This window comes from Lathyrus oleraceus, chromosome 5, assembly GCF_024323335.1.
Source record: "Lathyrus oleraceus cultivar Zhongwan6 chromosome 5, CAAS_Psat_ZW6_1.0, whole genome shotgun sequence".
Classification (NCBI taxonomy): domain Eukaryota; kingdom Viridiplantae; phylum Streptophyta; class Magnoliopsida; order Fabales; family Fabaceae; genus Lathyrus; species Lathyrus oleraceus.
Window position 1 is genome coordinate 129,028,619 of NC_066583.1, and position 72,089 is coordinate 129,100,707.

Sequence of the window (72,089 nt, forward strand, 5' to 3'; positions counted from 1 at the left end):
GGATAACAGATCAGAATAGATCATACGCTAGATCGTATCTGAGTTATAGCATGAGCCGTCCGTTAGGCTGTATCTGACGAAAGGTAGTCGTATGCTAGACTACACCTCAGAATGTACCGTACGCTAGGTAGTGTCTGAGGAATGAAGATCCGAATGGGTCGTACGCTAGACCGTATTGGACTTGTTGGAGGAGTCATATGTTGTGCCGAATCAGGATGAGATAAGGATCCGAATGAGTCATACACTGCTGGGGATAAAGGATCAGAATGGATCATACGCTAGATCGTATCTGAATAGCAGAATGAGTTGCCCCTTGGGCGGGTGACTTCACTGAGGATGAAAGATCAGAATGGATCGTACGCCAGATCGTATCTGAGTAGCAGAATGAGCCGTCCATTAGGCTGTATCTGAGAACTAAAGGCCAGAATAGATCGTATGTTAGATCGTATCTGAGTTGCAGAATGAGTCGTCCGTTAGGCTGGATCTGACAAACAAGTAATCGTGCGCTCGACTACACCTTGGAATGTATCGTACGCTAGGTAGTGTCTGAGGAATGAAGATCCGAATGGGTCGTACGCTATACCGTATTGGAGTGGTTGAAGGACTCATACGTTGGGCAGAGTGCTTATCAGAATGAATATCTGAAAAATAAAGTTAGCTTCATGCTATGTCATGATGCATGAGATGTTTTATGCTTTCGAAAGTAAATGCGAACATTGTATGCATGTGTATGCTGTGAAATGATATAATGAATGAATTATGCGTGGGGAAAGTTCTTTTCTGGCGACTCCCTGGGGAAAATAAATCCCCACATTCTGATTGGAGATATTTGTATTGATGACCCTTTCTTGGCCGGGATACTTGATCTCGGTCTGGTGGCAGAAATATTCAACAGAGCCTGGCTAGGGATGGAAGAGACGACCAGTCCGTCTAGTGATGTCAATCTCTTCTAGGAGGTAGCTGGTTTTTGTTGAGGAATAGAATTAGCAACCGGATTCATTGAAACGCATGGTCAGACCTTCTCCTCGATCCTGAAGTCTTTTAGTAATTGCTATTGCTATTTTAGGTATGTATTTTCGATAAACATCAATCATATTCAAATGCATATATCAATTCGAATAAAATCAATGGACGTTTATGCAAACAAAGCAGAGAAAGTAAAACATCTTTTTGGAAATAAAATTGTATTGATTTTGAAAGAGGGCCTATAAACAGGCAATTCGTGTACAAGGAGACATAAATCCTAGTAAGAGGAAATTGTCGAGAAAACAAAGAGAAAGCTATGCAGAAAAAGTCCTATTGATTTTAATTCCACTACTATCATTATGTCTTCAAGCGTCTTATCTCCTGCTGTCGGACAGAAGTGATTGGCTTGTTCAGTCCCTGGAACTTGGGTGAAGCGAACGGGACATAGTCATACGCCTTAATCCCTAATTTTTGCCTGGACCGCCTTTTCAGGTTTTCAGTCCACCAGGATACCCTTTTTTTCCCAAGCCGCCTTTTCAGGTTTTCGACTTGCCGGGTGTACATTTGTATATGTTTATCCCTAATTTTTGCCTGAACCCTTTTGGTTCGCCGGGATGCCCTTACTTTTGCCTAGGTACGTCGACCTAGCGGGTCTCTTTTATGCGTAGTATCTTTTAACTATGTCTGCGTTCACGGGATGCGGGAAATCTTCGCCATCCATTGTAGCAAGTATCATGGCTCCACCAGAGAATACCTTCTTAACCATAAATGGTCCTTCGTAGGTGGGAGTCCATTTGCCTCTGGGATCACCTTGAGGTAGAATGATACGCTTTATTACCAAGTCGCCAATTTGATACACCTGTCTTTTGACCTTTTTGTTAAATGCCCGGGTCATGCGCTTCTGATATATCTGTCCATGACAAACAGCCGCGAGTCTCTTTTCATCGATCAAATTTATCTGATCGAGTCGAGTCTGAATCCATTCATCTTCATCTAAGCCTGCATCTTTCATGATTCTTAGAGAGGGAATCTGAACTTCCACTGGTAAAACGGCTTCCATTCCGTAGACTAAAGAGAACGGGGCTGCCCCTGTCGAAGTGCGCACTGAAGTGCGATAACCATGGAGAGCAAACGGTAACATCTCATGCCAGTCTTTGTATGTTACTGTCATCTTTTGTATGATCTTTTTGATATTCTTATTAGCAGCTTCCACGGCGCCGTTCATCTTTGGCCGGTACGGAGAAGAGTTATGGTGTTTTATGTTGAACTGCGTGCAGAGTTCAGTAATCATCTTGTTGTTCAAATTAGTACCATTGTCAGTGATAATCCTTTCCGGAATGTCGTATCGACAGATGAGATTATTCTTGATGAATCGTGCCACCACATTCTTGGTGACAGAAGCAAATGAGGCTGCCTCTATCCACTTTGTAAAGTAATCAATAGCAACAAGAATGAAACGATGTCCGTTAAAAGCAGTAGGTTTAATCTCCCCAATCATATCAATGCCCCACATTGCGAAGGGCCAAGGTGCTGTCAACATGTTCAATGGAGCAGGAGGCACATGTACTTTATTCGCATAGATCTGGCACTTGTGACAAGTCCTGGAGTGATGGTGGCAATCAGCTTCCATGGTAGACCAATAATACCCTGATCTCAGAATCTTCTTGGCCATCGTATGTCCACTAGAATGAGTCCCAAAAATACCGTCATGCATGTCTTCCATAATCTTTTTTGCTTCCTTTTTATCCACACAGCGAAGCAAAGTCGAATCATGATTACGTTTGTATAATACTCCATTACTCAAAAAGAATTTAGCGGAGAACTTCCTCAAAAAATTTTTGTCATTGATGGATGCCCCTTCAGGGTATTCCTGAGTTTCTAAATATCTTTTTACTTCGTGGAACCAAGGTTTCTCTTCTACTCCATCAGCGTTAAGTTCATAACAGTATGCTGGTTCATCTAATCGTTCAATGGTGATCGTGGGAGCTTCATTGTCCCATTTGACTCTGAACATAGATGACATGGTAGCCAATGCGTCTGCCAACTGATTCTCTTCTCGTGGGATATGTTCGAACGTGATCTCTTCGAAGTATGGGATTAATGTCAACACTCGCTCTCGATAAGGGATGAGGTTCGGATGTTTAGTGTCCCATTCTCCTTTGATCTGACTGATTACTAAGGCTGAGTCTCCGTATACGCTTAAAACCTTGATTCTTAGGTCTATCGCAGCTCTGAGTCCCAAAATACATGCCTCATACTCAGCCATATTGTTGGTACAATCAAAACATAGTCTGGCAGTGAAAGGCGTATGGCAACCCCTGGGAGAGATAATTACAACACCAACACCGTTGCCCAATGCATTAGAAGATCCATCGAAAACCATAGTCCATCGGGATCCAAGTTCGGGTCCTTCATCCGGTCCATGTTCTTCATGATCAGCGACAAGCATGACATCCTCATCTGGGAACTCAAAATTCATAGATTGGTAATCATCCACCGCTTGATGAGCCAAATGATCAGCTAGCACGCTTCCTTAGATTGCTTTCTGGGTAGTATACTGGATGTCATACTCTGTTAAAATCATCTGCCATCTTGCTATTCTTCCGGAGAGGGCGGGTTTCTCAAATACATATTTGATAGGATCCATCTTAGAAATCAATAAAGTGGTATGATTCAACATATACTGTCTCAGTCGGCGAGCAGCCCAAGCCAAAGCACATCAAGTTTTCTCGAGCAATGAGTATCTTGTTTCACAGTCGGTAAACTTTTTGCTAAGGTAGTATATGGCATGCTCTTTTCGACCAGACTCGTCATGTTGCCCCAACACGCACCCCATTGAATTTTCTAACACGGTCAAATACATGATTAGAGGTCTTCTTTCCACTAGTGGTATCAGAATCAGAGGTTCCTGGAGATACTTCTTGATTTTGTCGAAAGCTTCTTGACATTCATCATTCCATATCATCTCCTGATTTTTCCTCAGCAACTTGAAGAGGGGTTTGCAGGTAGTAGTCAAATGGGAGATAAATCGGGCAATGTAATTCAAACGTCCCAAGAAACCTCTGACTTCTTTATCTGTACGGGGAACTGGCATTTCTTGAATAGCTCTCACCTTGGCCGGGTCAACCTCAATTCCTTTACCACTGACGATAAAGCCCAAGAGCTTACCGGATCTTACTCCAAAGGTGCATTTGTTCGGGTTCAATCTCAACTTGTACTTCTTCAACCTCTCGAACAGTTTGTATAAATGATCGAGATGTTCTTCTTCCGTGTGAGATCTGGCTATCATGTCATCCACATATACTTCTATTTCATGATGGATCATATCATGGAACAAAACCACCATAGCACGCTGGTACGTTGCCCCTGCATTCTTTAACCCGAATGACATTACTTTATAACAGAAAGTGCCCCATTGCGTCACAAACGTAGTTTTCTCCATGTCCTCAGGCGCCATCTTAATTTGGTTATAACCTGAAAATCCATCCATGAATGAGAATACCTTGTGCTGAGCGGTGTTATCTACCAGAACATCAATGTGCGGAAGTGGAAAGTCATCTTTGGGACTTGCTTTATTCAAATCTCTGTAATCTACGCACATTCGCACCTTACCATCCTTCTTTGGCACTGGTACCACATTAGCAACCCATTGAGGATAAGAAGTAACAGCTAGAAAACCCGCATCAAATTGTTTCATAACCTCGGCTTTGATTTTCTCAGACATTTCAGGACGCATGCGACGAACCTTCTGCTTAACAGGACGACAATCTTCCTTCATTGGCAGCCGATGCACTACTATATCAGCATCCAGTCCTGGCATGTCTTCATAAGACCAAGCAAAAATCTCTACATAGTCATGTAACATCTGAATCAATCTTTCTTTGATACTGTTTTCCAAACCTGCTCCTATTTTGACTTCTTTCTTGTCCACTTCAGTACCCAGATTTACAATTTCGACTGACTCCTCGTGCGGCTGTATAGTCCTTTCTTCTTGCAGTAACAGTCTGGCAAGTTCTCCAGGTACTTCACAATCTTCCTCACTCCCATCCTCGGCTTGGTAGATCGGATTTTCAAAGTCATAATGAACAATAGTAGAACTATTATCAACAGGATCCAGAGTGGGTATGGATCTGCAATTCGTTACGTGAGTGTGTGTAAGAAAACATAGCCTTTTTGGAAGATGACAAGAAAGATAAAGAGCGCAATATTTGAATGCAAAAAGGTCCATTGATTTATTGAACATGAATATGATTATGAAATGACAAACCCTTAACCAATTAGCTATTGTGCCCGGGGCATAGACACAATGCTTTAAGAAGTTCAATTGTAAACATTAAAAAAAATTGCAACACTAAAATAGACAATAACAATTACTCCTGACTAAAGGAAATCGGGATAGTGTCTTCAGCTTTCCAATTGTTGAGTCCGTCACCAATTGTTGGGTAAATCCAGCTATCCAGGTCGCAATCGCTGTCAGCATCTTCTACAACATTAATCTGACTCTTGACTACCTTCTCAGAACTAAATCCCAGGCCAAATTTATCAGACTTGTACGATACGTCGATCATAGCAGGAGGAGCACGAATGACCTTGGGCACACAGGAAGTTGGCTTAAGGACAGGATTGGTCGGAGGAACTACTTCAAATGACTGACAAGGAGTCTCAATGAATTCACCATCCATCTCGACGTATCTGAAGGCCTGCACACTACTGACAATGTACTCTTCTTCTCCACACACGGTGACAATTTTGCCCTCTGTTGGATACCTCAGCTTTTGATGGAGAGACGAAGCTACGACACTTGCCCCATGAATCCAAGGGCGTCCCAGTAAGCAGGAATAGGCAGGACGAATGTTCATTACATGGAAGGTAGTGTTGAAGACTTGAGGCCCTATCTTGATAGGGAGGACTACTTCGCCATGGACAACACTCTTCGCACCATCGTAAGCACGTACCACAATGTCACTAGGTTTCAGTTCAATGCTTTTACAGTCAAGTTTATCCAGCACAGCTGTCGGCAGTACATTCAAGGAAGAGCCATTATCGATCAACACATGAGACAAAGTGATCCCCTTACACTCAATGGAGATATGCAGGGCTTTATTGTGATTCTTTCCTGCTGGTGTCAGGTCAGCATCGGAAAAGCCTAGGCCATTGTCAACAGCCAAGTGAGCAACATAATTTTCGAACTGATCGACAGATGTCTCCTGAGGTACATGAGCGGTCTTCAAGAATTTTATCAATGCATTGGCATGAGATTCAGAAGATAATAACAAGGATAACATCGAGATCTTAGACGGGGTATGCCCCAACTGTTCTACCACATCAAAATCACTCTTGCGGATGATTTTCAGCACTTCTTCCATTTCCTGCTTGGCAACATCTTCGGTAGTAACTTCGACCGGTGTTTCTGAATGAGAAAGGTTGACTGGCTCCTTTCCTCGAATTTCAGGGGCGGGAGGTGAGATTTCCGGAGAGAAGATCCTTCCACTTCGAGTAATTTTACTAGTCCCAACAATGCCATTAGGATTAGCAGAATTATCGACTTGCTTTACGCCATGGATGTAAACATCACCTCCGTAATTCCACGGAATAGCTTTGCTTGAGGAATATGGTACTGGGCCAGGTGCAGTAATGATTAGGGGAGCTACCCTTGGCTCAGCAGTAATCTTCACAGGCGCCCTAGTAGCGGTAATCTTCACTGGAACCTTGGACCTAGCAATCACAGATATTTCTTCAATAGGGTTTTCCGCCTTAGGAATCTTTTCAAAGAGAATTGTACGATCATCCATCAGCCGTTGAATACCATTCCACAACTCCAAACAATCATCGGGTCGGAGTATGCAGAGATCGCAATTTTCAGCACAACCTGGAAATAAACCAGCTTGCAATAAATTCCTCTTGATGATCAGGAGAGGAGATGCTAAGTCAGCTACATTAGAAATGTGAGAATCGTCATCCACAGTGTCGCATCCTGCGAAAAATCAACCGGCGAGCCTAAAAATAAAAACACACAGAGCCGCCACTAAACGTTATTTATCCCAAGATAGGGAAAGGAAACGCTCAGAGAAACCTGGAAAGACATGGTCTCGCGACCAGAGAGAAAAGGTTCGGGAGTCGGTTACGCGAGGGGAAGGTATTAGCACCCCTCACGTCCTAGGTACTCCTAGGGATCCACGCTCTAAAATAAAGAAAAGGTTGCTAAACATCACACACACACACGGGGAACGCAGGTGGGGTTAAGAGAAGGGAGCTCGATAAGGTATCGCACCTTATGCCTACATATCTTGTCTGGAACAAGAATCAGAGCCACTGTAGTTCGGCTTACGCACGCCAAACAACACAAAACATACAAACAAGCAAGGGTGGCAAACATGGAGCCCGACAACCACTGGGTGGAATTACGTCGGCATCCGAACCAAAACACACTCAAAAGGGCAAACGTGGAGCCCGACTGCCAATCACTGGACTTACGTCGGCATCCGAGCCAAAACACACAGTCAGATAACAAGTAAACACACGCAAAAAAGAAAAAGGTTGCCCGGAGCGGTCTCGCACGACCCCCTGCCTACATACCTCGTCTGGAACGAGGATCAGGGCGATGTAGTTCCCCTGAGAGGGACTGAATTGCTAACCAGAAACCGGGGAAAGACACACAACTAGGGAGCTGAGACTCGAGCCTAATGTTGTCATGCATCATTCACCTAAGTTCGGTTTTCTATCCTACTTGCATAAACAAACTATCCTAACCAGGAAAGAAGCAATCACACAAGCATACAATATACAAGCATATATCAGATGAGAACAGGCATCTCAAACAACACAAGCATGTCAATCAAATATCCACATAACACCCACTATAGCCAAACAAGGGGCTCAATCAATCGGGTTTGACTGCCTAAGCAAGTCGTCTGTACGGGCTGTGTTTGCTCTTAACCTTGCCATTACGAGGCTAAGGTGAAGCAGATGATGGGATGAAGTGAGGATCAGACCTCACAGCTCTTATCCCTAACCAGGGAGAGCTGACAAATGAGCATGGGTCCAGAATGGGGGAACCCTTCTATACTCGATGACTCTGACACAACAGATCTTGGGCTTTTGATCTCGATGCTACAACCATGTAATGGGAGCAAGGAGAAGACTCACTGAATAGTGGGGGACAGACTGCTTGTCCCTACCTTCCACCAATTGCCTTCTTTGAAGGACTTTTCCTGCTTGGGCTTAAAAATAAACAAACACAATCATTGCCTCTTAAGGAGGACTTCAGACATTTATTTGCCCGGCCCGGTAACAGCCGGGTCTCCAGACTACATGAAGTAAGAAGGTTATACCTCAAATGCAAGTTGCTTAAGCAACGCAAAGCAAAAGTTCACAAGGAACTGAGCAACTAAAAGTACCTGGAAACAATCAAACACAGTCAGTATTCAATCAGACAAATTGTAAAGCAAACAGTTAAACAGCTTAAACAATACAACACAAAGCAAGCCCAAGGCTTAAGCCCAAGCTCCAACACCTACAAAACAATGTTATGTTAGTGTACAAACATCCACAACATCAATTAAAATCAACTTGTATCATTCTCCATGTACATTGCTTTTTTTGATCCTGAAAAATCAAGCAAATATTAGCAACTAGACCACTAGGCCAAGCCTAGGGTCCAAAAGCAAGAAAAAACTTAAAACATCAAGGTATCCACCATCCAACATCAAATTAACATCAAACAAGAGCAAACATCATTGGTCTCATGTTTATATCATCCATCATGTTCAATTCATACACAAAACAATCCATATGAGGTCAAATGAACCACCAAGCATACAAACAGAAGTATTGCATTCAAATCCCTATCAAAATAAATCCAAAAATTCTCAAATTAAATACACCTAAACAGGGGTCAATCAAGGTCTACCATGTCAAATTTGAGCTCAATTGGGCAAATGGAACCATGTCAATGAAAATCAACAAAAACAGACACAATTTCATGCTCCAATTCACACCATCAATGCATACATCCACTTCAAAAATTCATATCTCATTGGAAACTAAAAAGAAATGGATGAGACCAAAACAAGGAGGTCCTAACATGTGTCTAGTTCATGCATATCAAATTTCATGGCCATACAATACCATATGAGGATTTCACATCAAAATTACAAACCTATGTCATATGAGCTTGCACAAATGATCTCCAGAAATGAAAAATCATGATCAAATAGAAAATGCAGTGAAAAATTCTACAAAAATTCATACAATATCACAACATGCCAACCAATCATCATGCAAAATTTCATTTTATTTCAACATGTATAGGTCACTCAAAAAAATCCTGCAAGTTGACATAATGAGGTGTGACACAAATTGTCACACCTAAGTTCCAGAATTTGCTGCTCTCTAACCAGGTATCCAAAATTCACGAAATTTACATATAAATAATCCTCAAAGAGTCAAGAACCACCACAAAAATTTTCAAGAATTTATTTTATGATATGAGTATTTCATGATCAAATTGCAAAAATGTATCAAAAATGGACATACATCGGAAAACCCTAGGTCAAATAAAATATTCCCCAAGCACAACTTTGACCAATAGGTCAAAAAAAACCTACACTCACCAAGGAAGCTATAGAAAAAATTTCCATATTTTTTGGATTTTTTACTATTTTTTACGATTTTTTAAAGGTCATATGAATTTTTTAATAATTAAACAAATTAATTAGAATTAGTAATGGCAGATTCATAATTAATTATGGCGGGGGAGGGAAACATGAGTTTCAAAAATTTGAATGAAAAACAAGATCAAACACATGAATATCATCTTCTTCAGTCCAGAAAATTCAAGAACATCCAAGAACACGAGTTTCTCAAATCATCACCAAAACGAGCAAACAAATAACCGTTAGAACCGTCTAAGCCTAAGGATCACGAATATCAACTTATTTTTGGCTAAAAGCTCCTAAATCGAACGAATCGACTCACTTAGGGTTTATGTTCTTATCTTCAAATCTAGATTTCTCACACCACAGTCATCCGTTTGCAATTCTAAATACATCATCGTAATCTACATCAAACGCACTATAGAATGCACATAACAATCAAGCTTTTCATGAGGTTCGAATTTTCACTTACTTGGATATGGCAGTCGCGATTGTAATGCTTTTAGAGCTCAAATCGTGAAAACAGCAACACTAGGAGGATGGAGAAGGTGAATGGAGGTGCTTGCTTCGATTGCCTTTGCTTCTAGGACTCAAAACTCGAATTCACCATTGTTGATGTGGTTATGGACAGTTGCGATTGGCCAAGCTTCTCACTCCAATCTCCAAAAACAGTCCAAGGCAATGATTATAGAAGATGAATGCAAAAGAAATCTTCAAGTTTGGTTGAGAATTGGTCAAGAATTTTGGAAATGAAAGTTTGTGTTCTTGGATGAAAATGGAGAGAATGTGAGAGATCTAGATCCAATCTTGGGAAAAGTGAGGTTCTGTTATGATTAGGCAAGGATTTAGAATATATATGTGTGCTTAATTGATCACTAATCATGTAATTAACCAATTTGGCATAATTAGTGATAATGTAATTTTTGCAAATGAGGGCAAAATAGCCAATTCACAATGACAGCACATGCCAGCTCAAAATTGGTTCCAACATGTCCAAAACACCATATGTGAAGTGTAGAAACAATTCCCATTGCAATTGGTTGCTTAAATCTCATTTTCACTATGTGTATGTAAAGTATCCATTTTTAACCATTTCATTTTTCATGCCAAAACTCAAACCATGTGCATTAACCATGAAATGAATATTCAAACACACTTAAAATGCCATTCCTGAGGTGTTGGAAAAAGTCCCATTCAAAAATTCCCAATATTTTGACATTTGGACAATTTTGCCCCTGGTCTAATTCAGCTGTCCAGTTGAAAAGTGACTTTTTGCCTTGGCCATTTTTGAACAAATCCAATGATGCACCCTCAAAGTACATGTCAAATGGAGTTTGTGCATATAAAGAACTTGCAATTTGGACAAACCATGTGGAAGTTATGGCCTTCTGATTACGATCTTTTCTGAAATTCACTGAGCCATATCTTGCAAACCACACATTGGATTTTCAAGTTCTTGGACTTTTTGGAAAGGTGAGAACAAGATCTACATCTGTCATGTTGAACAATTTTTCATTTGAAGCTTCCTTGGACTTCTGTTTTTGAGGTCAAAAACTTTCCATTTTTGGAAACTTCAGCTACCAGTCACTTGCTATTTTTGGCAGTTTTTGTCCTGACTTGATTTTCTTCATTTTTAAGCTTTGCAATGTCATTCAACACTTGTTCCAACATGAATGAAGTGTGTCTAACTTGTTTCCACCTCCAAATCCACCAGATCATGTACAGTTGACCACAGTTGACTTTTCATCTGATAGATGAATTTGGCAATGCATTGATCAATTTAAGCCCCAATCTCCAACTGAAATGGCTCAAGGGTGACACCCTAGCCTCAATAATCACCATATAATCACAAAATGATCCTCATCTCCATCTCAAACACCATCTCCTGATCCAGCCCTGACTGGCCCAATACAACTGATTAGGGTTGACCAGTGGTCAAAACCCTAATCTCAAGGAATCTTCTTCAATCTCCTGATGACATCCAACCATGGTGATGATGATGTATCAATTCAATCAATATGAAGACCAATACCCTTGGAGAATTATAAAACCCTAATCCACAGCCCAATCCTCAGATGGCCCATGATCAATCAATAAAACCCTGGCTTGCACTTTCTGACTAAGACTTGGGAGGATAGCTTGCATAATGTAACCACATGATATGCAACATGAAATGCCTAATGCCCTAAAAATGATATGCAAATATGTTAATGCTAGTCCCAAGAGAGGAGGGCAAATTTTGAGGTGTTACAGCTGCCCCTATTCAATCCACTGTGAACCTGTCGATACGAAATAACCTCGGCTTTCGGATGATCAGGATGAAAAGTGATTGAATACCAAGAACAGACGAACAATTTGCACTCTGATGGGATAATAATTAACAACGCCTGTCAGCATCGGCGAAGAAACACACTTTGAACCACGTCGACCTGGATACCAAAATAAATGGTAACGCAGGGATAACCATGGTCTGATCACCACACATCCACGCGGGATTATCACCTCTTCTTTTTTGCTTTTCTTGAACCCCGAACTTTCTTTTCTCTCCTTTTCTTATTTTCTTGAACCCCGAAATTTTTCGCGCAAACGATCCTCGGACCTCTGCATTTGAACCCCAGGAAAATGCCCCAGCACTCCTCCTTTGCCAAAATAATGAACCCCAATCTCCAATTTGAACCCCAGTCGCCTGACGATAACTCTCGATCGCCAGAATGAACCCCGTTCTCCAGAAAATGTCGCAACATCTCCCTTTCTCCATTTGAACCCCGTCTCCAGAAAATGTATCCACATTTCCTTTTCTCCATTTGAACCCCAGAAAATGCCTCAGCATCTCCTTTTCTCCAATCTCTCGTGATAATTCCGCTGGCAACGTCGGAAATAACACTCAACCACTCTGAGGGCGACATGTCAGAGGGTAAACCTTCACAAAGGAAGGTAGCATGTGTATCTCTTCCTCAGAAGACACCTATAACGACCTCCACTGGCCTCAGCCTGAGTCTACGGTGACACATGAACAGAAGATAATCCTACGGACCTCATCCTGGATATAATCTTCAACTCTATCTCCATTTGAACCCCAGAAAATACCTCAGCATTTCTTTTCTCCGATTGGACCCCGCTCTCCAGAAAATGTCTCCACATTTCCTTTTCTCCATTTGAACCCCGGAATCGCGCTGATCGCGTAACGTCTTCTGATATCATTTCCATCTCTGTCCGACGGAAACATTTCCTCCAATATCGCACTACTGGGGAACACTGCTGATCTGACGTCATGGTACCACACTCCTCAGAGTAACACTTTCAACCAGACACTGACTGATGACTGGGAGAAAACTCGACGTTTACTGGACATCGAACAATGATGTTGACAGGACATCGAACAATGATGTTTATAGGACATCGAACAATGATGTTGACAGGACATCGAACAACGATGTTGACAGGACATCGAACAATGATGTTGACAGGACATCAAACAATGATGTTGACAGGACATCAAACAAGGATCGACCAGACATTAAACAATGACTGGGAAATAACTCGACGTTTACTGAACATCGAATGATGATGTTTTACAGGACACCAATCGAGCTCGACCAGACACTTACTGATGACTGGGAAATACTGTGGTTCCAAACTCACAATGCTGAACTCCTCGGAGTATCGTCTTCACTGTCCGGCAAACCAATCCCAAGCGGTAACCACGGCTTGAATCGCGCTGATCGCACAACCTTTTCTGACTGTATCCCCATCTCTGTCTGACGGAAACATTCTTCGCCAGTGTCGTACCACTGGGACAATACCTTTGATCCAATCATGAGGCTATACTACTCGGAGTAACACCTTCACTTTCTGGCAAAACACCTCTCAAACGGTAACCACGGCTTGAGACTAGCTGATGTTTGCAATATGATGCATGATTGATTTTTCTGCGTAATGCTCCATAATCATGGAAATGCTACGCGATTATTTATCTTTCTATGCAATATGCAATGCTTATTCTACATGATGAATGCATAAAAATATCCCCCTCAAGGGAATTTTCTGGGGAAAACGAGACTCTCTGCTGAGGAACTCGCCACTGCTCCGATTTCCACCCTGCCGGGGATAGCACTGCTGCTAGGAAATAGACAACCCTTGCTGGGGATACAGATCCTTTGCACCCAACCCTCTCGAGGACATGCTGGGGAATACCTCCTTTGCACCCCACCCTCTCGAGGACATGCTGGGGATACAGATCCTTCACTGCACTCTGTGGGAATACCACAGTCTTTGACTTGCTGGGGATATAGATCCCAACTCTGCTTTGGGAATCCTCACAGATACTCCCGCTGGGGAAATGAGCAATCTTCAACCTGCTGGGGGAATACCATCCAGACCCCGCTAGGGGAACGACAACTACTCCGCTGGGGAGGACCCAATCAATCCACATGTAGGATACCCTCGGCTGGGGATGCAGATATTCGTCTGCTACGGAAACTCGTTCAATCCACTGGTAGGATGAACACTGTTGGAGAAATATGTCATTGAAAAAACCCGCTCCACTCGGGGAACTGCTGGAGATATATTTCTTTGAAAAAGACCCGCTCCACTCGGGGAACCGCTGGAGATATATTTCATTGAAACCCGCTCCACTCGGGGAACTGCTGGAGATATATTTCTTTGAACCCGCTCCACTCGGGGAACTGCAACCTTCTGGCCTGGCTGCTGAGGAAACAACGTTGTAACCCTGCCGGGGACAGCCCTCTTGACTCGGCTGGAGAAGTCACAGACATTGGATCTGCTGGGGAGCTAGTCCTATAACTCTGCCTGGGGACTTAGCTGGGAAATGAGAATAGTTGGTATAAAAACACCCGTCAACTCGTCGAACCATGGTGTCTACCTCCAATACTCATATCGGCTTTCCACTTTTGAGAGTCCCCAGACTCGTCTGGACCTTTTCTGCTCCATCATCTTGTATTCCAAATCGCCCCGCGCTCGACGAGAAACGTACTCCTGGGATTTATACAGAAATTTCAATTTTCCGACTTTGAAGAGTCTTCTTGGTTAATTTCAAGGGTCGTCGGACGTCTCTCGTCGCCTCTTCGTCGCCCTCCTTTGTGCACTCGTCCCTGATCGAACTCTGCGGGGAATTGCATACTTTCAAGTCTTCCGACTTTGAAGAGTCTTCTTGATTACCATCAAGGATCGTCGTACGCCTCAACGTCTTCGTCATTTCTTCATACGTTCGTCCCTGAGCCTGAGCGAACTCTCTGGGGATCTATTACAAAGCTTCCACATCACAACCTGCAAGTGAGTGAAGAATATCTAACAATTCCTGCAAAACAGACCGTCAGATAAAACCGTGCCCCAGGCGTGTCAAGATTTCAACACTTGGGTCACTCAACCTTCCAAATAAGATTTCAAGCCTTCAATCTTATAAACATGCATTGGAAGGAACCTGTATGTCTTAAAATGCAAAGATTCTTTATCAAAATAATCGGATGTTTTTGCAATCAAAGCGGTAATGAAAAACAAAAACAAAATTATTTGACTGAATATGCATTTTATTGATTGGAAAAAATGTGTGGCTCAAATGAGCAATACAAAGGAAGCAATTCCTGAAAAGAGGTAATTGCGCACAAAAGGAAAAATCTATCCTAATGGCAATGTGAAACCCGTGATCTCATCGAGTTCCAACTCGGTTACACCCCATATGTCCTCAGACTCTCCTTGCTTTCTGCCTTCTGAATAAGACAATTCTGATTGATCCCCACCGGGTATTATCCATGATGCTTCAACCAAAGCGCAAACGATTATGCCGGACGCAGTTGTTCGTTTCAATCCCTCTTTTGCCTGGACCGCCCTTACGGGTTTTCAGTCCACCGGGATACCCCTTTTTGCCCAAGTCGCCTTTTCGGGTTTTCGACTTGCCGGGTGTACATCTTTTCATTTATATCCCTAACTTTTGCCCGAACCTTTTTTCTGTTTTTGGTTCGCCGGGATGCCCATTTTTGCCTGGACTATTTTGTTCTTTTCGTCCAGCGGGTCAATTTATACGAAGTATTTTTTAACTGCGTCCGCATTCACAGGGGATGGAAAATCCTCACCATCCATGGTCGTCAACAACAAGGCTCCACCAGAGAAAACCTTCTTGACCACGAATGGACCTTCATAATTCGGTGTCCATTTGCCCCTTCGATCGTTTTGAGGAGGAAGGATCCTTTTCAGCACCACATCACCTACGTGATATACCCGAGGTCGCACCTTCTTGTCAAAAACACGCTTCATCCGTTGCTGGTACAACTGCCCATGACAGATGGCTGCAAGCCTCTTTTCCTCTATCAAGCTCAATTCTTCGTACCGGGTCCTTACCCATTCAGCCTCTTGCAATTTCACGTCCATCAGGACTCTCAAAGAAGGAATCTGAACCTCCACAGGTAATACCGCCTCCATCCCATATACCAATGAGAAAGGAGTTGCCCCAGTAGATGTGCGCACCGACGTTCGATACCCATGCAATGCAAACGGCAACATCTCATGCCAATCCTTGTAGGTCACCACCATTTTCTGCACAATCTTCTTTATATTCTTGTTGGCTGCCTCAACCGCCCCATTCATCTTCGGACGATAGGGAGAAGAATTGTGATGCTCAATCTTGAATTCCCGGCACAGCTCTGCCATCATCTTATTGTTCAAATTAGAACCATTATCAGTAATGATCCTCTCGGGAACCCCATATCGGCAAATGATGTCTCTCTTGAGAAATCTAGCAACAACCTGCTTCGTCACATTCGTATAAGAGGCTGCTTCTACCCACTTGGTGAAGTAATCAATAGCCACTAATATGAATCTGTGCCCATTCGAAGCCGTAGGCTCTATCTTTCCAATCATATCAATGCCCCACATAGCAAACGGCCATGGAGACGACATTAAGCTCAACGGATTTGGAGGCACGTGCACCTTATCAGCATAAATCTGGCATTTATGACACTTCCGCACGAAATTAAAACATTGGGCCTCCATTGTCATCCAATAATAACCTGCTCTCAGCAGCTTCTTCACCATTGCATTCCCACTGGCATGGGTACCGAACGATCCCTCATGAACCTCTTTCATTAATTGGCTTGCTTCTGCATCATCAACACATCTGAGCAAGACCCAATCAAAATTCCTCTTGTACAAAACTCCATCCTTATTCAGGTAGAACACCATGGCTAACCTCCGCAGAGTCTTTCGATCTTTCTTTGACGCCCCCTCAGGATACTCTTGCGTCTCAAGATAGCGCTTGATATCGTAATACCACGGCTTCTCATCATCAGGCGCTGTATCAACAGCAAACACATAAGCCGGTCTATCCAGACGTCCCACTTCAACACTGGGGAACTGATTCCACCTCTGCACCTTGATCAAGGCGGCCAGAGTAGCCAAAGCATCTGCCAAAGGGTTCTCCTCTCTGGGCACGTGATGCATCTTCACCTTAGTAAAAAACGTCAACAATCTCCTCGTATAATCTCGATACGGAACCAAATGAGATTGATGCGTATACCATTTCCCGTTAACCTGATTTATCACCAGAGCTGAATCTCCATATATGACAAGGTTCTTGATTCTCAAATCAATCGCCTCTTCAATTCCCAGTATGCAAGCTTCATATTCAGCTACGTTGTTGGTGCACTCAAATGTTAGCCGGGCAGCAAAAGGAATATGAGATCCTTTCGGCGTAACCAAAACAGCACCAACACCGCTTCCATTCACGTTAACGGCCCCATCAAACATCAGAATCCATTCGGATTCAGGGTCAGGCCCCTCCTCCGGGATTGGTTCCTCGCAATCTTTCGATTTGAGAAACATGATGTCCTCATCAGGGAATTCAAACTTCATCGGTTGATAATCATCAATGGGTTGCTGGGCGAGGTAATCAGACAATACACTCCCCTTGATCGCTTTCTGAGAGGTATACTGTATATCATATTCTGTCAAAATCATTTGCCACCTTGCAACCCGTCCGGTCAATGCTGGATTCTCAAACCCATACTCGATCGGATCCATCTTGGAAATCCACAAAGTGGTATGAACCAGCATACACTGTCTCAGTCGGCGAGCAGCCTATGCCAAAGTACAACAAGTTTTCTCGAACAGTGAATGTATTGTTTCACAGTCGATAAACTTTTTGCTAAGGTAAATTGCATGCTCTTTTCGACAAGACGCGTCATGCTGACCCAATACACCTCGCAGACCCTTCGAAGGCCGTCAAGCACAGATTGACAATCGTTCCTTCCATGGGAGGCATCAGAATCAGAGGTTCCTGCAACTTATTCTTTTATTTTCAATGCCCCTTGGCAATCATTATTTCACCTGACCGTTTGATTTTTTTTTCAACATCTTGAATATAGGTTCACACGTGGCTGTTAGATGAGATGTGAACCATGACAGGTAGTTCAATCTATCTATGAAACCACGAACCTCTCTTCTATTCCCTCGGTTCAGGCATTTTTTTTTTTTTTTTTTTTTTTTGAACAGGAGCAACCTCGATTCCTCTCTGACACTTATAATGAACCCCAACGATTTACCGGACCACACTCTGATAGTGCACTTACTCGAATTCAACCTCAGTTTGAATTGTCTCAACCAGTTAACCAACTTGGCCAGATCTACCAAATGCCCCTCTTCTGTTTGGGACTTTGCTATCATGTCATAGCATTTGATTTCATGATGAATCATATCATGAAACAAAGTCACCATGGCTCTCTGATACAGGCACTGGCGTTTCGCTTCTCTAGAGGACAGTCTCCTTTCTATGGGAGCTTGAGCATAATGATATCGGTATCTGACCCTGGCATATCCTGACATGACCCGGCGAAGGTATCCACCTGCTCTTTCAACAGGGCTACCATTCTGCTTTCGACTTGCCTCTGAGACGGCCCCAATTTTCACTTTCCTTCCTGACCTCGGCGGTGCTTGGGATAACAATCTCAACCCGCTTCACGTGCGGATGAATCACCTTCTCCTCTTGTTTTGACAACCTGGCTAATTCCAGCAGATCACAATCTTCTTCGCCTTCTTCTTCGGCATGATTGCTCGGTTTGTCGAAATCATATGAGGTGTAACAGAATTGTTATCAATGAGATCCGGAGAATTATTTTTGAATTCGGGACGAGACAAATCAAAAAGAAAAATGAAAATAAACATTGCCATTTTTATTTGTTTTTAAACTGCAAAAATAAATGAAAAACAGGGAACACCGCTTTTTGACTGAAAAACATCCATTTATTAATGATGCAGAAAATGCAAATTTAAACATGAGGTGGCCCTTACAATGGACCATTACGTTTCGGGCAAAACGTATGGCTTTCATGCAGATAAAATCAAAACAGAAATCATTACTCTTCAAGTAGAGTAACCGTGATGATCTGTTAAGCCTTCCAGCTTCCTGGTACACACGATTTTATCCATTGATCAAACTTCCAGTTACTGTCATTCTCTTCACCCATCACACAGACGTGATCCGAATCTTCAACAACTGCACTCACCATCGCCTGACCATGTGCCGGCATGGGATTGGCATTAACGTTGGGAGATGGAGCAAAGTTGACTGCTTTTGAATCCACCAGGTCTTGGACTACGTGCTTAAAAGCTTTGCAGTCCTCTACATTGTGCCCGGGAGCACCCGAATGGAATTCACATTTGACACTTTCATCAAAATTGGCTGGCCTTTGATCTGATCTCATCGGAACCATCGCCCTTGGCTGAACCAACCCAAGATCCATCAGCTTTTTGAACAGAACAACATATGTCACGGGCGGCTTGTCAAAATGGCGATCAACCCCTTTTCCTCTCATCTGGTACCCGGCTCTCTGTTGAGGTGGCTGACGTTGCTGCCGGACTGACTGATTACCAGCAGGAATGGTTACTGCAGCAGTGTGCTGGTAGTAACGATCCCTACCGTGTCCTCCCTGGGCATACACAGCACTTGATTCACCCTCATCCTTGTGCTGGTCATTACCAAAATATTTCTTCGGTCCAGATGACGAAGCGTTTCCTTGCATGTTCCCCATCTTCAGCCAGTCTTCAATCCTCCCCACCTTTTCGGCAATTACTTTCTGCCCTAAGGCGAACTCTTGCATGACATTGATCAGCTCTCCCATCTTCTCTTTCAGTTCGAGGATGTCAGCGTTGGGAGGATCCATCAGTCTGGGAGTATTGCGCCTGGTGTAATATCTGTGAGGGCGTGTTGAGTGCAAAGGTACGGTTCTGCGAGCACGAGCAATGATTCCTGCAAAACAGCAAACAGGTTAATATGCATGAATGCAACGTCTATCCATATGAGGAAGATTCTGTCTTTTGATTCTGGTTTCATCGAGACAGATAAAATTTTTGACAATAACATTTTGACATCCAGATGTCTCTCAACCAGATTCTCAATCCATAATGCTCCCCATATGGCTAGACGTGATTTTGAGTGCAGATGAATGCAAAATGAGAATGATGCAGATGTATGCAATGCACTGGGCCATCCTCCAAGTCATCTGATCATTTGTTGCTCTGAATCACAACCCTGATCTCTGAACCGATCATAACCATCTGAGGAAACAAATAACCACCAATCCGACTTATGGGTTCCGAAATAAACGGAAGACAGATACATCATCATCATCATCATCATCATCAATCTCTGAGCAGATACCCATCATCATCTGAATCGGCCCAGGGAATCCGAAATAAACGAATCCCCACTGATAAATATCTCGGCCCGGGGAATCCTGAAATAAACGGATCCCCACTGATAAATAACGGACAGCACTCCGGCGTCACGGCAATAAATGACCATAAATCCGACTTATAAATATGACTCTGATCCACGGAACAAAAAGTCACCATCTGAGTCACCATCAATCACCAACAGTCACCATCTGTACCTGTTAAAATGATCATTCCCTCCCCACTCACGGGTGTCATCTAGGCCAGGGTAAAGTCGGAAGAAACGCAGCATAAATAACCTTTCGCAGAATACCATCATATACACACCCGAAGTATGTAACGATAATATCCCACCAGGGTCTGAACTGCTCGTGATGTCAATGTTCCGCTAAGTGGCGCCATACCACCCGCTTCCCATGCATCACTCTATTCCTAGGTTTCCTAGATTTCACTCATAGCCTGGGTATTGGGCCTTTTACCTCAACTGACTCCCACCCCAAAATAGAGGAACCACCTGTACAGAGGACGGCAACAACATGATAGTATGATGCATGCAGACATTAATGCAAATATATACACTGGTTAGAATAATAAATGCAATAAATAACACAACACAAGCAACCTAAACTAATCCTAGAACGCTAGGAAGGACTCGCCTAGGGACGATGGACCAGCATAGGTCTACATCGGAGATCCCCAGCAGAGTCGCCAGCTGTCGCATCCTGCGAAAAATCAACCGGCGAGCCTAAAAATAAAAACACACAGAGCCGCCACTAAACGTTATTTATCCCAAGATAGGGAAAGGAAACGCTCAGAGAAACCTGGAAAGACATGGTCTCGCGACCAGAGAGAAAAGGTTCGGGAGTCGGTTACGCGAGGGGAAGGTATTAGCACCCCTCACGTCCTAGGTACTCCTAGGGATCCACGCTCTAAAATAAAGAAAAGGTTGCTAAACATCACACACACACACGGGGAACGCAGGTGGGGTTAAGAGAAGGGAGCTCGATAAGGTATCGCACCTTATGCCTACATATCTTGTCTGGAACAAGAATCAGAGCCACTGTAGTTCGGCTTACGCACGCCAAACAACACAAAACATACAAACAAGCAAGGGTGGCAAACATGGAGCCCGACAACCACTGGGTGGAATTACGTCGGCATCCGAACCAAAACACACTCAAAAGGGCAAACGTGGAGCCCGACTGCCAATCACTGGACTTACGTCGGCATCCGAGCCAAAACACACAGTCAGATAACAAGTAAACACACGCAAAAAAGAAAAAGGTTGCCCGGAGCGGTCTCGCACGACCCCCTGCCTACATACCTCGTCTGGAACGAGGATCAGGGCGATGTAGTTCCCCTGAGAGGGACTGAATTGCTAACCAGAAACCGGGGAAAGACACACAACTAGGGAGCTGAGACTCGAGCCTAATGTTGTCATGCATCATTCACCTAAGTTCGGTTTTCTATCCTACTTGCATAAACAAACTATCCTAACCAGGAAAGAAGCAATCACACAAGCATACAATATACAAGCATATATCAGATGAGAACAGGCATCTCAAACAACACAAGCATGTCAATCAAATATCCACATAACACCCACTATAGCCAAACAAGGGGCTCAATCAATCGGGTTTGACTGCCTAAGCAAGTCGTCTGTACGGGCTGTGTTTGCTCTTAACCTTGCCATTACGAGGCTAAGGTGAAGCAGATGATGGGATGAAGTGAGGATCAGACCTCACAGCTCTTATCCCTAACCAGGGAGAGCTGACAAATGAGCATGGGTCCAGAATGGGGGAACCCTTCTATACTCGATGACTCTGACACAACAGATCTTGGGCTTTTGATCTCGATGCTACAACCATGTAATGGGAGCAAGGAGAAGACTCACTGAATAGTGGGGGACAGACTGCTTGTCCCTACCTTCCACCAATTGCCTTCTTTGAAGGACTTTTCCTGCTTGGGCTTAAAAATAAACAAACACAATCATTGCCTCTTAAGGAGGACTTCAGACATTTATTTGCCCGGCCCGGTAACAGCCGGGTCTCCAGACTACATGAAGTAAGAAGGTTATACCTCAAATGCAAGTTGCTTAAGCAACGCAAAGCAAAAGTTCACAAGGAGCTGAGCAACTAAAAGTACCTGGAAACAATCAAACACAGTCAGTATTCAATCAGACAAATTGTAAAGCAAACAGTTAAACAGCTTAAACAATACAACACAAAGCAAGCCCAAGGCTTAAGCCCAAGCTCCAACACCTACAAAACAATGTTATGTTAGTGTACAAACATCCACAACATCAATTAAAATCAACTTGTATCATTCTCCATGTACATTGCTTTTTTTGATCCTGAAAAATCAAGCAAATATTAGCAACTAGACCACTAGGCCAAGCCTAGGGTCCAAAAGCAAGAAAAAACTTAAAACAGCAAGGTATCCACCATCCAACATCAAATTAACATCAAACAAGAGCAAACATCATTGGTCTCATGTTTATATCATCCATCATGTTCAATTCATACACAAAACAATCCATATGAGGTCAAATGAACCACCAAGCATACAAACAGAAGTATTGCATTCAAATCCCTATCAAAATAAATCCAAAAATTCTCAAATTAAATACACCTAAACAGGGGTCAATCAAGGTCTACCATGTCAAATTTGAGCTCAATTGGGCAAATGGAACCATGTCAATGAAAATCAACAAAAACAGACACAATTTCATGCTCCAATTCACACCATCAATGCATACATCCACTTCAAAAATTCATATCTCATTAGAAACTAAAAAGAAATGGATGAGACCAAAACAAGGAGGTCCTAACATGTGTCTAGTTCATGCATATCAAATTTCATGGCCATACAATACCATATGAGGATTTCACATCAAAATTACAAACCTATGTCATATGAGCTTGCACAAATGATCTCCAGAAATGAAAAATCATGATCAAATAGAAAATGCAGTGAAAAATTCTACAAAAATTCATACAACATCACAACATGCCAACCAATCATCATGCAAAATTTCATTTTATTTCAACATGTATAGGTCACTCAAAAAAATCCTGCAAGTTGACATAATGAGGTGTGACACAAATTGTCACACCTAAGTTCCAGAATTTGCTGCTCTCTAACCAGGTATCCAAAATTCACGAAATTTACATATAAATAATCCTCAAAGAGTCAAGAACCACCACAAAAATTTTCAAGAATTTATTTTATGATATGAGTATTTCATGATCAAATTGCAAAAATGTATCAAAAATGGACATACATCGGAAAACCCTAGGTCAAATAAAATATTCCCCAAGCACAACTTTGACCAATAGGTCAAAAAAAACCTACACTCACCAAGGAAGCTATAGAAAAAATTTCCATATTTTTTGGATTTTTTTACTATTTTTTACGATTTTTTAAAGGTCATATGAATTTTTTAATAATTAAACAAATTAATTAGAATTAGTAATGGCAGATTCATAATTAATTATGGCGGGGGAGGGAAACATGAGTTTCAAAAATTTGAATGAAAAACAAGATCAAACACATGAATATCATCTTCTTCAGTCCAGAAAATTCAAGAACATCCAAGAACACGAGTTTCTCAAATCATCACCAAAACGAGCAAACAAATAACCGTTAGAACCGTCTAAGCCTAAGGATCACGAATATCAACTTATTTTTGGCTAAAAGCTCCTAAATCGAACGAATCGACTCACTTAGGGTTTATGTTCTTATCTTCAAATCTAGATTTCTCACACCACAGTCATCCGTTTGCAATTCTAAATACATCATCGTAATCTACATCAAACGCACTATAGAATGCACATAACAATCAAGCTTTTCATGAGGTTCGAATTTTCACTTACTTGGATATGGCAGTCGCGATTGTAATGCTTTTAGAGCTCAAATCGTGAAAACAGCAACACTAGGAGGATGGAGAAGGTGAATGGAGGTGCTTGCTTCGATTGCCTTTGCTTCTAGGACTCAAAACTCGAATTCACCATTGTTGATGTGGTTATGGACAGTTGCGATTGGCCAAGCTTCTCACTCCAATCTCCAAAAACAGTCCAAGGCAATGATTATAGAAGATGAATGCAAAAGAAATCTTCAAGTTTGGTTGAGAATTGGTCAAGAATTTTGGAAATGAAAGTTTGTGTTCTTGGATGAAAATGGAGAGAATGTGAGAGATCTAGATCCAATCTTGGGAAAAGTGAGGTTCTGTTATGATTAGGCAAGGATTTAGAATATATATGTGTGCTTAATTGATCACTAATCATGTAATTAACCAATTTGGCATAATTAGTGATAATGTAATTTTTGCAAATGAGGGCAAAATAGCCAATTCACAATGACAGCACATGCCAGCTCAAAATTGGTTCCAACATGTCCAAAACACCATATGTGAAGTGTAGAAACAATTCCCATTGCAATTGGTTGCTTAAATCTCATTTTCACTATGTGTATGTAAAGTATCCATTTTTAACCATTTCATTTTTCATGCCAAAACTCAAACCATGTGCATTAACCATGAAATGAATATTCAAACACACTTAAAATGCCATTCCTGAGGTGTTGGAAAAAGTCCCATTCAAAAATTCCCAATATTTTGACATTTGGACAATTTTGCCCCTGGTCTAATTCAGCTGTCCAGTTGAAAAGTGACTTTTTGCCTTGGCCATTTTTGAACAAATCCAATGATGCACCCTCAAAGTACATGTCAAATGGAGTTTGTGCATATAAAGAACTTGCAATTTGGACAAACCATGTGGAAGTTATGGCCTTCTGATTACGATCTTTTCTGAAATTCACTGAGCCATATCTTGCAAACCACACATTGGATTTTCAAGTTCTTGGACTTTTTGGAAAGGTGAGAACAAGATCTACATCTGTCATGTTGAACAATTTTTCATTTGAAGCTTCCTTGGACTTCTGTTTTTGAGGTCAAAAACTTTCCATTTTTGGAAACTTCAGCTACCAGTCACTTGCTATTTTTGGCAGTTTTTGTCCTGACTTGATTTTCTTCATTTTTAAGCTTTGCAATGTCATTCAACACTTGTTCCAACATGAATGAAGTGTGTCTAACTTGTTTCCACCTCCAAATCCACCAGATCATGTACAGTTGACCACAGTTGACTTTTCATCTGATAGATGAATTTGGCAATGCATTGATCAATTTAAGCCCCAATCTCCAACTGAAATGGCTCAAGGGTGACACCCTAGCCTCAATAATCACCATATAATCACAAAATGATCCTCATCTCCATCTCAAACACCATCTCCTGATCCAGCCCTGACTGGCCCAATACAACTGATTAGGGTTGACCAGTGGTCAAAACCCTAATCTCAAGGAATCTTCTTCAATCTCCTGATGACATCCAACCATGGTGATGATGATGTATCAATTCAATCAATATGAAGACCAATACCCTTGGAGAATTATAAAACCCTAATCCACAGCCCAATCCTCAGATGGTCCATGATCAATCAATAAAACCCTGGCTTGCACTTTCTGACTAAGACTTGGGAGGATAGCTTGCATAATGTAACCACATGATATGCAACATGAAATGCCTAATGCCCTAAAAATGATATGCAAATATGTTAATGCTAGTCCCAAGAGAGGAGGGCAAATTTTGAGGTGTTACACACAGCATTAACAGTCTTGTCATGATTAGGCATAGGAGCAGTGATGACATTATGAGTCTCCGGAGGATCAAATTCAATTTCTCCAGCTTCGATCATATCCTGAATCTTATTCTTCAATGACCAGCAATCGTTTGTATCATGCCTGGGGCTATCGGAGTGATATGCACACCTGGCATTGGGATTATAACGAGAAGAAGTAGTGTTGGGATTCGTAGGAGGATCTCTGAGGGTGATCAAATTTGCCTTTAGCATTCCCTGCAGTGCCTGTGCTAAAGTCATATTGATCCTGGTAAACTGCCTTCTCGGCTTGTCCTGTCTGTGTTGGAAGTTTTGAGATGGCGGTGCTGCAATCGTAACCGCTCCAATGGTATGATCACGATTTTTCTTGTTACGACCCTTTTGACCGTACACAGCATTTGATTCGTTCCTCCCCTGATAGGACCTTTTGGTGCTTGCAGAGGTAGCCGCCTGTATCTTTCCACTTCGGATGTCGCTTTCAACCCGTTCACCTGTCAATATAAGTTCAGTGAAACCCGATGAAGAACTTCCCAGTAGATGGTTGTAGAATGGGCCAGTCAGTGTGCCCATGAACATGTCCGCTAATTCTCGATCAGTCATAGGGGGTTTGACTCTGCCAGCCAAATCTCTCCACTTTTGAGCATATCCTTTGAAGCTTTCTTTAGATCCCATGGTCATATTCTGCAACTGTAGCCGAGTAGGCGCTAGTTCAGAATTATACTGGTACTGCTTGTAGAAAGCTGTTGCTAAATCAGTCCAGGTGCGGATGTTAGAGCTCTCGAGCTGATAGTACCATTCTAACTGTGTGCCAGATAGACTCTCTTGGAAGAAATGGATCCATAACTTCCTATCAGTGGTATAGGGCTGAATCTTTCTCACATAAGCTCTTAGATGCATCTGAGGACAAGACGCACCATCGTACTTAGTGAAAGCAGGGACTTTGAATTTGCGGGGAATGACCACATCAGAGACCAGACCCAAGCTTTCGAAATCCAGACCGGGCGCCTTCTGACCTTCCATAGCTATCATGCGTTCCTCCAGCAACTTGTACTTGTCATCTCTTGGAGAGTACTGTTCATTCTCATAATCTTCATCGTCGTCTTCAGGGTTGGAGAGATCAACATTCTCCTCTTCTGAATCATTCTCTGCCTCCTCTTCTGGACCATTCGGAATTCTAAACTTGACTCCTGCGGCCTGTCCTTTAAGCCTTCTTCCCGTGTTAATGTAACTCACAGCTTTCTTGTCTTTCTTCTTCTCGAGCAAAAGAGCCTTCAGTTCCTCCTGCCCTTTGGATAAGCTCAAGATCAACTCCTGGAATTGAGCATTCTAAGCCTGGAGATCTTTGACAGTTTGTTCGAGGTCCATTTTTCTGTTTGGAAGGAAGACCGTGAGAACATTGATCTTTTAGAATACCTGTTATGCAATGTTATGTCATGCTATGCAATATATGAAATGTTTTCAAGGAATTTTGGAATTTAACTTTGCGTAAGCCATCGAGAAAGGAACTTTTATCAATAATTTCTTTAATTAATGTTTATTACAAGAAAATAAAATAAAAAACAATGAAAGCTCAAGTCTCCCAGGGACGACTTCTTTTTGGGCGAAGATATGCATTGAGTCTTCGTTCCTCATTAAGCTGGCTGGTAAGCTCTAACACTTTCTTCCTTTCTGCACCGAACTGGGCTTCAAAAGTATCCCTTTCCTCCCTCAACTGGATCCAAGATCTCTTCAATTCTTCAACATCGGTAGGCATATCTGGATAAGGAATGATCTGAGGAGTACCCCTTTCAACTCCTGGTTCAACAATCAGCGGTCCAACTGCAATATATGGCATGACAAGTTCACGAGCTCTTGCGCGTACCCACCGGAGATAGGGTTCCATAGGAATAGAGTTTTTCTATCCTAAAGTACTTCTCTTCACCATGCCCCAAGCTCGTACAGATCTTTGACGGAGGCCTTGGGAATCGTTGTCGTAGTCAAACACAATGCCTTGGATGATTATTTCATGTGGACCATCTCTTCGAGCGCAACCGAATTGACGTAGGGCTAAGGCCAGGTTATAAGTAATACCTCTTCTTATTCCTAGGAGTGGTACGTTAGGGAACTCTCCACAACGGTCAATGATGGTGACGTCCTCTTTGAAATGAGGACACCAACGTATGTCTGAATGGGAGAGCGACATTATCCTTTAAGACCATTTCAAATTCTGCTCGTTCTTCAAGACTGATTGAGGAAGGTGCGAAATAAACCACCTAGACAACAAAGGTACGCAGCACATGGGAGTCCCTTGCCTCTTCGTAGTACGAGTGTGGAGGGAATGCAAAATGTCTCCCAGCAAGGTAGGTACGGGGTTATGAGTGAGAAATATCTTAATAGCATTCATGTCTATGAATTGGTCTGGATTAGGGTATAACGCCAAGATAGATTAGCAATGCCAGGATATCTTCGAAAGCACGGACATCCATAACTTTTAAGAATTCTCGGGCCTTATTTGTCAGGAATTTGGCAAGTAAACCCTTAACTTCACTCCTTGTTACCCAATTAGCTTCAATGTCGGACTTTGTCATGTGTAAAGCTGCGGCAACTTCTTCAGACTTCGGAATCTTTTCTAAACCACTGAAAGGTATTTGGTCAAGGATAGGTATCCCAAGCAGTCTGGAGAATTCTTCTAATGTGGGTACCAACTGATAATCTGGGAATGTGAAGCAATGATGTTTAGGGTCGAAGAACTGGAATAAAACTCTCACCATATCTTCTTTGAACCCAGTGGTAACCAAATTGAGAAGAGAACCATGTTTCTTGATGAACTGAGCATGATCAGGAAGTTCTGACACTAAATTCTTGAGTTGAGGAGAGATTGCTACAAGATTAATCCGGATGGTCTTCCTGGGAGCCATAGCCTTACAAAACAGAGCAAAGTTAAATCCCTAAGTCCTTGAAATGGTTAGTACAATGATGTTATGATGTTATGATGTTATGTAAATAACAAGCACAAGCAAGTCACACACCAATCATTCCTAAGTTTTGAGGCTTGCATGAGTTCCGTAGGTAGGTACCCTCCCCACTGAAGTTTGGTTGGTTCAACCTGTCCTAGAATAGTAACCGGGTTCTAAAAGGATCTCAAATCATCGACCTTTCCTTAAGTCCACTTCAGTGCAACACCAAGTGGTTGACCGAAGCTTCCCTAAAGTCCAATCTCAAAGAGTGTAGTATCGAGTCTCAACCAACCCCAGTCGGAACCGAAGTCAGTTATCTCACTACTTTCTAATGGCTAGGATGAGTCAATTAGGGTTCTAAAGGTCTGGTTAATGCTTTAATGACACCACGCAGACGCCAAATTTCTCCTCAAGTAAACATGAGGAACATCAGGACATCCAAAGTGTCGCATTAACCGTAGCTATCATTTTAACCATTCCAGTATACGCCGGATAGTCGCGATGATCTATTGCTACTTACCTAAGGTACACTAGATCCGGGTGTAGGATCTTTCACTCAAGTGTAGGATACCCAAGCAATCCCTTAAAAGTAAATCAGACAAATCAAATAGGTGGTCTTGTTTTTTAAGGTAACCTCTCTTTTTACATCCCCAGCAGAGTCGCCAGTTCTGTCATACGGTGAACTGACTTGGGGTGTTTTGCTTTTAATCGCAATGTCGCGGATAGCAAGAGTCGTCACCGACTTTTCTTTTATCCAATAAGGAAAGGTGGAAAAGAACAGGAAAGACCTTAATTAGATTTTAGGTTCGGGAGGTACATTATACAAAGGGAAGGTGTTAGCACCCTTTGTATCCATGGTTATCCATGGGCTCTTAATTGCCGGATCACTTAGGTTTGTCTGAAAAAAAAATGTTTGTGAATGGTTTGAAAAATGTTTTGAAAAGAGAGTTTAACTTTGTAATGATTCTTGTATGAATGTATATAAAGTATTTATCTCGTTTGATTTTGAAAACGGTTTAGAAAAATATAACTTGGTAATGATTCTAGTATGAATGTATACCAAGTGGTGATTTTCTAGTATTTTGCCAAGTGTGAGGTATGGAGAATATTTCAGGTTGTGAGCCAACAATTAAGAGTTATACCTTCCTAGGGTCTTTATGGGCATTTCCTATCCTTATGAGGGTAAAACTGTCCTTACTATTGAGAAGTAAGTAGTCTTGTCCTTTTGGATTTAAGGGTCATCGTAGGGTCATCGATTGGTCATTGAAGGCAACAGTTGTAAGGATACCTTAGCATTCGAAGGGACACTCATCATTTAACCGTAGGTTACACCGAAGGGTCATCGAGGGACAAAATCATATATTCGAAGGCAACATCCGAGGGACGATGATTTATTTTATGATGATTTAATCGAAGGGTCTCTGCTAAGTATATCCCCACATTCGCGGGACATGACCGTTATACCGTAATACCGTAGGGCAACAAAGAGAGATCCAAGATCACATATTCAAAGGCCATATTTTACAATCAATTAGGTAATTAGGATGAATCTCCACAATGAAATCAATACATTAAAATCAGCTAGGTAATTTAGGGTGGGTCTCCACATTAAAATTAATACATTAAAATCAGTTAAGTGATTTAGGGTGAATCTCCACAAGGGTATCCCACAAATAAAGTGGAATACCTACCAAGCTATCTTTTCCGGGGATATGTGAACCTTTACAAAACTCAGCAAACATGTCAGAATACCAAATCAGGGTGCAATCGAGAATTACACCATAAAAGAAATCACAACAATAATAGGATCAGATAAACAATGCATGGCTATGATAAAACATGTCAGATGAGCAAAAAAATCAGAACAGAAAAGTCAGCTACTGTCACGTTCGCTTCTGCTTCGCCTAGCGAAGGCTTAGCGAATACTCGCTGCATGCTCGCTTAGCGATGTGCTAGCGAGCGGCTGCGGATTCCGGTTTTGATAACAGTACAATTTCAGCCAATTTTATGCCTTATGGCTTTCATTACAGCAATTACATGGTTAATCATTTAAGGTATTCAGATACATACTAAAAATTCACATGCCAAACTTAAGATATTTTCATAAATTTAATCATAATGCCATATGCAAATTAAGAACATAAGGCGGTAATAGCAATGCAAACCTGTTTGCAAATTGAATTGCGACCTTGGATTGGCAAATCGGATTGAATTGGGCAGAGGTAACCTTGATGCCGCTGAGTTCCTTCAGGGTTTGCCTCCAGGGTTTGCCGTCTGTGAGCGTTAGGGTTTGCTTGCTAGGGTTCTCCTTTCTCCGTTTTCGTTCTGCTTTTTTTGTCCTCCCTTTTTCTGACTGAAGTTGTGGTATTTATAATGCTCTTTTTATGACCTAATGGGCTCAGAATGAAGCCCAGAATTTTCTGTTATTCGCAAGCTTCGCTAGGCGAGTGGCGTAGCGAAGGGTTCGCTAGGCGAAGGATTTGCTCGCCTAGCGAGCAAGCCAGTTTAGGTCATTTTCTGGATTTGGCCACCTGTATGCTGGGTATTGGTTCCCTTAAGATCAATGTCTTGGAAAATAAGTTGGAGTGCCTTGAAAAGTGCCTTATAATCTTAACGGGCAAATTTTGGGGTATGACAGATACCATATTAAAGTGAGATATGAGAGAGAAGAGATAGAAAGCTAAAAGAGAAAAGAGAGAAACTAATTCTGTTTTTTTATATATTGAATTGGAATGGAGCATGATGCTCTATTTATACAAGAGGAGTTGAACATTCAAGAGTTGAATCATTCAAGCTCTGCATTTAAGGATGACCTTAATTATTCTATAGTGCTGAATTTTTCTTATTCTATTAAATTAAGGTTGGCCTTAATTATTCTATATTGCTGATTTTTCATATCCTAAGATATAACTCTAATACCTATACGCTGAAATTTTGCTTATGACGGTCAAAAACTGTTACCGCATGTGTGCTAGCTTTGATACTCTCCTCTTTCATCACTTTCATACAACATTCACTGAATATTTGACCCGACATTAACACTGCACTCCATCTTTCACCTCTGATTGTGAAGGTAGAAGCTAACCTATAATAGGTTGTTCTGACCAAAGCGGTTATTGGTAGATTTCTAATGCCTTTGAATACGCCGTTCATGCATTCCACAAGGTTTGTTGTCATATGGCCCCACCAACAACCTCCGTCAAATGCCCTTGTCCACTGCTCTACTGGTATATTATCCACCCATCTTCCTGCATTTGCATTAGACAGTCTAATTTCATCACGGTAATATTGAAATGACGGTTGAGTTAAAGCATACCCAACATTCACCATTTTTTTGCGAAGGTTCTTATCTTTGATTTCACGCATGAAGTTTTGTGTGATATGTCTAATGTAATAGACATGGGTAGAAGAATGATCATGCCATCTGTTGTCATGGTTATTGTAAGTACCCTTAATGGCAGCATGTCTATCAGAAATCAAACAGAGATTGGCTTGTGGAGCCACATGTGTTCTGAGATGTCGAAGAAAGAAACCCAACCACCTACAGTTTCACCTTCAACCAGAGCAAATGCAATGGGAAAGACATTGTTGTTACCATCTTGTGCAACCGCCATAAGCAAAGTACCATTGTGCTTTCCATAAAACCATGTTCCATCAATTTGAATAATAGGTTTGCAGAATGCAAAACCTTTGATGCACGAATCAAACGCCCAAAGAGGTGGTGAAAGATTCTATTTCCAGCAACACAGGTCCCGTCTGGCGTAAATGCTGGCAATGTCTCCAAAATTGCAATAGTTCCTGGTACGTATGTTTTTAGGACCCATAAAAATCGTGGCAATTCTTTGTATGAATCCTCCCGGTTGCCGAATATCTATTCAACAACCTTTGTCTTCGCAATCCATGCTTTCTTATAAGATGAAGTATAATTATATCTTGTTCTGACATGAGATATTATTATATTCACCTTCACTGATGAGTCTTTGTTAACAAGCGGCAAAATATCTTGACATATCAATGCAACGCTTAATTTACGGTGATCTTGTTCAATGTTAGTTGCAATGCAAATGTGAGGTGGGTCTATTGAAGCTATCTCCCAATAGTCGCTTTTCTTTTTGTGAGACGCAGCCAACCGAAACTTACAAAGGATGTTACAACATTCAATGACATACCTTTTCGAATCAGTGCGTTTCACAATGAAATCAGCAGAGTTATTCATGTGAATTTTTTTTATTGATCACACACATTCTTCTTTGGTGCGAAACATGTCTCCCACCTTTAACTCGCCTTCTGATCGTGGATACGGGTTATAAAAAACACTGTTGGATATTTCATCGTCATTCAGATCCATGTTTGTCATATGTTCAGGCAGATTATATACATGACTTGAAGGTAATGACCTTGATTGATCATCATCTTCAATGTTGTTGTTCAACATATGATCGACCTGTGTCTCAGTTTCTTCTTCTTCTTCATCAACGACATTGACTTCTTCTTCTGCTTCTGGGTCAGCGTCATCTGAGTTTTCTGAATCAAATTCATCAAATTCAACTTGATTAGTGATATGAGATTGTTGAGATGGTATACTTGGTTGAAGAGTAATATACAACTCAATAGAGTTGCAACCAGAATGTTCGTGACTAACAAACATATATTCAACATCGTCATTGTAACACCCTTCTAAATACCCCAAAATATTTAATTAAAATAATAACATATCAATCAGAGTAATTATGCCCCGAAGGGTGTCACACCATCATTTCACAACAATTATCAAAATATCCTGTCATGCTCATTTATTAAATCAAAATAAGACTCTTTTGCATAATTCGCAGCGGGTACAAAACATCGACATTCAAATCATGTACTACATTACATGTAAAGTTGAATCAACAACTAAATTAAAACATAGTCAAACATTCCCTCCCGATGTTACATCTACCAGAGCATGACCCACTAAGGACGACACTAGACTCCATAGCACTAGCTTTTACTCAACTCACTGCTCGTTACCTGAAAAATAGATGTAAGGGTGAGTTCCTCAATCAATATAATAAGCATTATACAACATTATGTAATGTTAAGTAAATACGCATTTGTTCACCCTAACCAGACTACACACTCAGCAACGGCAGTACCAACTCAAACATCATACCCAACAATAACATATATCATATGTATAATCTCAAACCATACTCAATCATCAACAACACAACACATAATAACCATATAATACTGGAATACATCCATTCATATTATATGTCATACATTCATTATGCAATGAGACTCAACATATGCGGTACCGACTATTCTTGAACATACAGTTCAAGCTCACCGATCAACTCCAGATACGGCTACTAAGCTCACCAGTCCCACTCATGTGAGATCTAATGACTCACTCACTAATTCCTCACCATGGGAATTAGCTACAGCCCCGAAGGCTAGACTATGCACACTAAGCATCTAGTATGCAAACATCAACAACAATTCCATAACAATTCACTCACTAATTCCTCACCATGGGAATTAGCTACAGCCCCACAGGCTATGCCATGCATGCTAATCATCTAGCAAATGCAGCATCAACAACAATCCACAATGGACCTGTGCTCACTCTCTAAGTCATACAACAGCCCATTCACAAATACATGCATAATATATACATTCACAACAACATGCATATCATCATACACCATTAATACATTTTATCACAAAAGCATATCACATCATGCCACATAATCAAATACAGTATTAGCACACTCTACTAATACCTATACCACTCAAAACAACGGGAAATGATCCCTGCTACATCATACATCAGCTAAGTACATCACTCAGCCTAAACAACCAAAAACTGCACAACAACAGCACAGAAAAATCACAATTCTGCCCATACGCGTATTGCCTATGCCCATACGCGTATTGCCCACGCCTGACCAAATCCATACGCGTAATGCCCACTCTCATACGCGTATTGCGCATTTCCTCGCCCAACCCATACGCGTATCACCTGTCTCATACGCGTATGCTACGCGTATCACTTCCCCATACGCGTACCACCAGAGACCATTTCACGTTCAAAATTTCATCTTCCTCATCCATACGCGTATTGCCTAGTGCCATACGCGTACCATCCATCTCATACGCGTATTGCCTAGTGCCATACGCGTATGACCAGAGACCAGAACTCTCAGATCTGCAACGGCTTTCTCTGCTACGAGATCTACTCAAACCAACCTTCCACAGTCCAATTTCTACACAGAAATCATTCATATTTTCAACACAATTCATATCTTATTCGATTACACAAAATTTGACACTTTTACATCTAATTCCTACGAATTCTTTCTCAATTATACCCCAATCTCGTTCATCCAAAGAGTTCACAATTCATCATGCATCAATCTAATCAGAGGTAAAACAATAGTTTCTTACTACCCAGTACATATCATCCCATAATACCCGTTAATCGATGATAAACCCCCTTACCTGAGTTAATCCAGCAATCTCTGAGCTCCAAGCTTTTTCCTCTTCTCTTGCTCTGCCTTTTTGCCCTTTTTCCACTTTCAACCGCTTCTCTGTGTTTTCCTTTTCACGTGCAAAACCCTTTTTACCAAAAATGGGACTTTTTATTATTCCAACTTATTTTATTCCAATAAATAATTATCCCAATAATTATTATTCCAAAATAATAATAATAATTCAATTATCTAATTAAATTAATAAACATATTATTAACTTAATTTAAATAATTATTATATTATTATCGGGGTGTTACAGTCATCATCCCGTACCTTCAATGGGAAAAATTTGCATTGATTGTTCTAAATAAAATGGATTTTGATACGTGATCTTTGACACAATACCAGATCGTATGCAGGATCCAATTCGCTTTTTCAAATGCAAGAAATTTGAATTTCTCTTGATCGTAAGTCAGATGGTATCGGTGTTTCGAAAATAAAACCCGTATAACTCATACTCATATATCTCACAATTGCAGTGAACATTGATACTATATTTTGGTGAAGATGACATTGTAATATTTCTTATGCAGATGGAAATTAATGTTTTGGTGTAGATTAATTTGTGTTGGTTGTTGAATGTAGACAGTAAGACACTTAAATAGGTAAGTGATTTGTCAAAGATGCAAAACTATATAGAAGTGATGTGTCACATGCAAACTAGACAAAAGTGATGTGTCACACATGCAAGCAAGTCAGAAGTGATATGTCAAACATGCAAGCTAGACATAAGTGATGTGTCACACATGCAAGCAAGTCAGAAGTGATGTGTCAAACATGCAAGCAAGACTGAAGTGAAGTGTCAAACATGCAATTCTTTGGGATGCCACGTGTCACACATGCAAGCCCTATCACCAATTGGATTGACACTAGCTTGTAATGCTTGAACATAGGCGCCAGTCCAATTGGTGACACCATGTCTTGCATGTAGATCTCGTAACCAAGCATACAGAGCCATGCATGTGCCAGGCTAGGCCAAGGTGTGTCATGCATGAGCGTAGGGAGGCGCCAATTTGATTGGCGCTAGCTTGTAGCAAATGCACATGGGCGCTAATTCATTTGGCTAGCACATGCAATCATAATTTTCCAAGCTTCCACACTCTTGCATGTCACACCTTATAAATAGACATCAAACTCTCACATTTTCCCACACCAACACTCACTTCTTCCTCAACAACATCAACTCTTTCATCTACAACAACCTCTTTCATCTCCGACAAAATGTTTCTCCTCACAATGGGTGAATCACACAGAGGAACTGTTGCAAACATAGCAACTTATGTAAGCGTTTTATTCTTTTGTTATTTGTCTAGAATACCTTTTAATAACGATACTTAATTTTTTGTTTATATTTTATAAAGTAACGTGTTTTGTTGTTTCTTTTATATGATGTTTCAAGGTTTCAAACTCGGGTCCACGAATATGTATACATGGACCTGATGATTCAACCGTATGTCGAACTCGCCGATTCTGGGCATATAAGTAAAATAATGTCTTGGTCGGTGGATAATAAATTCATTCTTGCGTTATGTGAAAGACGGCGTCCCGAGACACACACATTCTGGTTTCCAACCGGTGAGTGTACTGTGACGTTAGAAGACGTCTACATGCTATTGAGACTGCCTATCGAAGGTAAGGCGATAAATGGAAAAATCAACTATGCGAATTCAATTTGCATGGACCTCTTGGATCCTGATTTGTTAGATGATAACTCAAGAGGTCAAGGTATACTCCTTTCACGCCTTAAGGCATATTATAACAACTTACACTTAAATGAGAATTCGACCGAAGATGCTCGAATAATAAAAACTAGGTGTTACATTATGCTTTTAATTGGTTCATTTTTATTTCACGAAGGTAATGGTTCTAGTATGCATGTTATGTATTTACCTTTACTAAGACATGTAGATAGAATATGAAGTTACAGTTGGGGATCCGCTTGTCTGACTTATCTTTATAGCTCTTTGTGTAAAAATTCACACAAAGACACATCTACCTTTTCTGGATGTGTTATTTTGCTCCAAACATGGGGTTGGTCCAGACTACCATCCCTAGCGCCCGTCAACAACAACCTTTTCACATTCCCGTATGCACAAAAGTAAGTTCTTAAAAATGAATTATATTTACTTACTTTACAAATTATTATCTATAAATAATATTTTTACCTTTATGATGCAGATGGTCGACACGTGGTATGGGTTATAACATATGTCCTAGACATTGTATTACCCAGTATCGTAATTTCTTAGATCACCTTCGACCGACAGATGTATGGGCATTAACCTAACTATTTCGTAATAATTTGTTAATTTCTTCTACCAAATTTATAATCTAACATATGTTCACATTTCAATTCATTTGGCGTCCATACATAAATTTGGATCATGACCATCAAATCAACGAATAAGACGCAACCGTTTGGACTGCATGCACACCGATCATATGATTCACCACTGTGGAGATTCACAATAGTGATCGTGTTAAATTGCAGTTCGGTATGCTTCAACACGTCCCAGATCCCCCAGCAACCCTAGGAGAATGACATCTACGCAAAGTTAACAACCAATGAAACTTTAACCCATGGCAAACCTCCGCTAGATCTGAGTGTCGCAAATGGAAGCACCACAATGACCATGTCTTAACTGACGTTGTGCTGCCAACTAAAGAAAAACCAAGTCGTAATTATATGGCTTGGTATAGATCAATTGGTTTTGAGTTCATCGCCGAGGATATGTACCTATACGATCCATGCCAGACACCTTACATACCAGAGGCCTCAACATCTAACCCCTAACAACATTGTCAGACTGACTACTCACAACCCTCTATCCGTCAAACTTTCCGTTCCACAAACACACAAACATACAACCCTAACATGTCATACACCCAACCACAAACATACAACCATAACATGCCGTGAACTCAACCACAATACCAAGAGCATACCCCGTACCACCACCACCAACTAGACCATCATCCAGAGACCCAACATCGCTTCGCATCCAACACATCACTCTACCAAAGTCGCCTTAGGCAAAACACTCAACGATCTTTAACATCAACCGTCCCCCCTCCTACCATAGACAAAAAGCCCAAACATCTCAAAACCGAAACCTTCAACAACCATATATCTACCAAACACCACAACAATCTTTTCGACCTTTCCTCGACGCATCATTCACACCAATGTCTCCATTCAACCGTCCCGGTCGCCTTACAACAACTCAAACACAACCCAACTACTCTGGCATGGGTCATGAACTCAGTTATGACGGTACACCTTCGATGCATACACAAGACTATGCTGATTTGTCTGACTATCTCAACAGGCAATATCCTGCAGTTGGTAGTGATGTTCCTGGACCCTTAGATACTTAAGCACCTGGGGTGAATCATCAACGTGGATTAGGGTCAAGGGTTCGGGTAGCTAGAGGATGTGGGATCAGAGGTCGGTTAGGTGATCCCGATCATCAACATTAGTCTTTTTTGTGTAAACGAGAATTAATTGGATTTACATAGAGGTGTCAATCCAATTGGCGTCTCCCTTTACTATTTGCACATGAGAGTCAATTGGATTTGCAGCACTGAAAGCCCTAACCAATTCAATTGACGTCTCCTCTTAAAAATGTGGTAGATTGAGAATTTTTTTGAAATTAGAGAGTTTTGATTTTTTTTTTGAAAAATTGGAGTACTTTTGGTTAAAAAATCTATATAATTTTTTTCTTATTTTTATTCAATTCTAATCGATTTATTCTTTTTGGATTTAACCTAGCAAATTTTGCAACCGCCACTGTAAATCAACACCGCCGCTCGTTCATCCTCCGCATTGTGATTCCTCTTCACCATCCCTCCTCCTTCCACCGTAAGTCTCTTCCCTTCTTCTCTTTCCAGTTTTTTTCTTCCAAACTTTTTCATCACAGCAAGCACAAAACAACTCCGCGAAGGCAGCTACTCGCGCCGCGCGGTTCTCGTGAAATACTTCCGAGGCAGCCGCGACAATGGTTCGCGCCGCTATTTATCGCCGTTAATAACTACCTAGGTTACGCTTTAGTATTATCTGGTTTTGCAATCCTCTTCATTATAACAGTTCTCGAAAATTTCTTGCAGTTTTGGAGGTTGTTGAACACTGACAAAAACATGGAGAAACCTGAAAGTCGTCTCAATAATGACGATATCAGTGAGAAGTAAGCTTATGCATTTGTTTTTCCTTATATATGCATCAATTATTGCACGCATAGTTTTTATTTTTTATCTCAATACATACTTAGGTCAATGAATTTGAGCTTTCTAAGATTAGGTTAGTTCATTCAACATTCAAACTATTCAATTTATTTATTTATTACTGTGTTTGTGTTTTCAGAGAAGCATCTCAGCTTGCTGTTTTGTTGAAAGAAATGAAAGAAGGACTTGATAATGTTAAGCGGAAAATTCAAACTTTAACTGCCAAGGTCGAAATGAACTTTTTCAGACTTTTGGTTCTTATAAGTTATTGGTGAGTTTCATTATATGATAGCAATAAGTAAGTTGATCTTTAATGTGTATTTCGTTTGCGTGTCTATTATATCAGGTTAAAGCTCAGAGTTCTACAGCAGATGGATTCAGTTATCTTGATGCTAAAAATTTGCTGCTTTTGAATTATTGTCAATCCCTTGTTTATTATCTATTGCGAAAGGCTAAGGGATATTCTATTGAAGAACATCCTGTTGTTCGAAGTATAGTTGAGATGAGATTATTTTTAGAAAAGGTCTGTTTTATTCGTGTGTCAGCTTTGATGTTTGTATTAGATGATGTGTATCTGACATCCAGCTTTCTGTTGCAGATTCGTCCAATTGACAAAAAACTACAGTACCAAATCCAGAAAGTTATTAAAGCTAGTGAAAGTGCAGCAAGTAATGCCAATGAGAAGGTGCCGGCTGCATCCAATAAGAATGAGGACGATTCAAAGCATCGTCCAAATCCTGAAATGCTTGTTAGCAAAATACAACCAACCGCCCAGGTGAGTTTATTTAATAATATCAAGTGGAAATTTGAGGTGCAAAAGATATTTGTCTTCTGTCTCTCTAACTTAATTAATTTATGCTATAGGACGACGATGGTGACGATGTGTATCGTCCTCCTAAATTGGTCCCTACTACTATGGATATAGATAAATCTTCAAAGCAAGAAAGAAATGCCATCCGAAGAGATAGAGAAATTCTGAAACAAGCTACGCAAAGTGATTTCATCAGAAGAATGGTGAATGATATGGAGGAAAGACCTGAAGAGGTGACATTATTAGTGTATTTTGGGTGTGGAATTATAACAACTTCATGAGTTTATGTAATGGTTTGTGTTTGTTGCTTACTACACAGATACAAGATTTTATGGGAACTAGCAGAGAAGTGGATAAGTTTGCTCGCAAATTCGATGAGCGGTCTAGGCAAGAGGAGGAAATATTCAACCGTATTCCCATGACAAAACAGGAGAGGAAGAAAGAGAAGTACATGAAGAAAGCAACAAATGGGTATGGGGAATGCCTGATATTTTGCCTTTATAAAAGCGTCAAATGCACGATGGCAATTTTACTTATTTTCTACTTACACTTACATCTGTGTTTATTTTTTTCCAGGATGCAAGGCCTAACAGAAAGTTTATTTGATGAAATCAAAGGATTGCCCTTTGAAGATGATACTGGTGAGCAAACAATGGGCTTCAAAAAGGGTAGTAGAAGAAATGGGAAGCATGGGAAGCTGAAGAAGTGAAAGGTATGTCCCTTTGATTTTGATCCTTTGAAATTGTTGCATGAAAACATTAATAATTATACACTTTTTAATAATTATACACAGATTATTTTGAACTATCTATTTAATTGAACATTGCTATCTTAGTATTGTACAGATCTAATGTTGTGTGACAAATTTATAGGATATATCATAGTATGTGATGAACCCATGCTGTTTAACCTCATGGATGCTCATTAAAATCTAAGGTTACCTTTAGCTAATAACTAGTTTTATTGGGATACATATCTTCCAAAGACCTGTTACCTTTTTGCCTCTGGAGTAAGCATTGATTATTTGGTTATTGGTCTAGTAACAGTTGTCATTTCACACTCAGAACCAATTGCTGGTTATGACTAATTTCTACTATATTCTCCATTTTATGCATAGATTATTTTGAACTATGTAGTATGTACTATACAACATAATCAGAACTGGTTTGAAGGTTACCATGGCCAGAAATATAATTAAAAAATTCCCTTTGAAACATATTATTACTCACTTTTAAAATTGAATTCCTTCCTATGTGCACTCTTTCTTTACTTTTGTCTGACAGCTTTTAATTCAAAAGTTACGAAGCAAAAAGTGATATTTCCTCAAGCTATGTGACCTTTTCCTTTCAACTATTTTTGGCATTCTGTGTCATGGCGTGTAATTCGTATTCATATATTGTGTGCAATTCAGCGTGTCGAATAATATTGTTTCAGTTGAGCTATAGGGGCTAACAATTATGGATTCCTTGCAGAGGAAACATTGACAAAAGAAAATTTAGGGTTCGGCCTACTACAGGACTACTGTTATTTGGGAACACTGCATGCTGTTGGAGGAAGTAATGCAAGGGAGTGTTAAAGCCCGAGTTGGATTGGTGCATTCGTCACTCATTGGTATTCATGGTTCTCTTGGATTCCTATATGTAGGTGTGGAACTGTGGCTAAACAAGTAGGGATTGTAAATTTAATTTTTGTTATTATCAGTCATCATCGAAATTGGCTCATGCTTTTAGTTCATTGAGAACTTGGATTTGAGATTTTAGAAGAAAAGAAATGATTGTTTATTGGCTGATGTATTTTAAACAAGCAGGGATTGGAGATTTTGATTGTTTCAATATTTTGCTATTACTATTATTATTATTATTATTATTATTATTATTATTATTATTATTATTATTTATTATTATTATTATTATTATTATTATAATCACCATCCTACTCTGTTCGGGTGCTTAGGTTATTGACAACCCGGATTTCAGATTTTAGAAGAATTGAAATTGAAATGATTGTTTATTTGCCATTATATAAATGCACCCAATTTTGTGGGAATATTTTCATCCAATTATATATACTTCATCATTCTTATAGACTTGTTATCTTAATATTAAAAGGATAAATGACTAATGAAATTATTAAAAATAAATTTAATAAAATAAAATTAATAGGCGGGGGTGGGTATCACTGTCGATGTTTCTGGAATTAAAAATTGAGTTTTTTTTCACCTGCATCCAACTAAATCAATTTTATTTTTCTTATATTCATGGCACAGGGCGATATTATTATTTTTGAATATATAGCATAACTTTCAATTTTTTATATAATTAACGCCATTTTTTGGTGTAGTTTCAATGAAATTTTTAAAACTAAATGGTATTGTATTGAAGTTACTCCACGCGGGCGATCCAATTTCACTTTATCACTTTCTTATCACCATCATTGATGCCTTTCCTTGCCACTTTATTCTATCTAAACCTATTTGTTTCGAAAATATATCTCCGCATCCTAAAAACATTCGACAAAGGTCATTCTAAATTATATCTTCAGAATGATTCAGTAATTACATCTTTGAAGAGACACACCAATATCAAAATCAATAGAAAAGTAATTTTTCAAAATGAAATTGACATTCATAACATAACATAAAGTAAGTATGATTTCAACATAAACGGTAATATTACATTTCAATATTCTGGTGACGCTTGCGCATCTTTAGAATATTTTCGACTGATCTTTGTAGCGTCGCTTCTAACTCGAGTGAAAATTTTGTTTTAAAATGGAAATACGTATTTCACATAGCCCTAGCACCCGCTTATGTCTTGAGCTCAAATTTGTTGAACTCAATCTTTCCTCCGTTGTCAATTGACGGTAAACGGTACTCGAGCTTCACAATCCTTCATTTGTCTCCGTAAGGTAGGAGATAATGAATTTCGTCTTTGATATCCTTCGTTTTCCGCTTCTTTCGCAAATCATTGTCACAAAGACACATCTTCAATCCGAACCATTATCCTCCATACGAATCCATCGAAGCATTTGATCACAAGATTCAAACTCTTGCTTGTTTTTAAAATCGTTGCCAACATCTATCGTCTTCACAACAACACCTTGAATATTAGGAGAAACAATCACACCTTGGACATTCGGAGAAACAACTTATTTTGAGAAAACATCGAGGTGCACCATATCTAATAAAAATAATTAAAACCATAACAGAACATAAGCGCTACTACTGCTGTAGAATGACTTCAAAAATGAACACAGATAAATTTCGAAAATGCATCTTCGGACAAGTTCATATAAATGGAAGATTATTGTGAGCAATGCAGAGGAAAAAGAAGAATCTTTACCTAAAATTCTATCTTCTTTTACGCCCTATGATGTGATGAACCAAAGTGATGGAGATTTGAATTGAAAAAATGGATTGAGAATGAAGGATTTTTAGGGTGAAGAGTTTGATTGAAAATCAATTATGTCAATAATGACTGCGTGATCATGCAACTGGTTCTTTTATCAGATATTTTCGGAGATGCATCTCCGAAAATATCTGACATGCAAAGTGATGTAAATCTCAAAATGCCGCCCATAATTTTGGAGACGCATCTCCGAAATATCTACCGAACTGTTAAATAATTAAGGTCTTTCTTAAAATATTCTGGAGATGCATCTCTGAAATAAAAATTACCTAACATATATGACGCCTCTCAGAATGACCTTACTTGAGCGTGCAAGGTGTGCATTCGTAGATGCATCTCCGAAAACGGGGACATTTGTTGAAATTCACGTGATGCAGTAGAAAGATCTATGGTGTTTTAAGAAGTTCTCAAAAAAAATTAAAATATATTCTTGAAAAAATATGGAAGTAAAAGAATACAAAAGTTAGCTTTTGAACTTCTTCAAAACACACCAAAACATTTTGTAAGTGAGTCACTCTATTTTATCAAAAAATAGTATGGAAGTTAACCTATGTACAGATGGAAGAGTGAATCTGTAGGTTAAGTTTCGAACCAACTCCTAGACACATTTAGAACTCATAATAATATATTTACTTCAAAACTATCAATGGATAACACAAAAGTTAACTTCCGAAATTACAAAACAAGAAAATGAATATGACACCACATTGTATATACTATTCATTTTATGATCATAACACCATATTCTTCAAACACTACAAAAATCTCCTTCCTTTCCTAATTAGGTTTTTTACTTTAAAATCACATTGTTCCATTTTTTTTTCCATATAAAAATGAGTCAAATAAACTGGAATTTAAGGAAATGCACATGTATTTTCTTCCTCTTTGTTTGAAAGAATCTGATTTAGCTGTTTAAAAATGAACGTTGCATGCGGAAGTTAACTTGTGTATTATGTTGCATGTTGTTTTGGAAGTTTAATTATGGTCGGTTTTCATGTTGAATTTACATTTAATTCTGTTTATATTGGTTGCAACAATGATGCATTCTGACGTTGTACCTGTAGCGGGGTTTTCGTTACCTTTAGGTTTATTGACTAAACCAAAAGTCAACATACAATTCGAGTCGCCACCACACTTTTATTTGTCCAAAGAAAAGGCTAAAAAGCGAACAAAAGCCAAGGTAAAAAGTTTTTCAAATCAAAAACTAATAAAAATGTCAGAGATCTAGGTAAGGGGGTTGGTTATGAAATGGGAAGGTTTTACGCACCCAAAACATCCTTAGTACCCTAAGGGAACCCTTTTTGCAAATATGTGTTGTAGGTTGGTATTTGTGAAAATATTTGTACAAAAGATTGGGGGGATGAAAAGAGAATAGATTGCATTTACAAATTTTATTATTTGAATGGATGAACCCATTACCTACGTACCATCACAAATGTAGAATCAAAACCTCGTAGTTCGGGGTAAAAATCTCAAAGATTGGTGAATTGATTTGATCAAAAGCCTTAAGGTCTTTTGTTATCAAAGGGAGAAAACTCAACCTAAACCAACAATCCACCATGTGAGGAAGACTTCAACATGCTAGTGAGGGGTTAACCCTATAATAAGCATGGAAAACTTATAATCCAACCACTAAGGATGATGTGAGATTTACATCAACCACTATGATAACTCAAACCTATGACTAATGTTTAGGAAAGGTTTTAAAGGGTGGCCATTGAAACCACAAAAACAACTTGAAGTGAGTTATATTTACAAGTTAGATTTATTTACAAAATGAAGTCAAAGTTGGATTAAGATTTATTCACAAATGAGTATTTATGAAAATGGTTTTGGAAAGTCAAAGGCTTAAGGTCTAGGTTTCTAATTTGAAACAAAGTCAAAGTTTTTGGCTTGGTTAGAGTGGGGAGAAGAAGAGAAGGGCTAATCCTAAAGCATACAAAGATAAGAGGGGAAAGATAAACCCTTGGAGTTCCTTTTCTTGAAGTCATAGAGATGACTCAAGATGCTCATTTCCTTTGGACTTAGCACACAAACAAGCAATCAAACAATTTGAACTCAAGCTCCTAAGATCTCCAATTGGCTTGTCTCTTAACTTGGCTACTCATGACAATGATCCTCTTTTCACAATCTCAAAGTGGGATCCCTATCACACACAAGAAAACATCAAAAAGTTCACAACACAATAAGGGGAATAGACAAAGAATAAGTTTGGATAAGAAGTCCTTTGAGGTCAACTTTGAAATTTAGCATTATAAAGGCACGAGGCCTAGTTGCTCTTGAACTCCTCTAAGCATAGGTAAGTCCTAATTCTAAGTCCTTTCTCCTTTTGCAATTGGTTCACACAAAACAAACACAAAGCAAACACAAGATAGTAATATATTTATATACAATAATGGGCTCAAATGAGCAAAATAAAAATGACATAAACATAAAACATGTGCTCAAGTGAGCAAAATGAAAAACAATATGAATAATGAGCAAGAAATAAATGACATTAAAAGTAAATGACATGAAATTAAATGCTCAAATTAAAGTTAGTAATTAGTGAGGTTATGTTAGCTTGTCATAAGACAATGTAGCGCTATGTTAAGCAATCGTAAATGGACTAATGTAGTAGTCACGCCTATCTGAGGCCGGTCAATAAAAATATAGGCAAAGAACACAAGTTAGAGATCATGACTAGTAAGCCGAGCTCTATAAACTTGCCATGCCAAAACAAAAGGGGAATGGCCTTGTATTGACTTTAGGTTATTTGCTTGACCAAGAAGCAACCTATCTTGGACACAAAGCAACTCACTTGATCATGGATCAAGTTGAGTTTGGTTTGGATCAAAGAAGGTTAAGCCTCTCATTTGTCAAGACCAACCACAAGACTTTAACTCATTGGCCATTGATGGAAAGAAAGGGATGAAGATGAAAGGGAGGGGAAAAGAAAAAACCACAACCAAATCCAATTGATCAAATATGAATTAAATCATCATCAATCAACACCAAACAGAAAAGAAATGAAGTTAACAAGTCAAAGAGTCAATGGTATTTTTTTGGTATTTTTTGAAATAAAATAAAATACAAATAAAAAATAGACAAATAAGGTCAAACCTCAAATTCAATTCAAATCAACTTCAAAAAGTCCAATTAAATTCTCATAGGTTCAACATAGTCAAACAAGCTTTGACTAATTTTCTCACAAATTTTTGAAACCAGAAAGTATTTAAAAACAATTAAAAATAATTAAAAATAGCACAATATGAATTAAAATCTCAAATAATCTCAAATCAAATAAGAAATTGATGAGACTATTTTTCATTGATTTATCATGATCCATAAATGCTACGAAAATATTTTTGGATTTTTCAAAAGTCAGAAAGTATTTAAAAATGAATTAAAACTATTAAAAATCAAATACTCCATGAAAAATATCAAATGAAGTCACAAAAATAATTAAAAATCAAAATATGAAACTAGATTTTTCAAGAATTTTTTTGGAATTGGTCTTATATTTTTATGACTTCAAATGAATTTTTTATGAATTTTTGAAAATCAAATGAATTAACTGAAAATAAAAGAAAATAGAATAAATGGAAAAAAAAACCAACGCCACAGGATGAAGCTCATTAATTGACGTGGCATAGATAGATGGTTTAGATCACGAGGAACACGGTATGTACAAGTCAAGCGCGCCATATAAGGTATTAAATGAAGTAAACATAATGAAGGATCAAGATTAGATCGTGGCAACCAGATCCAATGGCCAGGAAACAAGACACGTTGTGGTGGTGGTGGAAACCACCGTCTTCTCCGGCGAGTCAACCTAATCCGACCACCAATTGCAGAGAAAAAAAGTTTCATGAAAATGGAAAACAAGGACATGGAAATGAAGCTTGTGTGATGGAGTACATCACTGTACCATTGGATATTCCTCACTCTTCCTATATTGAGAGAAACGTGAAGAAGAAGATCATGGTGTTCCAACTGTAAGCTCATGAAATGGTGAATTGAAAGCACCAATGGCTTGCCTCAAATGTGAGGACTTCAGAAAACCACACAAACACAAGAATGCTACATTGAATTGAGAGTTCTAGATCCAAAAAGTTTGAATGTATACCTCTGAATTGAAGCACTTCAGGCCACGAATCCTTCAAGATCTTTGCTCCTCTTTGCTCTAGGGATGTAGTTGAAGTGAAAGGCTAAGGAATTAGGCTTTGAAGATCAGCTAATGATGCTGAATTTCAAGCTCGAAGTGAGAAAAATTTCTGAATAATTCCTTTGGTATGGCTATGGTTTCAATGCTGCAGCAATTCAGATCTCCAAAAGGTTACCAAATGAATGAGAGGGAACCTCTATTTATAGCTAAAAGCATCAGGTCACACGCTTCTTTCATGTGCATGGCAAATTGAACTTGGATGTGCATGGACCTATACAGGCGTGTGGGAGGCCCAATGATGAATGCAAAAGCTTGCTGAGTTCATATGGAAAGGATTTGGACGTGCACTTTGGAGGGAACTAGCTTGCACATTCAAATTTCATCATGAAATACCAAATACACATAAATGGAAATGAATTCAAAACTCCCAAATGGTACATCCAAATACGTAATGTGAGTAATGGTTGGAAAGCCCTTGGAATAAGGAATAAAAGTCATGTTGGGAAAAAAATTCATTTGACATGTGAAAATTAATGAAAACTGGCCTGGAAGATCTAAGTACAAAACATGTTTAAGTCACATTTGAAAAATTTCACAAAAAGTAAGCCTAATCAAACCCCTCTGTCTTCATGATGCATGATTCAAATGGAAAAACCTCCAACATAAAAGTTGTAGATATTTTCAAGATAATCAATTTAGACTCAAAGTTTTCATTATTTGGATTTTCTATGATAAAGTTATGGGAATTTGAAGTTGGGTACTTTTTCAAATTCAATGAATTAGGTCCAAGATGACCTATAATGTTTTGTATTATCACATGTATTTATTTTAGGATTATGAAATTTTGTCCAACATAACATTTGAAGTAGACATCTCAAGATTTACAATACATTTAGTATCACCTCAAAATCATAAAAATTAAGGAATTTATATCCTTGGTAATTTGACCCAAAATTATGGTTTCAGTCAAAATGACCTATAATGTTTTGAAATGAATGATGACCTTCCAAGTTTAAAATGGATTTTTGATGAACATTAAAGTTGTTCATATGGTTCTTAAGAACAGTTTTTTATCTTGGGGTCATCTTCATTTGACAAACACATCAAAAGTTAAATCTCATTGGTGCTCAGCTTAGTTAGATGACTTGACTGGTCAACTTTTCGAGGCCAAACTTCCAATCTTGATGAATAAATGATTGATGATCCTCAAATAGGATCACACATGCATAAAATGATGAATGAAAGAACTTACCTTGATTAAATTTGATCATAGGTTGAGATTGCTTCATGGGCAAGGCACAGTCAAAGCATAGTGGAATTAGAGTTTCCTTGGGAAACAATCCTCAAGCCCTTTGGGTTATTTTGATCAAATTGGAAAATTGAGATACTTGGAAGACATATATGATGATTAGGAGCTTTGTGGATCATTGTCATGCCTTTTCTCATCTTCATCTAGCCATTTCATTGGGCTTGGGAGCCTCCTAGGAGCATTGGAGCACATGATCACTTGAGTTTCAAAACAAAAAGAGTTAGTGACATATTTTTGTGCTTTTGGTTAGTAATCAAATAAGAAAAGCAATAATATACAATACAAGCATGCTTGGTGGTCTCAAACCACTCACACAAGTCCCAACCCTAGGATTAAAGAGCCAAACATGCTATGATCCTTGAGGCAATGCACTTGTGCAATAACATGATGCCATGAGGGATGTTAGGGTCAAAATTAGGGTCTTACAGTACCCAAAGCTATTGTGTCTATGAATGTTAAATCGATTAATGTCGAAGTAGATATCGGTAAACAATTTACAAATAAACAAGAGTTTGTTGTTTGTGAACATTTGCTCCAATGGATCCACAATGAGGTTGCAAAATTGGGATTCAACATTGTAGTCGGAAGGTCAAATATAGAAAACCTATTCGAAAATTAAAATAAGATGACACTGATTTAAGAAAATGTGTCTTTTTAATTTGCGTCATTTTAAATAAAATATATGTTTTTTTCATAGCAAAAAAAACTAATAACTAAATTAAATATTTGAACATTTTAATAATAGTTATATTACTTAATCATTCTCGTAAACTTGTTATCTTAAAATTTATATTTTGAAGGATAAAAGAATAATAAAATTATTAAAAAAAGTTTAATAAAATAAATTTAATAGGCGGACAATATTTGCATCATTGTCCCTGTTTCTGCAATTAAAATCTATTTTTTTTCACATGCATCTAAATAAATAGATTTTTTCTTATATTCAAGGAACGGGCGATCAGGTCCAATCAGGTTTGAATTTTTTTGTCATACATAATTTTATGTGATATTATTATTTTAATATATAACGTAATTTTAATTTTTTTATATAATAAATGCCATTTTTTATTGTTTATGTATTGGTGTAGTTTCAATAAATTTTTTTAAAACTAAATGATTTTGCCTTAATAGTATGGAAGTTATGTTAGAACAAGTTTGGTTCTACCTCTATCATCCTTAAATTTTGATGATAACAATGTATAAAGAATAATTTTGTAATCTAATAGTTCGTTGAGTTTGCAAAACTTGATCAAAACCTAAAGCTGAATCAAGCAAACTCTGAACAAGCTAAAAGCCGAGTAAAGCAGATGATCAGGCCAGATCCTGAATGGAGAAGACTCTGAACAAGTCAGACGCTGATCAAAGCTAAGAAAAATATACTATGGACTATGGACAAAGAGAGACTCTGGATAAGAGAGATTCTGGACTCTATACAGAGAGACTTTGGATTCTGGATAGAGAGAGACTCTGAACATAATCTGATTCTGAACCAAAGTGATAATCTGAAAAAGTATTGAACTTAAATTCAACTATGATATACCAGTCAACGCTTCTAAAGTAAACAACCGAGATGTACTATGATACACTCAAGTCTCATTTTTACTAGTCTCTGAATTCTAATGTATCAAGGCTCTAAACTCTAATCAAGCTTCAAATATTTCAAATACGAAGCCAATGATTTAGAGAAAATGAAGAAATAAATATTCTAATTACACGGTACAAGTTAATCTGCGAAATCAAAAGAATTGTACTACAAATGAGTATACAATATTTTCTCTCCACTACCCACGATTTACGGCCGAACCTCGTACCAACTATTATAGTTGTGGATTTGAAGAAGTTTCTGATTCTATCCTCAAACGGTCTTACTCTTCATCTATATAAAGAGAACAAAGGTATTGTGAAAATAACGATTGAAGTGACAAGGAACTTCGCTGAAGGAATTTCAATAAAGATAATCAAATTCAAGAAAGAGAAAATAGAGAGAAACACTTTCATTTCATATATTCTTAAGTGTAAAGTCTGAAAAATCACTTTGTGTATCTGCTTATTTAGAAGCAACTTTTTAAACTAAATCTTGTATTTAACAGTTGTTAAATTTCTTGACTAGGGTATCGTTAGAAGCCTCAAGAAGTCATTGACAATTAGTCTTTGAGTTGTAATTCCTTAAGGGACCAAGGTTAGTCAGAATCCTTAAGAAGTCATTGACAAATAGCCTTTGAGATTCTAATTAGTTATATTATTGGATTAAGTCCTATTGAGAAGGAAAAATCACTTTGGCGAATGGACTGGATTAACCTCGTTAACGGTGAACTAGGATAAAAATATTTTATCATTTTTATCATTGTTGTTATTGTTTTAAAAAAAACTAAAAAATTGTTATATTTGGAAACCTAATTCAATCCTTATTTTCTTGTGTTTCCTGAACCTTCAATTGACATAAGAACTTAGGTTATGATATTAACTACTTTGTGTCAAACACTTAACCATGTCAGATAAAGATCCATATTTTTGAAACACAGAATGATAAATATCATTATTCTGTCAAACCTCCAAACTTTGATGAAGAAAAGTTAGAATATTTGAAAAATAGAATCAAAAGTTTTTTTATAGGTTGTGATGATGATCTATGGGATATGGTAATAGATGGTTACACATATCCTACAAATTCAGAAGGTACAGAGCTTGAAAGAAGCAAAATAAATGAGTATCAAAAGAAGGATTACAAGAATCATCATAGATCCAAAACTATATTGTTGAATGCTATTTCCTATTATGAGTATGAAAATATAACAAATACAGACTCTGCTAAGTCTATATTTGATTCTTTGAACACGACTCATGAAGGAAATGAGAAAGTTAAAGAAACTAAAGCCTTGTCTTTAATCCAGAAGTATGAATCCTTCAAAATGGAAGAGGATGAAATGATTGAGGATATGTTCTTAAGATTTAAAACTCTTGTAGATGGATTAAAAGTTCTGAATAAGGGTTATACCACTTCAGATCATGTAAAGAAAATCATCAGAAGTCTGCCAAAGAAATGGAGAGCAATGGTAACAACACTTAAGGTGTCAAAGGATCTGAACAACGCGACTCTAGAGGAATTTATAAGTCCTCTAAGGAGTTGTGAGATTGATCTTGAAGAGGATGATCCTTAGAAGAAAGTTAAGTATATGTCTCTGAAGTCCAAAGGTAAGCTTGAGAAGACTAAAGCTCTTCAAGCTGAAGAAGATTATGAAGAAAGATCTGAATAAGAGGACGAGGTATTTTTGCTCTCTAGAAGTAAACAAACTCTGAAAGAAAAGACAGACGAAGTTCATAGGCTACAGAATAAAAGGTGGACGATCTAAGTCAACCTCTGAGCAGAAGAATTCTGGAGCTGACAATGATGTTACTTTCTTTGAGTGCAAACAACTTGGACATTATAAAAATTAGTGTCCTAAACATATGCCTAAGAAGAAATTATTCAAATAGAAGAAGAAGGTTTTGATGGAAACCTGGGATGACTCTGAAGCTTCAGAAGATGACTTTGAAGAAGAGCAAGCTAATATGGCTCTGAAGGCTACCATAGAAGCATATGAATCAGGATAAGATTCAGAACCAAACTCAAATTCTGACAAGGTATTTTCTAATCTCACCCGTTATGAATTAGAATTATACTTACCTGGTTGCTTAAGGAGATTTATCCTCTCTGACAATATGTCAAAGCTCTCTTTGTTGTGTTGTGGTTTTATAGCTTCGACGTCTGAAAGACTCACCCGCAAACGCATCCACATGCACGCTCACACACTCTCTTATTTCCATATTCTTCTTCCTCAAAATATGTAGGAGATGAATATATCTGTTGGAGGAAAGATCTGTTGGAGGGTAGAATATGAGTTATGCTCAAAGTATTTGTTGTATGGAGGTCACTCCATTTGCAACATTAGAGTGGCGTTTGCAACAGAGAGTAGGTGATGATGGGACGTGAGAAGCTTCTTTACTTTGCAAGAGATTTGATTTTGTACTTATGTCACATCAAATAGTATTGACCTTTAATTCAAATCTTCTAGTTAGAGGCTTCTTATGCAAGTGGTTTGAGGCTTGAGTAGAGATCAAAGACTGTCTTCATAAGGAAATCTCTTGTTAGTTGTAATTTCCTTGAGTATGCTTCTCGTCATAATCAGAGGCTTCATATAAGAGATGAAGCGAAGCTTAATCAGAGTTATGTGCCTAGCTGATGTAGACTACAATGTCTATTCAGAGTGAGGCTTGAAAGTATCACAATTCAGAGTAAATTTGACCAAAAACTGCAAAAGCATTTACTAGTTAGTTCAAATGCTTTGACTTTTAGGTAACCATTTACTTTGCTTACTAACTCCTAGTCAGAGGCTTCTAATATAATTTGATGAATCCTGAGTGAAGTTCAAAAGCTATCTTCAGAACTTTGGTGAGAATTCAAAGTCCTTGGAGTATTGGGTTCTGAGACAATCACAAACTTGTAGTCAAAGCTTTTATCAGAGTTTATCTGAATGGTCTCTATTTAGAAACATTGACTTGATAATATTGAAGTTTGACTTGATTGTACACATTCTTTTGATTACTTTCTTTTGTTTAGAATGTGTCTTCTCTTTAGAATATTCTTTCAGCTTTCTTCAGACTTTGTCCATGTTCATATTTGACTTCTTCAATGGTATAGATTTCTTCAGAGTCTGGCTTTTATAATTGATGTTGTTCAAGCCTTGCTTCAGATTTTGCTTTGATTTGAAGTTTACTTTCCATTAGAATTTGCTTTCTTATGAGTTGACTATCATAGTTTACTTTCAGACTTAGAATTAGAAGTTTCTTGATCAAATTCTGCTTAACTTAACATTTGCTCTCTTCATTTAGATTCTGTTTTAGCCTTTGAGTTTTTGCACGCTTAATAAAATGGTTAGTGCATAAAATTGTTCTTTTATACTTTGTTATCATCAAAACTTACATGTGTGTAGAGTAGAACCAAACTTGTTCTTACATTAGGTACCAATTCCAAACAAAATTTAACCTTACATAATAAATCACTACCAACTGAAATATATAATAAACTACGCTAAGAATTGATATCTTAGGCATGCAATATCCTACTGAAATTAAAATAAAAGAGTGTTTGTGTGTGTGTGAGAGAGAGGGAGAGTGATAGAGAGAGTGAGAGTGTGTGTGTGTGTGTGTGTGTGTGTGTGTGTGTGTGTGTGTGTGTGTGAGAGAGAGAGAGAGAGAGAGAGAGAGAGAGAGAGAGAGAGAGAGAGAGAGAGAGAGAGAGAGAGAGAGAGAGAGAGAGAGAGAGAGAGAGAGAGAGAGTACATTTGAATATGTAATGGTTCGAGTCCATCGTCATCCTAAAAGCCTAATCAACTCTTCAATGGTTTCCCATTGGAACATGTTTTATTCCACTATGTTTTGACAAATAATATAAAGTGTTCATACAATAAAAAATCCATAATAATGATGAGAAAAATAAATCTCCTATATGGATATTTACTTGTATACAACTTAATGCCAAACTCTTCTGCAAAATATTTACTAGATTCTCGCTTCTTAAATCTTCCAGCTTCACCATTCTACTCACATTCTTTGTGTGTGGCAATCACCCTTGATCCCACTGACTTTTGAGTGACAGATTGTCCGATGATTGAGAAGAACTCCATATTGCCTATAGAATTCCACACTATAACTTCTAAGGTTAGCTGGAGAGAAGAACCAACTTTTTTTTCATTGGAATTTGTCACTACCAATGACAACAACCTCTATCTTGCAAGCTTCTTGAAAAACCTTTTCAAACTTGCAAAAACAATTAGTTTCAAGACAACGTCTCCCTCAACAATTAAAAATATTTCATTATCAAGATCTGAATATAAAACTAGAGGTTTAAGATGAAAGAATTTCTTTTTGCAAGAGTTTTTGAGTTTTCAAAAAGAGTGTGTGTTGATTTCACCAAATCACAATGTAGATTATGAAATTTATTTTTTCTGAAACTAAGATGACAAAATAAATTTATATGTGCTTGAGATTAAGCATACAAATGGACGGAAAAATTTAGTTAGATTCGAGTCAAGAATATTTCGGGATTTGAGTCAAGTGAGCAAGTAGAGTGAAATAACATCTCATAAAAAAGTGATCCATTTTCTCGTGATTTGAGTCACCTTATAAGTCCGATTCAAGTCATGAAGGCTCATGATTCTAATCAAGTACAAAGTCTGATTCGTGTCAAATTAAACAATGTCAAGTAGGAAAATATGAAAAAAATGTCTGATTTGAGTCAAGTGGAAGTTATGATTCAAATCAAATGGGGCAGGGGCTGACCATATATGTCTTATTTGAATTAAGTGCAACTTGTGATTCGAGTCACAAATCTTTCTGATTTGAATCAAGTTAAAACTGTGATTCAAGTCACAAAGTTTGAAAAACTTATTTTGCCCTTTAGTATGATTCGAGTTAGGATATGTACATGATTTGAGTCATGCACATAAAATCTTAATTTTTCATATTTTTAAAAATACTTTGAGATTTCCATTTCCACCTAACTTGAACCAACAACACATATGGTTCTTGTTTCACTAACTTAACTAATTAACTAAAAGCATCATATGATCAAACTCAAATATAACAATTGAATTATGCATGCTAAAAAATGAATCAATTCAAAACTTGATTCAAAGATGTGGAATCATGAAGGAGACTATATAAACAATAATAAGCGAAAAGACAAGCAAAAAAGTGGTATCAGGGTTCTCTCCCTGAATGTATTATGGACATGCAACTTCAGTGTCCCCCTTTTTGATGCTTCGTAAGATTTCACTTGGAATTGAGTCGACTTTAAGTCATAGAAAATAAACGCTTGTGCTCCCTCTAAAACATTGCACACAAATAACATAACATAAAATGCATAAAAAAATTCTAGACTCACATTACAACTTCTCCCTCTTTGACAACATCAAAAAGAGATAGATCAAAATGAGTCTAAAAACCATATAATCAACCACTAACGAATAATTCTAGATGAACACATGAGCTAAACAACTAAGAAGAATATACAACAACAAAGACTGGATACAGAATACGAAAATAGACATGTTACGTGCAACAAAATGAAAAATGGACATGTAACAACATTTAAGAACATATAATTAAGTGATCAAAACTATCATGTAAGGAAGATTAAATAATAAATGAACAAGTATATAAATGCTCAAATGCACACAATTAGAAACACACATTTAAAAAGACTTAAATGCAAAGAAGAACAATAAAAATATGCTAGATATGAATGAGTAAAATAAAGAAGGTAATAAGAAAATCAATGAACATATCTAGAACAAACATACACAAAATGATATAAAACAAGATACAAGAGTTATAAATACATACCAATGTAGTCAGTGAAATTATGACTTTCTAAAAAATAGTGTTAGTGATACCATATAAAATAAGATTAAATAGAATTCTCGATCTATTTAAAGCACGAGGAGTCTAGGATTCCCAAATCCCTACAGATCTTGTGAAGAGGTTCCGATGACAACAATTTTGTAAAAATATAAGCAAGCTGATTTTTAGTGTCAACATATTCAAAAACAACATCCTTTTTTCATCATGATCTCTAAGAAAATGTTGTCGGATCTCAATGTGTTTTTTTCGTGAATGGAGTATCAAATTATTAGTGAGGCTTACCGCACTAGTACTATCTCACTTAATTGGAATACAACCAAGTTTTAAATAATAATATAGCAATTGTTGCTTTAGCCATAAGACTTGTGCACAATAACTACCAATGACTACATATTCATCCTCAACGGTAGAAAGAGCAATGCTATGTTAGTTCCTATTGTGCCAAGAAACTAAACAACTTCCAAATAAGTGACATGTATCACTAGTGCCTTTCCTATCTGACTTGCACCTTGCAAAATTAGAATTATAAAAACCTATTAAGCTACATGCGTTACCTTTAGGATACCAAAAACCATGTTGAGATGTTTTGTTAAGATACCTCAGAATATTTTTTACGATCTTAAAATGGGTTTCCTTAAGTAGCACATGATATATAGCACACATACATATACTAAACATGATATCTGGCCTACTCACTGTTAAATAGAGTAAGGATCTGACTATACCTTTGTCGCTACCGGGATTTCATGATAACGAAACCGGGACTAAAGAGATGCCAAAGAGAGGCAAAGTCAGAAGAGTCGCCACCGAATTTTATTTAGTTTACCTCTATCGGAGAGGAGAGGGAAAATAGTCGATAAAACCCTCGGAAAAGAGACGCGCACGGGAAGCGCTAAAAGAGAATAAGGAATCGGTCTCGCAACCGAGATTTGGGTTCGGAAGTCAGTTACGTAAGGGGAATGTATTAGCACCCCTTACGTCCATGGTACTCCATGAGAACCATTTGAGTTATTTTACATACATGGGATTTATCTATTATTGTTTTATTTTCAAAAGAATGTGTGAAAAGAAGGGGGTGTTTTTGTTATTATAGTGCTCGCCAAGGATTTGGGCCCTTGTGCCTACGTATCACTCATTCGGGGATGAGGAATCAGAGCTCCGTAGTTCGGAGTAGAAAATGTTTGTGTGTTGGTTGATTTTACCTTTGAGAAAAGGGTTTTCAGGATGATGTCCTAAGGCACAAAAATGAGTTTGATGAGTTGTATTTTTTTAATCTTGAATAAGGGTTTTATGAAATAATGTTTGTGATTATTTTGTACTAAAGTCTATAGGCGGAGGTGATTATTCTAGACAACAAGCCAAGCGTCTTGCGTCCAAAATAATCAGAGTAAGGGTAGGAATGCTCCATTCTCATTCATTCTCCACCACTTAAGGCTCATGACACACAATAATAATCATAATTATTAAGTATTTTTGAATTTGGCTAAGAAAATGCCACTTGACGTTGAATCAAGGGTTTATTTTATTTAATTATGAAATTTAGCTTATGCAACACGAATGCAAAGTAACCAACAAGAAATTAAAGGGTCTCATTGTAAGGTAGCCCAAGATAAAGCCTTTTGTGTGCAAAAGTGACCTAAGCTAAACAAAGGATAATGGTCTTACAAACATGTCCCTCTAAGGTGGTGCCATGATGCCATTCTTACAACATGCATGTAAGTTACGGATGAAAATCCAAGTGTTTACAAAGTATCACAAAGAGTAAAGGAAGGCTTCCAAGCAAAGGTCCTATGATGAAATCCTCTAAGTCCAAGTTGATTAAGAGTGGAGTGAATATTTTTGGTTTTAACATTTTATCATGTTTTTGTTATTTTTAATGTATGATGACAATAAAATAAATGACAAGTAAATAAACATGCATGATGAGTTTGTACAATGATGATGATAATGAGTACTTGAATGTAAATTACAAGGTAATGACATAAAAGTAAATCACAAGATAAAGAATGACAATAATCACAATAATAATGGTTAGTGAATGTAAATGACACAAAATAAACCACAAGTTAATGGTAACAAAAATCACAATAACAAAGGTTAATGATAAAAAAAGTTAGTGAAGTATAATTAGTGGTTAGTAATATGTACAAAATGAACATCTTGAGGATTATTTTTCATAGGTCAAAAAGACTCAAAATAATGACACATTAAGAGATAACTTATCATTGATGCAAAGTATTGAAGATGGTTGAAAAATCAACTAACAATAGATTTGTAACAAAGAAAGTTATGCAACCCTAAGTTCATCTATCAATATTTTAAAAGATTATGATTTGTTCTCTTTATTTTGTTTTTACTCCTCTTTTATTTAGCAAGATAGTAAGAGAGTAAATAAATTAGCATAATGTAAATGACATGGTTAGATAACAATAAATATAAATATAAACATAAAGTACTTGAAATAAAGTGAACAATAAAATAAATTGCAAGGAAGTAAAGTAAAATAATGTAAATGTTAGGAGTTAGTAGTTAGTGGTTAGCGGTTAGTAGAATAACAATAAGCAAATAGAATAACAAGTTAATGTAAAGAAAATGGTTTCATCTATTTATCAAATGACCCGAATATGGTTGAAATAGAGGCAACCTATCAATGCCTCAAAGTATCATGAAGGATCTATTGATCAATCATTAATAGGTTTGAAACATTGAAGGTTTTATCAACTCTAAAAAATCATGGCCATGATCTAATAGATCTCATCAACCAAATAAATGTGAAAACAAGTCAACAATAAATAGCAAATGAAACAAAATACAAAGTTTGATTAAAGATGGTGGATAAAAGTAGCAAGAGCAAAAAATCCCAAAAAAAAGTGTAAACCAAAGTTAATCATTTTTTACAAGTTTGAGTCTAAACCCTCTCAAAAGATCAACCAAGAACAAACAACCATTTTCAACACAAAAACAGAACCAAAAAGTTAACAAAGTTTAAGCTAAAATCATTACCCAAAAAATGTTGAAAAAGGGTAGGTTAAAATGGTGTTGAGCTTGGATATAAAGCAAGGGTTTTGGGATGAAAGTGTTTATGGTGGAAGTTTAGTGAAGGAGCTAAGTTATGAGTGTTAGAGAGTGAGAAGCTTTGAAAAAAAATATGAAAGAGGACAAAAAAAAGTTTGTGGGGTGACTTTTTTAAGTGAGAAAGATTTTTTTTTTGTTTTGACCTTGGACTTGGACAAAACTTTTGGGGGCTAAGAAGCATAAAAAATGAGGGGAAATAGTACCTCTATTTATAGGGAAAGTAGGTGGAAAAAGGGGGTGAACCAAAAAGTACTTTGTGGAAAAAATAGAGCTACTACTGTTGTCCTCGCAGGTGTAATCGATTACCATGATTAGGGTAATCGATTACACAGTCCAAAATGACCTGGAAATCAATTTTTTGCCTGTGTAATCGATTACCATGATTAGGGTAATCGATTACACAGTCCAAAATGGTCTGGAAATCAATGTTTTATCTATGTAATCGATTACCATGATTAGGGTAATCGATTACACAATCCAATTTTTTTTTTTAGAACTTTAACCAGATAACCCCATTTTTTTCCGGGTGTAAACACCATGCCTTGAGTCCGTGTAATATGTATTTGGTTATGAAAGTTAAATGAAATGATGATGAAATAATGAAAGCATGCATGTGCAGTAGGGCCATGGATCAGATGAAAATTGTATCGGGGTAGGGTGAATTTTGGGGTATGACAGCTGCCCCTATTTAATTTTCTCGGACCTGAATACATAGATAGTGACGACTTCCAATGTATTCAAGGTAAGAGAGGATTAAATACTAATGAGAGTAACCAGAAATTCACCATGCCGGAGGATGATAATGTGAATATTTGTTTACGGATTATGCATGGTTATGATGATTATGCATGCAATGTGATGTATGCATCCTAAGTATCTTCTTAACGATGAAAGTTTGATGTCAAAAGGGGCCAAGAAAGTTGAGGGAAGAAAGCTTCACTAGGGAATGAGAAAAAGAAGGATGATCACTCCTAGTAACGACTAGGAAAAAAAACAAGACAGCGTTCCTTAACAACGACTGGAACACAAAACATCTATTAGGGGTCAAACGAAACAAAATCAGTGACGATTCTTAGCGGAGGCTAGAATACCTGACTCGACTGGAGATACAATTTTTCTCGCGAAAGTACAGTGACGATTCTTAGTGATGGCTAGAATACCTGAAATCCTTCGGGAAGATCAAACAACTCAATGATGATTCTTAACAACGACTAAGAATACCTGACTCTGCTGAGGAGAAGACAAATGTCAAGTGACGGTTCATAGCAATGGCTGGAATACCTGACATCTACTAGAGAAAAATGAATTCAAGGATGATTCTCGGCTATGAATGTCTGACTCGGCTTGGGGAATGAATCCAAAATTCCTCTAATCTAAAAAATGAGAATTCAGTGATGATTCTTAATAATGGCTAAGAATACCTGACTCTGCGGGGAAAAGGAAAAACGTGTTGACTTTCTAGGGATAGAAGAAGTACAATGATGTTTCTCAGCATTCACTCCTCTAGGGCAACTTGACAATGAAATGAAACAGCTTAGCGACGATTCCCAATAATGGCTGGAATGCATGGTTATGCTTGGGAAATGTTTTGAGGATGAACATTGATTTTTATTGGGGAAAATTCCTAGCAATGATTGGAAAATTACGAACTCTGACGAGTTAGTTTGAGTAAGTTAAGGAGATACTTATGATGTGATGTTATGTATGCCAATGCATGTTTGGGCTTTCATGGGGAATACATGAAATGCAGGGTTTGCAAGTTACGCCAAGTATGTTTGGGCTTTGCGGAGGAGTGTATTTGGGGATTGCCAATGGTGATTGGGCTTAAAAAGGGTGATTGGGTGAATTGTATTGACTTTCCGATACTTGAGAAATTGGAGTTCGACGTCCAAGCAAGCGCTGAATGTAATGTTTGAGAATTCCTATTGGGGGGAGAAATGATCGGCCTAGTCCAAAGAACTGTGTGGCACCCTTGGGTTGGAAATGTGTTTTGATTACCTTTAGCAAAATTCTAAAAGGAATGTAATTCGATATTGTCTCCCTTATAGTTTTTTTTTTGAAAAAGGTCTTTTAATCGAAAATTTCCCATGTAATTTTATTTTAAAAAAAGTCATATTTCGCAGACAAAGCAGGAAAAGTAAAAATATGGAACACATGTGAGGGAACTGATTTTTATTGACAAATGGTTCTACAAATAGGGAATTTTGTACAAAGGAAAGCAATTCCTAGAAGAGGTGATTGCGAAAAGAAAATGATAATTGTAATGGCAATGAAACATCTCGAGTTTCCTCCAAATTCTAACTCTGCTATAGCCTCTATGCCTTTGGTCGCCCTTTGATCTTGCTTTTATGAAGGAGGGTGATAGGATTGACTTGCTGGGGACCCACATAATTGACTCGCTAAGGAATGAAGAAGGATTCCTTGCGGGATGCAACCTCTTGCTCTTATTAAATCCCTAATTTTTGCCTAGACCGCCCTTTCGGGTTTTCAGTCTACCGGGATACCCATTTTTGCATAAGTTTTCAACATATCGGGCTATATTTTTTTTAAGCATAGTATTTTTTGACTGCATCCGCATTCACCGGGGATGGAAGATCTTCACCATTCATAGTTGCAAGGATCAAGGCTCCTCCGGATAAGACCTTTCTTACAACATACAGACCTTCGTAGTTCGGTGTCCATTTTCTACTTGGGTCAGTATGGATTGGAAGAGTCTTCTTCAATACGAGGTCTCCGGCCTTTAGGCTGCGGGGGAAAACCTTTTTGTCATGTGCTCTCTTGATGCGTTTTTGATAAAGTTGGCCATGGCAGATGGCTGCTAAGCGTTTCTCATCAATGAGGTTTAGTTGGTCAAATCGAGCTTGTACCCACTCAGACTCATCAAGCTTAACATCTTTCAAAATCGTTAAGGAAGGAATCTCTACTTCGACCGGTAAGACTACATCCATGTCGTACACAAGGGAGAAGGGAGTTGCCCCAGTGGAAGTGCGTACGGAAGTATGATAGCCGTGTAATGCGAATGGGAGCATTTCGTGCCAATCTTTGTAGGTTTCCACCATCTTTTGCACGATCTTCTTGATGTTTTTGTTAGCTGCCTCAACAACGCCATTCATCTTAGGCCTATAAGGCGATGAGTTGTGGTGGTCGATCTTGATATTTTGGTATAGCTCTTTCATCATTTTATTATTGAGGTTAGATCCATTATCAGTAATGATCTTGTTGGGGACCCCATAATGGCAGATGATTTCTTTCCTGAGGAATCGAGTCACCACTTGTCTGGTAACGTTGGCGTACGAGGCTGCTTCTACCCATTTTTTGAAATAGTCATTGGCTACAATGATGAAGCGGTGTCCGTTCGAGGCAGTTGGCTCTATGCGTCCGATCACGTCAATGCCCCACATGGTGAAAGGCCAAGGTGATGTTAGGACATTGAGAGGCGTTGGCGACACATGGATCTTATCGGCATAGATCTGGAACTTGTGGCAGGTTTGGACGTGGCGATGACAGTCAATCTCCATAGTCATCCAATAGCATCCGACCCTTAAAATTTTCTTCACCATAGTGCTCCCACTGGCATGCGTCCCAAAGGATCCTTCATGAATTTCCATTATAATTTGGTTTGCTTCTCGCTTGTTCACACATCTAAGCAAAACCGAATCATAATTTCTCTTGTATAATACCCTTCCATTTAAGAAGAATTTGGATGATAGTTTTCGAAGATACTTCTTATTGGTGATGGACGCGTCCGCATGATACTCTTGGTTCTCTAAGAATTTCATGATGTCATGGAACCAAGGATGACGGTTAGTTTCGTCTTCTGCTGCCAGACAGTAAGCAGGTCTGTCCAAGTAGTTCAGGTGAAAGGATGTCGCTTCGTTCTTCCACTTAACTTTAAACATGGACGCCAAAGTTGCCAAAGCGTCAGCTAGCCGATTCTCTTATCGAGGGATGTGGTGGAATGTAATTTCGTCGAAGTAGGGGACTAGTTTCGAGACATACTCTTTGTAAGGAATGAGCTTATGATCTCTAGTATCCCAATCTCCTTTGACTTGGCTGATTACCAAGGCTGAGTCCCCATAGACTTCCAGGATTTTGATTCTAAGATCGATAGCAGCTTCAATACCAAAGATACAAGCCTCGTATTCGGCCATATTGTTTGTATATTCAAAACATAATCGAGTCGTGAAGGGGAGGTGGAAATTAGTTAGAGAAGTGATTACTGCCCCAACGCCATTGCCATGAGCATTAGAAGCTCCATCAAAAACCATGGTCCATCGGGATCCAGGCTCGGGTCCTTCCTCGGGACCGGGGATGTTGCAATCCCTAATCAACATGATATCCTCGTCGGGGAATTCGAAACGCATAGACTGATAGTCCTCCAAGGGTTGTTGTGCAAGATAATCAGACAAGACACTCCCTTTGATGGCCTTTTGAGTGACATGTTGGATATCGTACTCGATTAAAGCCATTTGCCATCGGGCTATTCTACCGGTTAGAGCCGGCTTCTCAAAGATGTATTTGACAGGATCCATTTTAGAGATCAACAATGTCGTATGAGTGAGCATGTATTGTCTTAAACGTTTGGCAGCCCATGCTAGTGCGCAATAAGTCTTTTCAAGCATCGAATACCTACTCTCACAATCAGTGAACTTCTTACTCAAATAGTATATTGCATGCTCTTTTCTACCAGTCTCGTCATGTTGGCCGAGGACACAACCCATTGATCCTTCGAGAATGGTGAGATACATGATTAATGGTCTACCAGGTACATGAGGCATCAACACAAGAGGTTTTTGCAAATATTCCTTTATTTTCTCAAATGTGTCTTGGCAGTCATCATTCCAAATGATGGCTTGATCCTTTCGAAGAAGTTTGAAGATTGGATCACAAGTGGCAGTGAGGTGAGATATGAACCTAGCAATGTAGTTCAATCTACCTAGGAATCCTCATACTTCCTTCTCGGTTTTGGGTGCAGGCATAGCTTGTATGGCCTTTACTTTCTCGGGATCTACTTCGATGCCACGTTGACTGACGATAAAACCTAACAATTTGCCAGATCTTACCCCAAATGTGCATTTGTTGGGATTAAGCCTAAATTTGAACTTCCTCATCCTCTCAAACAACTTTTCTAGATTGACAAGGTGTTCTTCTTCGGTTTGAGACTTGGCTATCATGTCGTCGACATAAACCTCAATCTCTTTATGGATCATATCGTGAAAGAGAGTGACCATGTCTCGTTGGTACGTGGCGCCGTCGTTCTTCAATCCAAAAGGCATCACCTTGTAGCAGAAGGTGCCCCATGGCATTATGGAAGTGGTTTTCTCCATATCTTTTTGAGCCATGCGGATCTGGTTATAACCGGAGAAACCATCCATAAAAGAGAAAACAGAGAACTGAGCGGTATTATCTACTAGCACGTCAATGTGTGGCAGTGGAAAGTCATCTTTGGGACTTGCTCTGTTTAGATCTCTATAATCTATGCACATTCTTACTTTGCCATCCTTCTTAGGTACATGCACAATGTTAACTATCCATTGAGGATAATTGGAGACCACTAGGAAGCCGGCGTTGAGCTGCTTTTGTACCTCCTCCTTGATTTTTATAGCCATGTTGGGATGGGTCCTTCGTAGCTTTTGCTTTACTGGAGGGCATTCTTCTTTAAGGGGTAGATGATGGACCACAATGTCATTATCGAGGCCAGGCATATCTTGGTATGACCATGCAAACACATCTTTGTATTACTTCAAGAGCTCAATCAATTTTGTCTTCACCTCGTCTTGTAGAGCGGAGCCGACTCAGACTTCTTTCGCTTCCTCATCTGTCCCAAGGTTAATCACTTCCACTGATTCTTCGTGCGGCTGAATGACTTTTTCCTCCTGCTTGAGCAGCCTTGCCAATTCTTCTGGGAGTTCGGCCTCTTCCTCACACTCTTCATCAGCTTGATTAATCGGGTTGTCAAAGTCGTATGAGACTGTAGCAGAATTGTCATTGGTGGTTGTCGAGGATGATCTGCATGATTTAAGGTCCACACTTTTATTGGTATGAAAGAAAGGATGATTTGGAAAGAACTTTTAAAAAAAAAAAGAAAAAAAAAAGAAAAATGCCATTTGAAAAAGGTGAAATAAATAAATGAAAGGCAAGGATCTCAAAATTGATTGCGAACATGAACCTTTTTCATTAATGATTAATAAGGAAATTTGATGAGGCCCTACAAATGATCCCCTCATGCCTTGGGATTGACATGGGTTCTTTTGATAAAAAGGAAGGAAAACAACATTGGGAATTACATTTCAATCAGGGTCACTTTAGGTATTTCAATCTCGATCCATTTGGTGGCACCATTTCCATCAGTCTTTGTGAAGATCAACCCATCATCATCTTCTTCTTCTTCTTCCTCCTCGGCACAGATACTGTTGTCATCCAGGTAACCATCACTTGAGAAGTTTTCAGATAGTGGGAGCACTGATCCCCTTGTAGCTATCAGCGCGGGCTTCTTCAAAATCCGGGAGTTGTATCCTAAACCGGTGCGGTCCTTATTGGAAGGAAGTTCAAGCAATCTTCCCCATCCTTGGGGGTGTCCATCCTTTATGATTGTCAGGGCGTCTATAAGAGATGCCATGGGGGATTTAGCATCTTTTGATTCATCCCTTGTTGGGCAAACCATTTCAACATTGATAGCTTCAAATGATTGGAATGGGATTTCCTTTATCTCCCCTTCTCCTTCAACGTATCAGAAAGATGCGAGGTGACTTACCACAAAGTCCTCCTCACCCTCGACAACAACTAGTTTATCGTCAGCTAAGAATTTCAATTTTTGGTGGAGCGTTGAAGTGACTGCACCAGCTGAATGGATCCAAGGCCTCCCAAGCAGACAACTGTAGGCTGGATAGATATCCATTACGAAGAAAGTGATAAGGAAAATATGGGGACCAATCTTCATAGGCAAATTCACCTCACCGATTACAGTCCTTCTAGTCCCATCAAATGCTCTTACTATAAGCTCACTCGGCTTCATTACGAGTCCTTCAACAGTTAGTTTAGCAAAGGAGCTCTTAGGCATCACATTGAGGGAAGACCCAATGTCTACCAAAACTCTTGATAGAACTGTGTCCACACACTCAATAGAAATATGGAGAGCCTTGTTATGATTCCTCCCCTCGGCGGGAAACTCTTCATCACTGAAACCCAAGCTTAAGCTAGTAGTGATATTGTTAACTACTCCTTCAAACTGACAAACAAATATCTCATGCGGTACGTGAGATGTCCTCATAAATTTTACCAAAGCATCCCTATGGGCCTCTGAGCACATTAATAAAGACAACATTGAGATCTTTGAGGGTGTCTGGTTAAGCTGATCAACTACTCGATAATCGCTCTTTTTGATAATGCGTAAGAACTCGTCTACTTAATTGGAAGGTGCGAGGTCTTGTCTTTGCTGAGCGCCATCAATTTGTTTGCCTTTGTCTGAAGTTGAAGGATTGATAGTTCCAATTGGAGTGGGTGTCGGCGCAAATATCCTTCCACTTATCGTGATTCTGCTAGTGTTGGTGATATTGATCATTGGATCACTAGACTTTAACGGTTCTTCTTGAATCTTCTGACCATGAATGTAGACTGAGGTGTCATACATCCATGGGACTGCCTTGGTGTCAACATATGGGAATGGTGTGGGAATTGTTATTATGATTGGAGTAACAGGATTTGTCGACAGAGTTAACTGAGAGAAGTCATATGGAATTTGCAGAGGAGGGACTTCGTCGTATGGTATCTCGAGGGTATACACATCTTCCTTTGTGGACGGGCAGTCTACCACCAAGATCCCTTGGTTCATTAATTTTTATATGACAGACTTCAATGTTCTACATTGTTGCGGGTTAATCAGACAGTGTTCACAGTCATTACCACAGATGGGAAATGCATTATCCTTCATTAAAGCATTCTTGATCTCGATGAGTGGTGTTTTTAACTCGTCCACACAGGATATCAATCTCCTTCCATTGTCAGCTTCCATCATATTCACTGATGCATTGTTGTGAGGGGGCATCAGGTTATTATTTACACTCGGCCCCTTGGGGGCAAACGTGATTGCCTTAGAATCAATAAGATCTTGAACCTTGTACTTTAATGCTTTACAATTCTCGATCGAATGTCCAGGAGCGCCAGAATGAAATTCACAGCGGGCATTTGCATCATAATCGGGAGGAAGAACCGCTGGTGGGGGTCCTAACTCCCTTAGTTGCACAAGTGATCCCCTCAATAAATATGGTAGAATGTGGCGATAAGGCATGGGAACTGTGTCAAATCTTCTCTCGGGCCTTCGCATCCTTTGTTGTTGTTGTTGATATTGTGGTTGCTGACGTTGCGGTTGTTGTTGATACCGTTGTTGTTGTTGAGTTTGAATAGGAATTGCAAATGGTTGTTGTTGACTTGGTTGGACGGGAGGTATGGCAGCTACTTGTGGATAAGTGAGATTTCTTGTTCGAATGATGGAGGCAGCATTGGTCTCGCCTTCTCGTTTTTTACCGTAGGGAACAAAAGATTTCTTCGATGCACTAAAAGTATTGGCAGAGTTCTGGATCTTTCCCATTTTAATCATATTTTCTATCCTTTCACCGGCTAAGACCAGGTCAGAAAAGCCCGAAGAGGTGCTCCCTACCATTCTATCAAGGTATGGACCTTGTAGGTTTCCCATAAACATGTCTACCAGTTCTCTTTCTAGCAATGGGGGTTGTACCCTAGCAGCTGATTCCCTCCATCGCTGAGCATACTCTTTGAAGGACTCCTCAGACCTCTGAGTCAGATTTTGCAACTGCATGCGATTAGGTGCCATATCAGTGTTGTACTGATAGTGCTTGAGGAATGCCTCGGCCATATCCCTCCAGGTGTGAATATGGTTGCCCTCAAGTTGCATGTACCAATCCAAAGATGCCCCACTGAGGGAGTCCTGGAAAAAATGCATTAAAAGTTAATCATTGCTGGAGTAGGCAGCCATCTTTCGGCAGTATGCCCTAATGTGCGTCCTAGGGTCGCTATTTCCCTTATATTTTTCAAAGTCCGGAACTTTGAACTTGGCCGGAATGATGACCCCAGATACCAAGCACATTTCTGCCGCATCAAGGCCCAAAGCATCAGTGCTCCCCATTGCCTTGAGCTTTTCCTCGATAGCCTTTACCTTCCTCTCCACCTCGTTGGTTGCTGAACCGAAGGCGTCATCCTGAGAAGCATCCCTTGGGCTGAAGAATGCATCGTGTTGGTCGTCTATCTCAAAAACATGAGGACGAGGGTTGTCGTTTGGAACACCGCCGGGTGCATTAATGTTAATTGGAGGATCAACTTGAGGAACTGGAGTCGGAGTCTCGACCGCTGGAGGGGTAGGAGGATTGGTAGTACTGGCACGTTGGTTCATTTCTTCTTGCATTTTTGCCATAACCTCTTGGCCTCTTGCGACTGCTTGAATAGTCTCCATCAACTGCCGCATTTGGGACCGTATTTGGGATACTTCTTCCTGAAGGACAACTTGGTTCTCTTGAAGTTGCTCCATGACAACTTGTCGACGTCCTCGTGTATCGTATCGAAAAGTCAGCTTTTGAGAGTGGTTCTGGAAGGAAAAAAAAAGGTGGATGGATGAGTTTTTTATGTTTTTATGTTTCGAAAGATGCATATGATGCATGAATTTTTTGTGTTAAAGCAAAGCTCTTTTTAGTTATTCATGTTTATTCATTGCAAAAACTACTTGACGATTCACGTTCACAATCATGAATAAAGGAAAACACAATAGAGAAAAATCCCAACTTTCATTTATCCTTTGAAGGGAAAATAGACAGCAATACATATAAGTTGCAAAATACAAGTAATGGAAACAAATAAACCAACTAGATATCCACCCTAAAAGTGACCCCTTGAGACTTGCGGAGAGCCTCAATGTCGGTGATGAGTTCGGCCATTGTTCTTCTGCAGAACTTGACGAAGTGGTATACCTCTTTGTGGGTATTATCTGGGCATATGATCAGATCTGCCTCCTTCAACTTGTCCGGAAAGTCTTGAAGGGCATAGTTGGTTAATACCGTCATGTTGGTGTACTTGTCCCTCCATTCTTCGTAAAGGGCTTGGAGATTATGGATGATTTCGCCCCTTTGAATAATGGCAGCTTCGAATCCATGGCAACGCTCCTCCCAATGTCTGCAGTTGTTTTGCAATTCTACATAGGCTTGGTCATAGATTCCCCTCTTCAAGTTCTTGATTTGCTCGCAAGCTCATCCAAGGTTGAACTGCTCACGCATGAAGCTTCGGTGAATCTTTTCTTTCTCTAGTTGCTCCTTGGATAGAAAATCCTTATACTCTTGTAGAGTGGTCCTTAGTTCGAGAATCTGGGCCTCGTAATCTTCCCTCACTTCTTTCTTCATGGCATTAGACATCTTGACAGTATTTTCAAGGTCCTTGATGATTCGGGATGCTCGACCCAACTCATCGTTGCGGAAGTCTAGCTCAGAATTAGCTCCTTGTAAAGCTCCACCAATCCAAACTCTTTGTCCCTCGGCTAATCAGAGCCTTTTCTTGCTAGCTTCAAATTTTTCATAGACTTGCTTACCCTTATCCTCTAAGACGTGGTTATGTTCCTTGGCACGATTGAGTTGGACTCGTAGTTGAGTGTTTTCCAACTCGAGCTCTTTGATTTGGCTGGTAAGTTTGTCCATGTCCTCTTGTAGGATAGGCTCGGGATCTGGCATCAACGGGAATGAAGAAGGATCAAACAGAAACAACATCTTAACCATCCTAGCCCTCTCTTTTACCCATACATAGTAGGGTTCCTTGGCTAGGATATTTTTCTTACCCCATTCACGGCCAATACGGGCTATGCTTGTCCAAGCTTTTCTCACTCTTTTCATGTTTGAATCAAGCGGATCCACGATATTGATGACAAATGGAATGAAATCTCTTTCCTCAGGGGGAATTATCATGGCGTACCCTAGTTGTCTCTTGAGTATATCAGGGTTGTAGTTGATGCAACCTTGTGTTCCTATTAAGGGTACGTTAGAGAACTCTCCACATCTTGCGATGACATCCTTTGTATCCCATTCCCTCTTGTACCATAGAATTGAGTTGGCAGAGAGAGATGCGAACCTTTGCACCCATGTCAGTTTGTTTTCGGCGAAGGATCCACTTTGAGGCATGCAAGCCCTCATCAAAAGATGTAGCATAGGAGCGCAACAAAGGAAAATACCTCCCTTCTTCTCATGCCTTGTATGGAAGGTATGGTAGAAATCGACAAGTAAAAAAGGCACCGGATTCTTTGTTAAAAAGACTTCAACTGCTAATTGATCCACGAACTTGTCCAGATTTGGGAAAAGGACAATTCCATGAATCAAAAGGGCCAAGGTTGCACTACAAAAGCCGAGTCTTCCTTTTTTAATCATTTCCCAAGTATGGGCTTCTAGGAACTTTTGAGTTAAACCTTTGATGGATCCTTTAATGCCCCATATATCCACTAGCTTGTTGGTGTTGATACCCAAGGTGAGTGAGAGCTCGGTCAAACAGAAGCCTTCTTCCAATTTCAGGAAATGGTTGTATTCTTTGGTTGGTCGATTGAGGAGTCTCTCGAGGTTTTCCAAGGTTGGAGAGATTTGGATGTCGGGGAAAGTGAAGTATCTTAAAGGGACATCATAGTATTGGGACATTGTAGTGATAACACTATAGTCAACCTTCTCGGTTAGAAGATCTACAATGTTCCCAAAATTGGCTCTAAACTTGTTGTCTTTGAGAGCTACGACCTTTGAACAGAGAAACTTTAATGAACTGATGTCGGGACTCTTGAAGCGGAAAGTAGAAGTGCTTTTCCTTGTTGAAGTATCCATGATTGTGTCGGAAAATAGTCTTGTAATTATGCGTCCGAATAAACGAAAATTTTAAGAGCTTTGCTTATTATTTTGATGATGAATAAATGTATGAATGAATGATTGGTTTATTATATCCACATGATTTTAGGCATGGGTTCATGGTTTTGGACCATCGCGACGAAGCATGGAGTTAATAATGACTGCTTAGTAAACCAAGGTTCTCGCTTTGTGTGATCTAAGACTTTTGGAAAATTGGGTGTAAGACACTGCCCCTAGAGTCATGGACTTCCTTGACTGTCAGCCGCTTATGTCAATTTACTTTCCAGGCGACTGCTCCATCAAAGTCATCTACTCTAAGTGAGATCTTCGTATCGATCCTTACGAGGAAGGCACCTCGATGACCTATACTACGCGACCATCGGTCTAGGCTAGCCATTGTTATAAAGGTTCTAAAAGG

The 72,089-nt window shown here is 39.1% G+C and overlaps 3 protein-coding genes across 3 annotated transcripts; 1 reads left to right on the forward strand and 2 right to left on the reverse strand.

The window, feature by feature from the left end:
* The first annotated feature begins 39,132 nt into the window (after positions 1 to 39,132).
* LOC127088289 (uncharacterized) lies at positions 39,133 to 42,291 on the forward strand. The gene is made up of 9 exons (XM_051029216.1): positions 39,133 to 39,289; positions 39,535 to 39,611; positions 39,788 to 39,875; positions 39,995 to 40,171; positions 40,247 to 40,423; positions 40,513 to 40,692; positions 40,779 to 40,930; positions 41,036 to 41,171; positions 41,932 to 42,291. Exons 2-8 carry the CDS (start codon positions 39,565 to 39,567, stop codon positions 41,166 to 41,168), a joined length of 954 nt encoding a protein of 317 aa, XP_050885173.1. The 5' UTR covers positions 39,133 to 39,289; positions 39,535 to 39,564; the 3' UTR covers positions 41,169 to 41,171; positions 41,932 to 42,291.
* A 24,912-nt stretch (positions 42,292 to 67,203) lies between these two features.
* On the reverse strand, positions 67,204 to 69,339 carry LOC127079204 (uncharacterized). Its single transcript, XM_051019619.1, has 4 exons — positions 68,893 to 69,339; positions 68,177 to 68,742; positions 67,701 to 68,029; positions 67,204 to 67,604 (listed from the first exon to the last, which is right to left on the reverse strand). Exons 1-4 carry the CDS (start codon positions 69,337 to 69,339, stop codon positions 67,204 to 67,206), a joined length of 1,743 nt encoding a protein of 580 aa, XP_050875576.1.
* Positions 69,340 to 70,051: 712 nt separating this feature from the next.
* On the reverse strand, positions 70,052 to 71,650 carry LOC127079205 (uncharacterized). The gene is made up of 2 exons (XM_051019620.1): positions 70,387 to 71,650; positions 70,052 to 70,335 (listed from the first exon to the last, which is right to left on the reverse strand). Exons 1-2 carry the CDS (start codon positions 71,648 to 71,650, stop codon positions 70,052 to 70,054), a joined length of 1,548 nt encoding a protein of 515 aa, XP_050875577.1.
* Positions 71,651 to 72,089: the final 439 nt, after the last annotated feature.

Coding starts and splice junctions, on each gene's coding strand:
- LOC127088289 (XM_051029216.1), top strand. CDS start 39,565: ATGGAGAAACCTGAAAGTCGTCTCAATAATGACGATATCAGTGAGAA. Junction 40,172..40,246: donor TGAGATTATTTTTAGAAAAG/GTCTGTTTTATT, acceptor TTTCTGTTGCAG/ATTCGTCCAATTGACAAAAA. Junction 40,931..41,035: donor ATGAAGAAAGCAACAAATGG/GTATGGGGAATG, acceptor ATTTTTTTCCAG/GATGCAAGGCCTAACAGAAA.
- LOC127079204 (XM_051019619.1), bottom strand. CDS start 69,339: ATGGAGCAACTTCAAGAGAACCAAGTTGTCCTTCAGGAAGAAGTATCC. Junction 68,743..68,892: donor ATGCGGCAGAAATGTGCTTG/GTATCTGGGGTC, acceptor CATTTTTTCCAG/GACTCCCTCAGTGGGGCATC. Junction 67,605..67,700: donor TAATGCATTTCCCATCTGTG/GTAATGACTGTG, acceptor TCTTGGTGGTAG/ACTGCCCGTCCACAAAGGAA.
- LOC127079205 (XM_051019620.1), bottom strand. CDS start 71,650: ATGGATACTTCAACAAGGAAAAGCACTTCTACTTTCCGCTTCAAGAGT. Junction 70,336..70,386: donor CCACGTCTTAGAGGATAAGG/GTAAGCAAGTCT, acceptor GGCTCTGATTAG/CCGAGGGACAAAGAGTTTGG.